The 72089-nt window shown below is 43.1% G+C and overlaps 1 protein-coding gene and 1 pseudogene across 1 annotated transcript; both read right to left on the bottom strand.

The window, feature by feature from the left end:
* Nucleotides 1–29773: 29773 nt before the first annotated feature.
* Nucleotides 29774–30761, bottom strand: LOC136393500 (tetraspanin-31 pseudogene; annotated as a pseudogene).
* Nucleotides 30762–36869: 6108 nt separating this feature from the next.
* On the bottom strand, nt 36870–43115 carry S100A11 (S100 calcium binding protein A11). Its single transcript, XM_066366127.1, has 3 exons — nt 43012–43115; nt 38058–38210; nt 36870–37179 (listed from the first exon to the last, which is right to left on the bottom strand). The coding sequence occupies exons 1-3, from the start codon at nt 43012–43014 to the stop codon at nt 37027–37029; spliced, it is 309 nt and encodes a 102-aa protein (XP_066222224.1). The 5' UTR covers nt 43015–43115; the 3' UTR covers nt 36870–37026.
* Nucleotides 43116–72089: the final 28974 nt, after the last annotated feature.

The following is a 72089-nucleotide window of genomic DNA, read 5'->3' as shown; positions in this document are numbered from 1 at the left end:
TCCCTTGGATTTGGGCTTTCTCTGGTGGCAAAATTATTTGTAAATGCATGAACCAACAATAAATACTTTTATGCATATCCTTCTAGTCATTTTATGCATAGATAATATATATTTGTGACTCTGACCAGTGGCTCAGTAGATAGAGCATCAGCTTGATTATGGATGTCCAGGGTTCAATTCATGGTCATAGCACACAGGAGAAGCAACCATCTGCTTCTTCCCCCCCCCTCCCCCTTCTCTCTCTCTTCCCCTACCACATACAGTGGATCAATTGGTTCCAGTGTGGTCCTAGGCGCTGAGAATGGCTTGGTTGGTCTGAGTGCTGTCAGTCTCAGGCACTAAAAATAGCTCAGTACTTGAGTATTGCCACTTACCGGGATTGCCAGTGGATCCCGTTGGGGTACATGCAGGAGTCTGTCTCACTATCTCCCCTCCCCTCACTTAAAAAATAAAAGAAAAAAATATGTATATTTATGTAATTTGGGGATTTAGGGGCATTTTAAAAATAATTGAACCTAGATGGTATTCTTGTATTTGTTCCCTAAAGGGAATTAAGAAAAGTGAGTTCAAGCAACAGATTTGGAACCAACCTATCTCTCCCTTTAGTCAAACATAAAACTTGCTCATTAAAAAAGTGGGCACCAAAGGAAAAGTTCCAGGTGCAACCAGTAGGAAGAAAGGACTCAGAAGCTTCTCCACCCGTTGAAAATTTATCACATATAAGTTTGAATTAGCAAACAATAGCCATTGTGACAACTGCTATTAAATCCATTGATGGGTTGGGTGATAGTTATTTAGTAAAGGGCTGAAGTGCTAAAATTTGTTAAAAATAAGTACATTTAATTTTTTTGCTTTTGATGTGATTCTTAAATTCTGATCACATTGATTACAAATTTATAGTATATTATAATTTGTCCATAGTACTTTATTTTTTTACCATTTTCATGTCATTAAATAATTATCAAGAGTATGAATGTTCATTTAGTGACTCATCCCCCCCCCCCCCCATTCAACAAATAATGATTCAACTACACTGTGGCCTCTCTACTGTCTTCTCTAGCTTTCCAGCCAGACTCCCAGGCTCTTGAGGCTGTGATGCCACAGATGGAAGGTTACCTTGGTCTCTGAACACTGTGCTAAGAGCTGAGGACACAGTGGTGAAAATGGTTAGCAGGATGAACACTATTCCTGCCCTCAAACAGCTTTTTCTGACTTTATGTACTTGTTTTGTTCCCCCTTTGAGGGAGCAAAGGTTCTCTGCCAGCAATTTATTTAGCATAGGTTTGCCTTGGGAATTCTAATAATTTCACAAGCCAATAGTATACAGGGTAATATCTCTTAATAAGCCCCAAACACCAAATGATAAAATAATCACATTATTGTTTTTTGGGGGGAGGTGAAGGAAAAAAAGTCCAAATATAATATGATGGGTAAAAGGCAGAAACCGCAGGACGAAAACATGAGGCTGGTGTGTTCCAAAAGGAAATTTTATTTTTAAAATCGCTTGGGGGCAAGTGGACTGAGACCAAAGAGTGTCAGTTCCAAGCTGTGGAAAGGGGCATTAGATATAGGGAATTTGCTGGCATGGTGGTTTGTACACCTGGGCAAGCTTAGATTAGCATACTGGGGTTCTTGTGGCCTTAGTTACTGACTTAACAAGGGGAATTCTGCTACAGAGACGCAAGTTCTTTGATGTAGCACAGACTTAGTGTCCTTGGTAAATCCTGAAGACAGCCAAGAGGTCAGTCTCCCAGTAACAGCTGGAGGCCTGAGTCTGTGAGCCTGCTTTCACAAACAGCTATTGTGATTTAAAACTACCCTAATGGCCAGGTTCCTCTCCAATGCAAACTTTTTAAGACATTTTTGTGAAGGTAAACTTTTGCTACATTTCAAAGTGAAGGCCAGGCAGCTAGTTGTTAAGAGAGAGTATAGCAAACAAATTAACTGTCTTTACAAAATGTTTTGGTGAGGGGAATATGAGTTTTATAGGGGCTAATTTAACCCTAACAATGGGTACCTTCTTTTGAGAGAAGGCACTTGGGAGAGTCCGTGACCCGCTTGCCAGGGCAAAAGTGAAAGTCCCAGTTGCTAGAGCATGTTGCTAGGGAATGAAGACACCAGTGTTGGTGGGCTGGCTGATCTCTTCCACAGGCTTCTTTCAAAAAGTCCTCACAAACTGTCAGTATTTATAGTATAAATGCCCCCTTGCTAATATTACTTCTCCACGTGTTCTCATCATAAGCCTCCAGCCGGGTTTCTTAGCATCTGGGCTGCGGACTGCTTATCAACAATAGATGAAGAATGATGGCATTCTCATATCAAAAGAACTTTTTGGGGGGTCATAAACAAGTAGATTAAAACAACTTCACTTAATTCATAAACAAATGGATTTGAAATTATATTAAACCAATGCACAAGAGCACTGGTAGGTCTATAAAGCTCCTAGTCCCTGCCATGCCCATCTATATTCTCCCTCTAGGCAAAGTGGTCCCAGGAAGTCCTTTCTCTAGAACAAGGGTCCCCAAACTTTTTACACAGGGGGCCAGTTCACTGTCCCTCAGACGGTTGGAGGGCCGGACTATAAAAAAACTATGAACAAATCCCTATGCACACTGCACATATCTTATTTTAAGGTAAAAAAACAAAACAGGAACAAATACAATATTTAAAATAAAGAACAAGTAAATTTAAATCAACAAACTGACCAGTATTTCAATGGGAACTATGCTCCTCTCACTGACCACCAATGAAAGAGGTGCCTCTTCTGGAAGTGTGGCAGGGCCGGATAAATGACCTTAGGGGGCCGCATGTGGCCCGCGGGCCGTAGTTTGGGGACCCCTGCTCTAGAAAGTAGTTATGCCTTCCTTGTAAACCACATGTACACAGTAGAGCTGACTCTGCTTCCTTGATGACAACTTATTGGACCAGGGACCAGAGCCTGAGTTACCCAGTTCTTGGGTGGCAGGGGGTGAAGGGGAGATGTACAGAGAGGATCAAACCAAATGCCCATCAGAGGAACAGGAATGGAAGCCAGAGACAGTGTGGTCCCTAGAACCAAGAGGAGGCAACATTCAAGTTCACCATGTCTGTGGTACATCGCAGTGTACAAAATGTGGGAGCAGAAGGCATTGTTTTACTAATGAGGCTGAATTGGGTATTTTTCTACTTCTCCATTTGACATAGCAACAAAACCTATAATCCAGTGGTTCTTGATTCTTTTGGGTTTGTGACTGCAGCAAAGAGGTTAGCTGTCCACCAGAAATGTGTGTTCTTCCTGTCACAGTGTAGAGATGTTGCTGGCAAGTGGCTGCTCAGCCAGGGATTGTATTCCTAGCATCTCTTGCACCTAGGTGGGACTGTGACTAGTTACCAGCAAATGGGACTGAAAATGACATGTCACTTGCAGGTCAAGGCAATTAAGAGGTGACTTTTCCACATTCTTTCTCTCCATCTGCCACACTCTGAGGCTTGTGGGGAGGAAGAGCCACAGTTGACAGGAGCCTGGATCCTTGAATCACCGAGTGCAGGAAAACCACCTGCTGACAAGGAACACCCTGATTGGTCTAGTTACATGGGTGAGAAAGAACCCCACAATTTGGGGGTTTATCTGTTACAGCATAACTTTAATGCATAGAGTGGCATTCTTTTGAGTTAATATTTTTGGTAGCACATGTAAAAGGATTAAGCTGCATGTGTGATAAGGTGCCAAGGAACTATAAAACTTAGTATTCAAAATGCCATTTTAAAGAGAAAAGGTCAGGCTTCTTGCCCCCTCCTTTCTGTGGAGAATGGAGGGAGAAGAATGCAGGGCTTCCTGGCTTACAAGGACAGCTGGTCATCTGGTCATAGTTTAGCTAATTCTTGGGATTCTCTGAAAGGGTGCCTGGGGTCACTTGCCACACAGAGCAAAGAATATAGACTTTATCTAAAAACCTTAGAAAACAATGTTTATGTACCTTAATCAAGAATTCTTTTTTTTTTTTTTTTTTGTATTTTTCTGAAGCTGGAAACAGGGAAAGACAGTCAGACAGACTCCCGCATGCGCCCGACCGGGATCCACCCGGCATGTCCACCAGGGGCGACGCTCTGCCCACCAGGGGGCGATGCTCTGCCCCTTCGGGGCATCGCTCTGTTGCGACCAGAGCCACTCTAGCACCTGGGGCAGAGGCCAAGGAGCCATCCCCAGCGCCCGGGCCATCTTTGCTCCAATGGAGCCTTGGCTGCGGGAGGGGAAGAGAGAGACAGAGAGGAAGGAGAGGGGGAAGGGTGGAGAAGCAGATGGATGCTTCTCCTGTGTGCCCTGGCTGGGAATCAAACCCAGGACTTCTGAACGCCAGGCCGGCGCTCTACCACTGAGCCAACCGGCCAGGGCTCAAGAATTCTTATACTTGGACTCACCCTAAAGTCATGAGAGTAACGTATACCTCTAGACAAAGAGATCACAAGCCCCTCCTTATCCACTCCAATCAGTATGTGATTTGGTCTATAAAATCAGCCACAGAATTAATTGTAGGGACTTTCTACATGATTTGGGACTGTGCCCTGTGTACCTAGCTGGCTAATTAACTCCTCAAAAATTTATTTGGACTTGGTGTCTCTGTGTAACCCGTGGATTTAAGTACATTACTTTGCAACATTTGGGGGCTCATTTGGGATTCCGGTGTTCTGTGTCACCACGTAGAGACACCTGGACCAGCAGGCCTCTCCAGAAGGTTGCCTGACTCCACTGGATCTCTAGGAGGGGTGCCCCCTGAGACCTTCCAGGGCTCCAGTTTTCCTGTGGGTCTCAGACAACTCCTCGGCAGACACCCCCAGTCCCTAAAATTCGACTATTCAGCAGAGAAATCAAGGAGTGTAAATTCAGACCTCTGGAGGTAAGGCAAATCTTTTGCTCTACTGAATTCTAGCGTTCTGTCTGTTTTGAATTCTAGCTTTTCTGTTTATGACTAGTCAATTTGAAACTATTGCGGCAGAGGGTCGGACGCGATTAAGCTCATGCAATAGGCTCTTCAAGGCCAAGACATTAGTGGAGAGTTAGGTCCTGCCTCGGACTTTTCTGGGACACATTTGTTTGTGCTCTCTGGAAAGACAATTAGTGGGGACGTCTGTTTGTGCTCTCAGGGAAGACAATTAGTGGGGACTGAGTTAATCAGTCCTGCCTTGGACTTCCAGGGACACCTTTGTGCTGTCTGTCCATGTCGAGATATCATTCTTTACTTTTATTGTTTCTGTCTAAAAACTCCTGAGTGATTGGTGTGTGAGTGGGGATCTCTGGTGCCTGCGCCTGAGTTTCCATTTTGTGGCTCCTTGGTGAATACCAGCGGAGTCCTATTGGGCTCCAACCTGCAGTTCCGTGGCAATCCTCATACGGTTTAGGGTGGTATCAGGCACTCTCTGATCCTAGTCAGGGCTTTATACTGACCCACCAATGCTAAGAGGTGCCTGTAAAGCCAGTAACCATGGCCACCATCACAGCCGCCTGGCCCATGCAGGTTCGAATTTGATTTGGACAGTCAGTAATGAAACAACGGAGCCAAGAACTGATGGGCCATTAGCTTTAATCCTGGCTTGCACCTGGCAGCCAAGGAATACACACAGAGGGAAAACATTCCCCTTTCCATTTAGGGCTCCCAAAGCCACTGACTTATCCGAGTTTCCTAGAATCAAAGGTTTCTACCTCACCGGCCTTATTCACCTCTGTTCCATCTTCTTCTCTCTGCTCTCAGTCTGCACAAACTGGTTTCTCCTTCAGCACTGCACCATCTTGGCTGCTTCTCCTCTCCTCCACATGGCCTTTCTCTGCTCTCCTCCCACATGGGCTCCTCTGTCCCATTTTATAGTGTAGAAATAAAAAAACTTTAATCCAGTATACAAACAAGGAAGTCTCTGATACAAAGTCAATATCTGAGGCATAATGGGATTCCTCATGAGAGTGCACCACCCCACATCATGCAACAGTCAAGGGTGTGGGGAAAAGCTTAATTTTGAAAAGATCTTAGTATTAAAAGGATGGGAAAGGCTTAGTCTTAAAACTAAACCTTACACTATAACGACCCTTCCTGCTTACAGCCTGTCTCCCACACCCAATGCAAACTATAAATGAACAAACATATATATCATATTTACAAACTTATTTGACCATCAGTGCCTAAGCTCCTGTGAGGGACGCGGCCAGGCAAGCACCTGAGAGGCTCCTGACGGGGCACCCCCTTCCCTTGTTTGTTGAACTGTGTCTAAAATTCAAGTGTAAATGCAAATAATAAATTGTCTGTTTTGTAGGTTCTCTTTGTCAAAAAAATCTCTGGTGTAATTTCAATTGGAAATTTCTGGCTTAAAACCAGAGGGCAAAAGTGAAGGGAAATTCATAAACAAGCCCACAAATTATAAAATTAGCAAAATTCATAGAAATATTATATTGCTTAAAGCTAAAAACTAACTAAAGACCTAAGAGAGTGCTGGAGGAAGTATAGAGTAGAAACTAGTTTCAGATATCCACATACTCACTCAAAGAAGTCTTACCCATTTGGAAGATACAGGGTAGGAATAGTATTAAGAAGGAAAATAGAAAAGATTAGAACTTTTCTTTAGAAGAATCATAGAGAAAGAAAAGGGAACAGGGCTAGATGGAAATGTTTGGAAAATAACAAACCACGGGTGTGGACTTTGTGGTTATCAGTTCCTTGAAATGAATTGCAGCTCCAGGAAGGAGAATGAGTGACGGGATCATGGGGTAATGGGATTATCAGGGACAGACCATCTGCCTCTCCCCTTCCTCTCCCTAAGACATGAAAATCACATGGGCTCTCCATAGGTTAGACTTGTCACCCTCTACTGGTGTGTGAGAAGTTGAGTGAAAGAGAATGAGTGCGGAATGAATGAGACTGACACTAGGAGAGGGTTCCAACTCTCTCCCACAGGGCCAAAGCAAGTGTTGGGTCCCCTCCAAATTTCCCTTCCCCTTCCCCAATTCCTTCATGTGGCATAATTGTTGTCTGACGTGGGAGGCATGAGGTTCACAGGGGAAACCCACTGCTTTAGCCACTATGATCAAGAATTGTAAGAAAGGATTCTCAGAAGATTATGGGGTTATTATGTCTCTAAGGATATTGAGGACCTTGTGTGAACTAGAATAGCCCACTGTTGGGAAAATGAGTTTGTAAAATTTGTGTTTTTTTAGTTTGCTGCTTTTATTGTTAGAAATAGCGCTGGGCAGCCACTCAGAGCAGGGCAGTTGATTGCAAGTGGTGGATTGGATTATATTCCTGCTTGGGAGGGGCCATTGTTTTGCTAATGTCTGCTGGAGAAGAGGCAGAGAAAGAAGACATGTTTGCAAAAAGGAAAAAAAGGGCGAAAAAGTGGCAGCAGGGATAGTGCTGCCTCCATAGTGTTCAGGGGCCCCGCTGTGCTCACTTGTGCTCCAAGGAGCGGTGCCAAGTGGCGACTCCTCCCCTTAGGCACCACCAATCCCAGGCACCCCGACCCTTATATTGACTCGATGGTGTAAAGCACTATAGGTCAAAAAGAGGGTTAGGCCTGACCAGGCGGTGGTGCAGTGGATAGAGTGTCGGACTGGAATGCAGAGGACCCAGGTTCGAGACCCCGTGGTCACCAGCTTGAGCGCGGGCTCATCTGGTTTGAGCAAAAGCTCACCAGCTTGAACCCAAGGTCGCTGGCTCCAGCAAGGGGTTACTCAGTCTGCTGAAGGCCCGCGGCAAGGCACATATGAGAAAGCAATCAATGAACAACTACGGTGTTGCAATGCGCAATGAAAAACTAATGATTGATGTTTCTCATCTCTCCCCGTTCATATCTGTCTGTCCCTGTCTATCCCTCTCTCTGACTCACTCTCTGTCTCTGTAAAAAAAAAAAAAAAAAAAAAAGAGGGTTAGCATCTCTTATGCCAGCTGGAAAGCTACAAAATAGTGAGTGCATTTTGACCATTCCTTATTTTTCTCAGTAAATCAGTTGTTCATTGGGGGTAGTAGTTTACAATTCTCTTATTGTAAATTGTACTAAATTTGTACTAATGATGAGCCATATAAAAATGTATAGTCTGCCAAATACAAAGACTTCCTTTTTGTACCAAGGATTCGTTGTTGTAGAAAAAATATTTTCTATATTAGAAATGTATATGTTATTTCAAGAGTCTTTTGTTAATTCTCCTTTTTATTTGCTATTTCATAGACCTGTGCTGTTGAAATCTTGTTTTAAATATTAGGGGATATGTAATGATTATTAATGTAGTGATTATCAGTGATATCTTTTTATATGGTATATAAATGTTCAGCTTATTATTACTTTTGAAGCAATTAAAGTGGGAAGGTCCAGTCTGCTCATGAGCTGTGGATCGTAGAAGCAGTATTGTTCAATGTTAGGTCACCAAACTCAGAGTGACAATTATTATTATTGATTGGTTTAATGGTAGAATTCTCAACATAATAGGTGGAAAAGAGAAAATAGATGACTAATTGTGGTAGTAGGAAACATTTAAGTTTTGTGCCCTGATTAAAAGGGCTATAAAGGATGTGAACAGAAATCTGTTTCTCTTGAGCTTTTCAGACATTATCTGTTAGGGTGCATAAAGTTACAGCATAAATAAAGTATGTTTTCTTAGAATGTAGAAGGGATTTATAATTAAGTAGAGTATAAGATTTATTTTATGAAATATTGGTCATTTCAGTTGGTGCTTTTAACTAGATCTTTAGAATTTGAGGCATGCATGTACTAGGACACGGTTTAAATCCCTTTCTCCCAAGTGACCAATGGAATTAGAAAGCTCAGAATCCTCTTTCTCAGGAAACCTCAAGCCCTAGCAGGACTGTTAGATTCTGTACTGTTCATACACAGCCCCACTTAGGACAACCAAGACCACCTTGAGAAAATGTTTCTGGTTGTCTGGCCTAAGTGGGACCCTAACATCCAAGCAAGTGAGGAAATTTTGGACACGTTCCACCAGTTTCTGTTAGCCAGGATCAGGGAAGATACTAAGAAAAAGAGCCATAAAGTTGTCTAAGGTGTCGGAAGTTATTCAGGATTCTCAGAAGACCCCTGCAGCTTTCTTAGACTATGAAAAGCTTACAGAGTCTATGCACCTCTAGACCTAGAGGCACCAGAAGATACTAAGGCAGTCAACTTAGCCTTTACATAGCATTCAGCTCTAGAAATTAGAAAGGAAATGTATTACAAGTTTTTTTTTTTAAAAAAAGGTAGAAACATCAGCTGCTAAACAAACAAACAAAAAACTAAGCATTTCGGAAGTGACATTGCTCCTCCCTCACTCACATAACTCTGGCCCCTAAAATGGCTGGTTAGCCAAAGACAGGTAAGAGTCCTGAAGGCAGGAACAACCTAAGACAGGCATAGTTGAAGAGGGGCCATCAGGAGAAGGCTTAAGAACTAACAAGGGTGAGGCTCAAACCCTCACCCCAACAATGCAGGAGCCCACTCTTCTGAAATAGTGGCCTTCATCCACTGTCCAGGGCACCAAAAGAGTGCCCTAGAAACTCAAGAAAAACCAAGCAACTGATGATACTACTCATGAGGTAGCCTAAAACCGTGGGGTTTTGGGGGAATTTTAGTAACTTCACTGGAACCCTTGTTGCCAAAGGTTTTCTGCAACCAATTAGAAAAAGATTTTGCCAGCAGGAAAGGGATGACTAAGAATAAGAAGAAATAATTTAAAAAGCCAGACTCAGAATCTCTTGCAGAGGACATAATGTCTGACTGTTTAGTCTGTGCCCAAATAGATACTAAACAAAGTAAAGAAATCATAAAGAGAAACAGGGAGAGAGGAACTACCCCAGGTAAACATTTATAAATAGATTTTACTAAAGCAATTTTTCTAGGATAGGTAGAAGTTTTTTTTTCTACTAGAAATGAGACTGCAGTAACAGTTGTTAAGAAATTGCTATATGAAATTATTCCCAGATTTAGCTTGCTCATTAATATTGGGTCTAATGATGGGCCTGCATTTGTATCCAAGATCTCACAGCTAGTAGGAAAGGCACTGAATATTAATTGGAGATTACATTGTACCTACAGGCCCCAAAGTTCTGGGCAGGTAGAATGCATGAATCAGATCTTAAGGGAAACTTTAATCAAATTTGTTTCTGAAACCGGTGAAAAGTGGCCCACTTTACTCCCCTTAGCCCTCCTTAGGGCAAGGTATACCCCCTATAGGGAAGGATTCGCTCCTTTTGAAATAATGTTTGGGAGATCCTCTCCCATACTACCAAAACTCAGAGAAGAAAGAAAAACTGAGTTAAGTAACCACTCCTTCCTCCAGTACTTACAGGGTCTGCAGATTACTCAGCAGGCTGTCCAAAAGACTGTCTGAGAGGTGCTTCCAGCACTGCCAGGAGATCTGGTACATCCCTTCCAGCCTGGAGACTCAGTCTGGTTAAAGAAGTACACTACCCAAGGACTGACTCTCACATGGACGGGTCCACACACTGTGATCCTGATAACTCCCACTGCTGCCTAGGTCGAAGGTATGCCCACCTAGGTCCACCACAGCTGGTTGAAACCTGCAGTCCCAGGGGAGACACACCTCGTGGGACACAGTGGAGACTGACCCAACCAACCCTTGTAAGTTGACCTTGAGAAGGACAGCATGCCCTGCTCCAGCCATGAACTGGAAGCTGGCTGGTCTATGCACAGCTAATGCCTGAGGAAACTCACTGAGGACCTCCTTTTAATTAGACTTTGGGGAGGGAGGGAAACTGAGGTCAAAGGAAAGCCAGAACAAGTTGTCTTAAGGTTTGATGCATGTACTGCTATGAGTCATACAGAAGGGAGATATAAGTCCCTTTGCTAGAAGGGAAGCTACAAGGTAAATGAAAAATATATATGTGCTTATAGCTACCCCTATAAAGTAACCTGTAAACACTAGCGACTTAGAGGAAAGATACCTCCAAAAGGAAGTATACTTTAAAGAAAAGTTACTTATTGCCAACAGCTTGGTTGTCACTAAAGGTTAAGATTTTTAAAATTAAGAGTTCTGACTAGAAAGAGATTATATAGTTTTTTTTTTAATTTTATTTTTTTATTTATTTTTTAACAGAAACAGGGAGTGAGTCAGAGAGAGAGATAGACAGGTATAGACAGACAGGAACGAAGAGAGCTGAGAAGCATCAATCATTAGTTTTCCATTGCGCGTTGCAACACCCTAGTTGTTCATTGATTGCTTTCTCACATGTGCCTTGACCGTGGGCCTTCAGCAGACCGAGTAACCCCTTGCTCGAGCCAGCGACCTTGCATTCAAGCTGGTGGGCTTTTGCTCAAACCAGATGAGCCTGTGCTCAAACTGGCGACCTCAGGGTCTCGAACCTGGGTCCTCTGCATCCCAGTCCAATGCTCTAACCACCGTGCCACCACCTGGTCTGGCAAGATTGTATAGTTTTGATAATAAAAGGTATAAGGTATAGAAATACTTTTAAAAGAAAAAGGAAGAAAGTAAGTTGTTATGAAAGCCAGTTATTTCTGAATAGATAAGAATGTTCATAAAAAATTAAGGGTTTATATAAGTTGCACAAGGTTTGTACAGGTTGTAAGATACTAATCAGTAGCATTTGTTTCTTCAGTAGACTGTATTACTGTTAAACAAAACATCAAGTCTACCTGTTAAATATGAACAAAAGGCATCGCTCTTTCTGTTGCATGTTATAGGCTGATGTTCCTACTTACAGAATCTGCAGATCACTGATTCTAGCCTTAACTTTAGGCCCCTACCTACTCAACAGCCTAATGCACCTCGTTAAAATGAGTCAAGGATTTGACTCAGAATAAAAAACCAGTGGGAAATGTGATAAGTTGCCAAAGAACTGTAAAACTTAGTATTGGCAATGCCATTTTAAAGAGAAAAGGTCAGGCTTCTTGCCTCCTTTCTGTGGAGAATGGAGGGAGAAGAATGCAGGAGCTTCCTGGTTTACAAGGACAGTTGGGTCATCTGGTCATAGATTAGCTAATTCTTGGGATTCTCTGAAAGGGTGCCTGGGGTCACTTGCCACACAGAGCAAAGAAGATAGAATTTATCTGAAAACCTTAGAAAACAATGTTCATGTAACTTAATCAAGAATTCTTATACTTGGACTCACCCTAAAGTCATGAGAGTAATGTATATCACTAGACCAGGGGTCCCCAAACTACGGCCCCCGGGCTGCATGTGACCCCCTGAGGCCATTTCCAGAAGGGGCACCTCTCTCAATGGTGGACAGTGAGAGGAGCACATTGACCATCTTATTAGCCAAAAGCAGGCCCATAGTTCCCATTGAAATACTGGTTAGTTTGTTGATTTAAATTTACTTGTTCTTTATTTTAAATATTGTATTTGTTCCCGTTTTGTTTTTTTACTTTAAAATAAGATATGTGCAGTGTGCATAGGGATTTGTTCATAGTTTTTTTTTATAGTCCGGCCCTCCAATGATCTGAGGGACAGTGAACTGGCCCCCTGTGTAAAAAGTTTGGGGACCCCTGGTCTAGACAAAGGGATCATGAGCCCCTCCTTACCCACCCCAACCAGTATGTGATTTGGTCTATAAAATCAGCCACAGAATTGTAGGGACTTTCTACATGATTTGGGATTGTGCCCCATGTAGCTAGCTGGCTAATTAATAAACTCCTCCAAATTTCATTTGTACTTGGTATGTCTATGTAACCCACGGATTTAAGTACACTACTTACAACACATGTATGATAATTACACTATTATACTGAACACACCAGCATTGTGGCACTGTGTGAATAGAATGATTTACTGTCCCATGGCTCTCTCTCTTTTTTTTTATTTAAAACTTTTTTCATTTATTGGTTTTAGTGAGAGAGAAAAGGAGAGAGAGAGAAAGAGAGAGAGAGAGAAAGAGAGAAAGAGAGAAAGAGAGAGAGAGAGAGAGAGCGCAAGAGGAACATCAATTTGTTCTTGTATGTGTCCTGACCAGGGATTGAACTGGCAACTCCTGCACTTTGGGACAATGCTCTCAGCAACAGAGCTCTCCGGCCAGGGTCCCATCACTCTCTCTTATATACTCTTGCAGGTCCTGGCAAATACATATAGTTTGTTAGTTTCTTTATGTGTATCACGTTGTGCCCTGCACCACACACAAACTAGATGTATTCTAGCTCAACAGTCTGTCTGCCTAGACATTGTGTTAATGTGTAAATCACAGCTCTAGCAAAAGGTAGCTTTCTCCAACAGTTCAGGAGCCCTAGTAAGGCCTCACAGAGGTCTTCCATGACACATTAGTTGAGAACCCCTGATTTACAGGTGCCTGGACAAGGCTTTGGCTGGCAGAAAACAAAACAAAGCAACAAACCTCCAGGTGTGGCTGTACACCCCAAATAGGGAAATATAATTTATTAAACATTTTCCTTTTTTAACCTTTAGATTATTACCATTTTTTAGTCATAGATATAAAAAGGATTACTTTTGATTAAACATCTTTGCCCATGTGTTTATTTTTCTTAGATTTCTTTTGGGCCTATCTTTTTGTTTGCTTGTTTGTTTATGGGGATCTTGAAGGACAAGTAGGGATGAGCCACATTCTGTGGGGTAGATAGGAGGGAAAAGCATGCGCCAAAGCATGGAATTGTGAGGAAATGTGTCTATTCCAGGAATTGCCCCAGTTCTGCACGGGGAGAGAGTAGAGTCCCTAGGGCCTTGGATGGAGATAAACTCAAGAGGAGGTACCCTTGCTGAGTACCTGGATACTCTGCTAAGGAGCTTGGAGCTCGTTTCTGAAGGTAACAAGGAGCCACTGAAGAGTGTTAAAGAGAGAGTGAGTGACTCTTCCACTTACCTGTGCTTCCAGGCAAGTCATCTCCCCACTGTGAACCTGAGTCTCTATATGGATAAACTATGGATAGAACCTATCTTCTGGGGTGACGGAAAAGAAGAAATTGCTAATGACCATCAGGGCAGCAGGCTTGGCCCCAGCAGACAGCAGGTTATGGAGAGAGGATTCAGCCACCGACTGAGCCCTCAGCCCAGCAGAAGCTTTAAGGAGGCAGAGCAAGGTCTCCCGTGTGAATTTGTAGGTAAACACACCTTCCAGCCGACTTCCTTCTAGGCCACCAGAGGGCTCCACTAGGCTGTGCTTGGTGGGCTGACTTAATTCTTTGAACTGTGAAAGCTGAAGGACTGCAACTTTTTTTTTTTTTTTTTTTAAAGGCTTGAGAACTCTTAGCTTGAGGTTGGAGACTAACCTCTTTCTTCTGTAGCTGAGCTGCAAATTCTAATGATTATAATCTACCAATACTTATTGAGTGCTTACTAACACCATCCAGCATGTTCTGGATGCTAAGGTATGTTAATGATCACGACAAACAACTTTCTGCTCTCAGAAGCCCTACATCCTAGTGAAGGGGAAAACCAAACCCATGATGGGAAAGACAGGGTCTGAATGAGAGAACTGAAGGGAAAGAGAAGGAAAAGTCAGGGAAAACTACACAGGTGGGGATATTTAAACCCAGACTTAAAGGAGAGGAACTAGGGTTGCAAGTAAGGAGGGGCTGGGAGGAAGCTTTCCTGGTGGAGGGGAAAGCTGGTGCAGAGGCTGGGAGCTGGGAGGAGGTAGGTCTGAGAGTGGAACTGAAAACCTGTAGCATGGTGAGCACAGGAGAGGGTGAGGGCAGATGAGGTCGAAGAGGCAGTACGCTACCTAACGTAGTGGTTAAGGGCACTGGCTTGGGAGTGAATGCTGTTTTCTCTGCCACTTGAAGGCTATCTTGGACGTGTCACCTAACCTATCCAAACCTCAGTTTTCTCATCTGGAAAATGGACTTGATAGTAGTACCTGCCTCATAAGGATGTTGTGAATATAAATGAAAAAATGCATGTAAATACTTGACAGAAGTGCCCCACTCATGTTAACTGTAACAATTATTAATAAGTGGGGGCCAGGGGTTAGAGTCAGACAGGCCTATATTGAGTCCTGGCTCTGGTTTGCTCTGTGCGTGGGCAAGTAAGTCTTTGCTTTCTTTGTGTCCTCATCTGTAAAGTGGGTCTCAAATTCCTATCCTTGGGGGCAGTTTATTATGGGGGTTATAGGAAGTGATTTATATGGGTCATTCTGAAGATAGGAGCCAACCCTTTAAAGTCTTTTCTCTTTTCATTATTATTATTATTAATTATTATTATTAATTATTATTATTTGTGACAGAGACAGAGAGAGAAAGACAGAGAGAGGGAAAGATAGAGACAGACAGACAGGAAGGGAGAGAGATGAGAAGCATCAATTCTTCGCTGCGGCTCCTTAGTTGTTCATTGATTGCTTTCTCATACGTGCCTTGACTGGGGGCTGCAGCAGACTGAGTGACCCTGTGCTCAAGCCAGTGATGCTCAAACCAGATGAACCTGCTCTCAAGCTGGCAACCTCGGTTTTGAACTTGGGTCTTCTGTGTCCCAGTCTGACACTCTATCCACTGTGCCACCGCCTGGTCATGTTAGTCTTTTAATTATTTTAAAATATTTTCCTGAATATGTCCACTCTTAATAAACACTTGAAAAAGAGACAAACAAATCTTCAATGAAAACTAGTCATAAATTGGTGGGTCTGCCTGTGTTATGGGTTGGAGTGGCTGACAAAGCAAAACCTGGGGATTCTAGCCTTCCTCTTCCATTTTTTTTTTTTTTTTTCTTCTTTTTTCATTTTTCTGAAGCTGGAAACAGGGAGAGACAGTCAGACAGACTCCCACATGCGCCCGAACGGGATCCACCCGGCACGCCCACCAGGGGCGACGCTCTGCCCACCAGGGGGCGATGCTCTGCCCATCCTGGGCATCACCATGTTGCGACCAGAGCCACTCGAGTGCCTGGGGCAGAGGCCAAGGAGCCAACCCCAGCGCCCGGGCCATCTTTGCTCCAATGGAGCCTTGGCTGCGGGAGGGGAAGAGAGAGACAGAGAGGAAAGCGCGGCGGAGGGGTGGAGAAGCAAATGGGCGCTTCTCCTGTGTGCCCTGGCTGGGAATCGAACCTGGGTCCTCCGCACGCTAGGCCGACGCTCTACCGCTGAGCCAACTGGCCAGGGCCCTCTTCCATTTTCTAGTCATAAAGAACCCTAACTTCCCAGGTCTCTTTCAAGAAGGAGGAAAACAAGATCCTGTCCCTTGAGTGAAATAATTAGGCTAGAACAGAACAACAGATTGTCTGAACCCCAGGAATAGCTAGTGTTGGGGGAGAACCCTGCAAGACAATACCTGCCCACCGTGGGCTGTGGTCTGCAGTTCCCTTTTCTTTATTAAAACTTGAGAACAGGCCTGGCCAGTTGGCTCAGTGGTAGAGTGATGGCCTGGCATGTGAATGTCCTGGGTTCGATTTCCAGTCAGGGCACACAGGAGAAGTGACCACCTGCTTCTCCCCCCCCTCACTCCCCCCCCACACCCGCCTTGGTTCAAGCACATTTGCCTGGGGCACTGAGGATGGCTCTGTGGAGCCTCCACTTCAGTTGCTAAAAATAGCTCAGTTGGGGGCATTGGGTACCAGATAGGCAGAGCATCGACCCTAAGGGGCTTGCAGGGTAGATCCCAGTAGGGGCGCATGTGGAGTCTGTCTCTCTGTCTCCCCTCCTCTCACTTAATAAAACCCCAAAAAACAAACAAAAACACGTGAAAACAAGTGGTATTCCAGGTAGAAATTGTGGGAGCTGCATGAAAGGGAAAGTTATTTAAGCCACAGGTACTCTATAATCATTGATATTGGAATGTGGCAATGCAACCCTGTGGAGCCCAGGACTCAAACCCTTTGGGAAACGCTGGCTGCTTGGTTTAAACTGATTCCTCAACAATGCTAGCCAGCAGTGAGCTCTGGGGTTTCCCGGCAGTCCTGTTTCCGGGTTGGAAGCTGCTGTGAGGCACTCTGTACTGGGAGAGCGTGTGTCGTTTCTTTCTATAATAGCTACTGCTATGGGACGCTCTGTTGGCTGGCAGAGTGAGGAGCTCTGCCGTGGGGTTTGCTTTCTCCTGAGTGGCCCTGACAGAATAAGGAGCAGAAAGTCTTGTCTAGAAACCCAAGAACTGTATATGAGGCTGGGAGGATTACCCAGCTGATAGGAGATGGGGGTTGTATTTATATTTTAGGTTGGTAACTTGCCCGCTTTGCTCAGGCCTTTGGTTGCTTTTCTCAGGACTTCAGTGGTAGGAATAGTAATTCTCTGCATACAAGATGATACACACACACACACACACACACACACACACACACACACACACACACACACAGAGAGAGAGAGAGAGAGAGAAAAAGAAAAAGATGAAATAAAGATGTTAGGCTGAACTAGTGTTTGGTGCTATATGGATCAAAACCTCAACCAGGGCATAGAATGTAACCAGTTTTATTGCTTTAATTTAAAAAAAATTTTTTTTTCTGTATTTTTCTGAAGCCAGAAACGGGGAGAGACAGTCAGACAGACTCCCGCATGTGCCCGACTGGGATCCACCCGGCACACCCACCAGGGGGCGACGCTCTGCCCACCAGGGGGCGATGCTCTGCCCCTCCGGGGCGTCGCTCTGTTGAGACCAGAGCTATTCTAGCGCCTGGGGCAGAGGCCAAGGAGCCATCCCCAGTGCCTGGGCCATCTTTGCTCCAGTGGAGCCTCAGCTGCGGGAGGGGAAGAGAGAGACAGAGAGGAAGGAGAGGGGGAGGGGTGGAGAAGCAGATGGGCGCTTCTCCTGTGTGCCCTGGCCAGGAATCGAACCCGGGACTTCTGCACACCAGGCCGACGCTCTACCACTGAGCCAACTGGCCAGGGCCTATAGGTTGAATTTTAAGTGAATTGATTCCAACGAATTGAGCACAGATATTTTGAAAGCCTAAGTGCCTGGTTATTGAAGTATGTACTTGGTGGTAATCAGCGGGGTTCTCTTTGAGGTCTATGTGGTCATGTATAAAAATGAAAATGTGCTCCAAGTCTCGCTTATTAAAAATTAACACCATAATTTTTTTCTTTAAGTGAGAGGAGGTGAGAGAGAGAGAGAGAGACAAGCTTCTCACATGCGCCCCAACTGGGATCCACCTGGCAACTCCTGTCTGGGGATGATGCTCAAATCAACTGAGCTATCCTCAGCACCTGAAGCTGACATTGGGACCAACCTGAGCTATCCTTAGCACTTGGGCCGACACTCGGACCAATTGCGAGGAGAAAAGGGGGAGAAGAGGGAGAGGAAGGGAAAGAAAAGTAGATGGTCATTTCTCATGTATGCCTTGACTAGGAATCAACCCCAGGACGTCCGCACACCAGGCCGATGCTCTATTCACTGAGGAACCTGGCCAGGACCTATATCATATTTTTATAGCCTACAAAATTCTGTCTCACACATTATCTTACTTGTTTCATACAATCACCCCAAGAAGTATTTTAGATTGATTAGTGTTATGACTAGAGAGGGGGTCCTCGAATTAAGACAGTCTCGACGTACAATGTTTCGAGTTTACAACACTCACTCCCATAGAAACTTAAAAAAATTGAGACATGTTTCAGCTTACGCTGTTAGCGTCATATTTACGGAATATGAGGGCAAACTAGTTTGGTTGAATACATAGTAACACGGCATATGAGTGAGGGAGTTGGCTTCACTCATTTTTTGTCATTTTTTCTGTTACTACAGCACAGTGTACAGTACAGTATATTTATGTCCTTTTTCTTTTTCTGTGTCTTAGTTGTATTTTTATGCTCTAGATTGTGATTTTACAACTGTGTTAGGATAAGTAAATGACTTAGGCTAGGGTCATTTTTGACTTACGCCAAAATTTGGCTTATATCACTATTGTAGGAACAGAACTGTATCATAACCCGAGGACGCCTGTGGTAATAATTTATTATGGTTTACCTATATCATCTCTAAGTATCACAAAAGATCTGTTGATTCTAAGTCTGTTTTCAGCTTAGCTGAGGGCATAAGCACAGTCCTATTAGAACTGAGACGGGTCTCATCTCCAACCCTCTCTCCTGACACCATCTCACTCTGCCTTTCTTTGGGCAGAGCGGGACAGCTGCTCAGGAGAATAACCAACTCTAAGCAAGAACATGAAGGATGTTCACAAATAGCTCTGATGAGAGGTGGTGTGTGTGGCCAGGGCTGCACAAGCCAACAGGAATTCAGAACAGCAGGCTCCCTTCTGTCCTTCTGATCCTTAAGTGTAACTTCATGGGAGATATGAAGTGAGTCTTGATGGTAGGGTCAGATTTGAAAAGAATTTGTAGGGCATGTGGAACAGGTGCTGAGAGGAAGGCAACAAGGGGAGGAACAACACAAATAAGAACGCAGAGGGCGAGTGTGCAGGACACATCTGGAGGAACAGCAGATGTGGCTAGAAAAAAGGTTTGGGTGAGGGATAAGGGCTAGGTGATTGATGCTTTTGAATTCTGGGCTAACAACTTAAACTGTAAACATGACTAAGCTACTGAGGGCTGGAGGTGGGAGAAAGTGCCAGCCAGAAGATGGAGGAGGCGAGGCCAGCAATGACGCAGGCGTGAACTGGAATGATGGTAGTCAGAGTGTACAGGACGGTGCAGATCTGAGAGAAGTCCACAGGAAGAATCCTCAGGGCTCCAGTACTGAGCAAGAGGGAGAGGAAGGAGCACAAACACTGGGAATTTCCAGCCAGGGCACCTGAAACACGGTGTTGCCTGTCAAATGCAAGGAGGGGATACTGGTCTGAGAAGAAGGTACTGAACAAGCTATGAGGGTGGGGCTGCAGGTGGAGGATCTCTAGGTGGAAATGACATGCTTTGTGATTAGTCTTTGTTTATTCCACTTATAGCATGGTGACCTGCAAGCTCTTCCATTTGTCACTGCTTCACTGAGTGATGCGCTGTTGCTCCCAGCTTGCGCTTTGTGGTCAGGCTGGGATCCTGGCAGAATGCCTGCCTCCAGTTTTTCCCAGTCAGGCTCAGCCTTCTAGTGTGATAAGAGCATCAGACTGGGATTTGGGAAGGCGGGTGCAGCTGCTGGGTTGGCTGCTTCAGGGCATGCCCAGATAAAGGCTACACACTCCTGTACTTGAGGAATTCCCACTCCAGGGGAGGAATCAGGCTGTAGTAGAAGACGGTGAAGGGAGGCCAGAGCTTCTCTCCCAGACTGGGGGCCTCCCTTAGTACCTGCACGGCCCTTATCACAGGGTCCACACATTGTGCACTTGTTTGTCTCCTTCAATGCCTGTAGTTCCTTGGGGGCAGAGATTTGTCTTGGCGTTGAGGAAAAGCAGAGTTTTACCCCAAAATATGCCTTATGGGGTTGTGGTTATTTTAAGCTTATAATTTTTAAGAAAAGCTCAGGCAAAACCTTTAAGGGAGCTATTATCATAGATAACTATGGTTTAATATGAACTAGAGTGTGATAGAAGGAGGAACTTAGCAAGACCTGTTTGATCAAAGCCCTCTCTGTGTCCCTTGTTAAAGATGCCTAGCAAACATTTGTTTAACAAAACATTTACTTTTCCATCTCTATGTGGATTGCCTTTCTGCTCTTTAAAGTCCTAAACAACAATTTTCCCTTTTTGCCTTAGCTCAAGATGACATAGAAGCCTTAACTACCCCATCTGTCCTTGGATCTCATACCCTAATAGAACCCCGTATGTACATATAATAAATTTGGTTACGCCTGACCAGATGATGATGCAGTGGATACAGTGTTGGCCTAGGATGCTGAGGACCCAGGTTCGAGGCCCCGAGGTTGCTGGTTTGTATGCAGGCTCATTGAGTGTGGGATCACCTCTTGAACACAGGGTAGTCAGATTGAGCGTGGGATCATAGACATGACCCCATGGTTGCTGGCTTGAGCCTAGAGATCACTGGCTTGAGCAAGGGGTCACTGGCTTAGCTGGAACCCTCTTGGTCAAGTCACCTATGAGAAAGTAAGCAATGAATAACTAAAGTGCTGCAATGAAGAACTGATGCCTCTCATCTCTCTCCCTGTCTGTCTGTCCCTGTCTGTCTCTCTCTTTAAAATAAATAGATAGATAGATAAATAAACAAACAAACAAATAAATAAATAAATTTGGTTATCTTCTCTTGTTAATCTGTCTCATGCCAATTTGATTATTAGACCAGCCAGAAAGAAGGGCAGAAGAAAAATTATTTTTTCTTCCCTACCGTGTGTAATGTATTTCAAGCAGAATACAGTGAATGTTGACTGTCAGTGAATGCAGGAAGTGTATTCACTGGTCAACATTGGTTGCTGAAAAGAATGATCCTGGCTCAGAATGGCATGTCTAAGTTTAAGAGTCCTACTGGGGATCTGAGGTGAAGATGGGTGGGTTGGTGGGCATGTCCATCTCAGCCTGAGCATGCTCAGCTTCTCTTCTTAGAAAACGTGACTTAAAAATCTATCATTGAGCTTGACCAGGCAGTGGCGCAGTGGATAGAGCGTCGGACTGGGATGTGGAGGACCTGGGTTCAAGACCTGAGGTCGCCAGCTTGAGCGCAGGCTCATCTGGTTTGAGCAAAGCTCACCAGCTTGAACCCAAGGTCGCTGGCTTGAGCAAGCGGTTACTCGGTCTGCTATAGCCCCACAGTCAAGGCACATATTAGAAAGCAATCAATGAACAACTAAGGTCTTGCAAGGAAAAACTAATGATTGATGCTTCTCATCTCTCTCCATTCCTGTCTGTCTGTCCCTATCTATCCCTCTCTCTGTCTCTGTAAAAAAAACCCCAACACAACAAAACAAACAAACACCCCCCAAAACTCTCCATGTTTTAAAAAACATTCAAACTTAGCATAATCTGTGCTTAAAAGGCAACAGTATATGTATAGCTATGTGTGTTGTAAAGGTTTATTAGTGACAGAAAGCTTCCTTTTATAAAATAGCTTGACTGTCCATCAACCTAACTTAACACATGATAACATTTTTTTCTTCATAGTAGTATTTCATGGTGTAGTGAGGTAAAAAGAGTATTAGAAAATAGGTGTTTGAATTCATGTTGTCCCATTCATTAGCAGTGAGACCTAAGAAGCAAGTGACCTAACCTCTCTGAACCTATTTCTTCATCTTTAAATTAAGAAAAATAATAACTAATATTTGAAAAACATGTTACATTTTACAAATAACTTTTTTACATTCATTCAGATACTTACTGGGTGCCAACTTTATGCCTGACACTGTCTAACTGCTGTGGATACAGAAATAAAGACAATTTCCCAGACAAAAAAAAGCTTGTTCATCACCACCAAACCAGTATTTTAAAAAATATTAAAGGAACTCCTTTAAGAAAAAAAAAAAAAAAAAGAAGACCTGTGGTGGCGCAGTGGATAAAGCGTCGACCTGGAAATGCTGAGGTCGCCGGTTCGAAACCCTGGGCTTGCCTGGTCAAGGCACATATGGGAGTTGATGCTTCTAGCTCCTCCCCCCTTCTCTCTCTCTGTCTCTCTCTCCTCTCTCTCCCTCTCTGTCTCGCTCTCTCCCTCTCTCCTCTCTAAAAATGAATAAATAAAATTTAAAAAATTAAAAAAAAATTAATAAATAAAATAAAACCAATCAATAAAATTAAAAAAAAAAAGAAGAAAAAAAAGAAGAAAAATAGATAAAAATATGTATAATAAAGTGGGAATAACTACATATCTATCAACAATTACTTTAAATGTAAATAGACTAAATGCTCCAATCAAAAGACATGTGTTGGTTAAATGGATAACAAAACAAGACCCTTACCTATGCTGCCTATGCAAGACTCATTTCAGATAGAAAGACACACACAGACTGAAAGTGAAGGGAGGAAAAAGATATTTTATGAAAATGGAAATGAAAAAAAAAAAAATCTGGGGTGGCAATACTTATACCAGATAAAATAGACTTAAAAAAAAAAGCTATAATGAGACAAAAAAGGGATGCAATTCTACTTCTGGGTATTTATCTGAAGAAATCTGAAGCATTAATTTGAGAGGACATATGTGTCCATTGCAGTGTTATTTACAATAGCCAAGATATTGAAGCAACATAAGTGTCCATCGATAGATGAATGGATAAAGAAAAGTGGTACATATATATAACAAAATATGACTCAGCCATAAAAGGGAGTGAAAACTTGCCATTTGTAATGACATGAATGGACCTCGAGCATATTATGCTAAGTGAAATAAGTCAGAGCAAGACAAATAACATGATTTTAGTGATACTGTATGCAGAATCTAAAAAACAAACAAACAAATAATAGAAACAAACTCATAGATACAGGGAACATTTTGATGGTAGCCAGATTGGAAGGAAGTTGAAGGGAAGCTAGAAAAGGGGAGGGGATTAAGAAGTACAAATTGGTAGTTATAAAATCATGAGGATATGAAGTATAGCATAGGGAATAGAGTCAACAATATTGTAATAACTATTTATGATGTCAGATGGGTACTAGATTTATTGGGATAATCACCTTATAAATTATATAAATGTCTAACCACTATGTTGTATACCTGAAAGGACTATACTATTGTATGTCAACTGTAATTAAAAAAAAAAAAAAAAGAAATAAAGACATAGTAACTGCTTTCGAGATCCCCAGTCTAGCTGGGCAAGCAAACAAACAAAACAATATGTAAGAGTGAAAATATTGTGGCTGAAGTGCTGCTGGTTGTTGCTGGAATGCAGAGCAGAGAGCAGAAATAGGGATGTTAAGGGAGGATCCTTGGAAGGGGAGCCACCTGAGGCTAATGTGAAGGATGAATAAGAATGAGGTGAGGAGGGCTGGGGAATGAAAGAGAATTGGAGAGAGATCCAGAGAACTACAGATGATTTGGAAGGTGTGGTGGGTACATGGGATGTGTGTTCAGAGGCTGCAAGGAGATCAGGACATAGGATCCACAAAATGCCAGATCACAAAGAACCTCTGGTATTGAGTGAAGAAATCTGAACTTTGTGTTTTTTTTCTTCTTTTTCTTCTTTTTCCAAGTGAAAAAGACCAAGATCTACTCAGCAACCCTGTCTGGGATTGATGCTCTGCCTGTCTGGGACTATGCTCACAACTGAGCTATTTTTAGCACCTGAGGCGGAGCCATCCTCAGGGCCAGGGAATGAGCTTGAACCAATGGAGCCATGTCTGTGAGGGGAGTGGGAGGAGTGGAGAAGCATATAGTCACTTCTCCTGTGTGCCCTGATGGGGAATTGAACCCAGGACATCCACAAGCCTGGGCTGATGCTCTCTACTGCTGAGCAAACTGGCCAGGGCCTGAAGTTGGTTTTAAATAATGTGAGGAACGTTGCAAGTTTAGCACATGATTATAAAAGTAATCTATATTCATTGATAAGCAAATGAAAAATACAGAAGCATTTAAAGAAAAAAGAAGCATCCAGAGATAACCATTGTTTATATTTTGGAGAATATACTTGGTGAAGATATATGTATATGTCTGCTAGATTCTGGCTACTTATAGTGTGGTTCATGGTCCACCAACAATAGCTGTTAAATTTTTTAGGTTTGAAAAATATTATGATTATATTTTGAAATAAAAACCCATATAATTTAGAGATCTATAGTGAAATACATTATATTTATGGATAAAATATGTTGAATGGGATTCACTTCAAAACAGTCCAGTGTTGAGGTATAAATTAGATTAAGATAATATTAATGAGTCAGAGTACACTATTCTCTATTTCTGTAGAAATTTTCCATGATAAAAAGAAAAAAGGGATAGGAGGTAAACACAATCATTTGTGTCTAACATTCTCTTTTAAGGGTGTTGGGCAGATAAAATGTATTATGCTCACTTTGTTAAAGATGGCGCTGCCCATGTGAGGCCGTCGCCCAGGTGATATTAATGTGTGTTGGGGATCGTTGTAGCCTGGGGCTTGGTTTTGGGATTAAGCCTTTCCCACCCTTTTTGATGTGGGGTGGTATAATCCTATCATGCCCCAGATAAGTGACTTTGTATTAGAGACTTTCCTATTTTGTATATTGGATTAAAGGTTTGGATTTCTATACTATAAAATAGGGGCAGAACGGGAGCTTGCTCTCTTGGTTCCTGGGATGATTAGCATGAGAGAGCAGAGAGATCACAGTAGAGAGCAGAGAAAGGCCACGTGGAGGAGGCCAGAAGAAGCAGCCAAGATGGCGGAGTGTTGAGTGAGAAGCCAGTTTATACAGAGTTTGTGTGGGGAGAAGGAAGGAGATGGGGAACAGAGGTGAATAAGTCTGGTGAGCTAGAAACCTTTGATTCTAGGAAACTCGGAAAAGTCAGTAGCTTTGTGAGCACTGAATGTGAGTGGGTTTTGGAGCCCAGTGTGTGTTTTTACTTGCCCTCTGGGTGCAAGCTAGAATTAAAGATGGTGGCCCATCAGTTCTTGGCTCCGTTGTTTCTTTACCGACTGTCCGAATCCAATGCAAACCTGCATGGGCCAGGCTGCTGTGATAGTGGCCTTGGCTCCTGGCTTTACAAAGGGCATTTTCACACATTATTTCCCCTGAGTCTTCTAACAACCCTGTAGGAAGATAAGTAGATACCATTAATGATCTCCATTTTCCAGGTAAGGAGGAAGAGACTCAGACCTTGCCCAAGATCACACAGCTGGTGTGTGGTAGATTGAGGACCAGAATCCAGGTTCTCTAAGACCAGGGGAAGAAGACAGGAAGAATGTGGTGAGAATCCAGGAAAGAGATGATTTTAGGGAACATGGGTGTAATCCACTGTTGGCAGTGCTGTAAATTGGGGACTCTGAAGGTGGTGACCAGGTTATTGAATTTGGGGAGAAGAAAGCAGATGGACTGCAAGGAGTTGAGGAGATTTAATATTGAGAAAATTGGGAGGGGGGAACTAGCATTTACGAAGCAACCTCTGCTGCCTTACATCTTACGGGTCTCATTTGGGTTTCTTCCTCTGCCAGAAATTTATCTCTTTATGGGCTGGGTTTACAATGTTCCTGAGTCCTTGTCTTTGTTTTGCATTCTTGCCAGAAGCCCCAGTGACTCCACAGGTCATGTTTAATGATAATGTTGCAACTAAGTCACTGTGAGGGTGAAATCTGAGTCTGGTGCCAGGAACATTTCTCTCTGGTCTCAGTGGAGAGAGGCTGGGTGAGGACTGGGATTATCATCATTTGTCATGGCCTCTTCTCACAGAGTGCTCGAATTCATCAGAACCAGTTTCCAGCAAGTGCAGACTTGCCTTTCCCTCCCAGAGTTTTCTTTCTTGACCGTGGTCATCCAAGAATGCATTTGGTGGTGACTGGGGAAATTCAGGAGATTAGGGAGAGCAGAGAAACAAAGCATAATTATCGCAGTTGCTGCACAGGTGTGGTCCTCTTCATTTCACTCTCTGAATTCCCAACACCTCTCTCACCAGGTTCATGGACAGTACAATAGGGTCATTGTGAGGTGGATGGGTGAGGTGAGTGAGTCACTGAGGTCTTCCTGAGGAGCAGTGAGTGGGGCCTAGAACTGGTGGAATGCCCAGCTTCCTGATCCTTTATATACTTCTATGACAATATATTTCATTTAAAGATTTTCTATTTGCTTCTTTTTCTCTCTTCACATACTCCTGTTCTTGTTTTATGTATCCTATATGTTGCTTTCTTTATTTGAACATTTTAAAGATATGTTAAAGACCATTCTGGATTGCTCTCACTACTTAGGTGCAAAGCCTCTCATCTGTTGCATTCTGATGGTCCCTCGTGTGCACTGTAATGTTTATTTGTGAGCCCATTTCAGAGGGATTTATCTTCTGTAGAAATTCTCCAAATGGCCAGATGTGTCTCAATGGGTGGTTAGCATTTACCTAAGGTTTCATGGTGTTTATTACTCTAAGCACTTTGTAGATTATTTATTTTGTCTGGGGATTTGGTACCAGGGAGCACAAGTGCAGTGCCCTGATTTCTTTTATATGACTGCGTTCCCTCCCCTGCCCTCGTTCTGAGTCTTGTCTGCGATGAGCTTTCCATTCCTCACCACTGATCCGCCAACTCTTCCTTCCCCTAAAAGCTTAGTTTCTGTTCCCCACCGTCGTTGAGCAGTCCAGGATCACAGAGCCTGGACTGTGGCGAACTGTTGCAACAACTATGAGTTCTCTCTTTGCTTTCAGCATCTGAATATTTATCTTTCTGCCTTTTGAACTAACCAAGTATTTAAACTCTTGTTTTGGGCAGATGTTCCATTTTATTCAGCATTGTTTGCAGTGGGAAAGGGGATTTGCTATATCTGCTCCATCCTCAATCTTGACAGAAGTCCTAGCATCATGGCCCAAAACTTCATCAAATGAGATAAATCTTTGCTTGATTTATTTTTTCAGTAAAAAGAAATTCTATATTGGACTGGGCAACAATTTATTGGATATGATAACAAATCCACAGGCAATAAAAAAATAGATAAATTAGACTTCATCAAAATGAAAAAACTTTTGTGTATCAAAGGACAATATCAACAGAGTGAAAAGGCAACCCACAGAGTGGGAGAAAATTTTGCAAATCATGTATCTGATAAGAGATTAACATATATCCCCATGTATAAGATGCACCATTTTTTGAAAAATTTGGGGTCTCAAAACTGGGTGTGTTTTATATAGTTGTAGTATTTTTACTTGCATTTTTTGCTTTTTTGACAGTGATGAAGAGTTGTATAAATTTTATAATGAATAAGACTTGAGTTCAATTACTTTAGTTAATACATTTATTTTCAAATTTTAGGCTCCAAATTTAAGGTGTGTGTTATACTGTGAGAATCTTATACATGGGGAAATACAGTAATACCTAGAATATAAAGAACTCCAACAACTCATTAACAACAACAAAAAATAACCAAATTTTAAAAATAGACAAAGTCAACAAATTGTATACATAAATTACATATAGTTTTTTAATATACCAATTATACCTTGATAAAGCTGAAAAACAATGGGCAAAGGACTTAAATATGTAGTTTTCCAATGAAGATATACAAATGATTAATAAACACACAAAAAGATGCTCAACATCACTAATTATTAGGGAAATGAAAATCAGAAGAATGATGAGATACTACCTCATGCCTGTTAGGATGATTATTATACCCCCCCCCCAAAAAAAACCCCAGAAAATAATAAGTGCTGGTGAGGATGTGGAGAAATCAGAACCCTTGTACATTGTTGGTGGGAATGGAGAAAGGTGCGGCTGCTGTAGAAAATGGTATGACAGTTCCTAAAAAATTAAACATAAAATTTCCATATGATTCGGCAATTCAAATTCTAGGTATATATCCAAAAAAATTGAAAGCAAGGACTCAAACAGATATTTGTACACCCATGTTCATAGCAACTTTAGTCACAATAACCAAAATGTGGAAGCAATTCAAGTATCCATTGATGGATGAATGAATAAGCAAAATGTAGCTCATACATATAATGGAATATTATTGAGCCTTGAAAAGAAAGGAAATTCTGAAACATGGTACAACATGGATGAACCTTGACAGCATTATTTTAAGTGAAATAAGCCAGTTACAAAAGGACAGATATTGTATGGTGCCATTTATGTGAGGTACCTGCAGTAGTCAAGTTCACAGAGATGGGAAGTAGAATGTTGGTTTCTGGGAATTGGAGAAAGGTGAAGGGAGGAATTCTTGCTTAATGGATACCAAATTTCAGTTGGGGAAGATGAAAAAGTTCTGCAGATGGATAGTGGTGACAATTATACAACAGTGAGGATTTACCTAAAGCTTCTGAACTAAATAATTAAAAATACTTAAAATGTTAAATTTCATGGTACATATATTTCAGCACAATAAAAAAATAAAAAATAATTCAATTAATTAAAAATATATACAGTACTAATGGGGGGATAAATGGTGATGAAAGGAGACTTGATTTAGGGTGGTGAACACACAATGTGGTGTCCAGATGATGTGTTGTGAAACTGTGCACCTAAAACCTGTGTAATTTTGTTAACCAGTGTCACCACAAAAAAGTCAATAAAAGGGAAAAATAATATATACTAAGAAAACTCTACCTTCATTAGTGTTCACACTTTATTCTCTGCAGCAAGAGTAACTGTATAGCAGGAAAATACTGATCTCACCTTTCTAATGTGTTGGATATTCTCTTTCCGCTTCAGATTCTCTCCTCCTCCTCTTCCTCCTCTTCCTCCTTCATTTTCTTCTCCCAATTCGTCTTCCTCTTGTTTTCCTTGTTCTCCTCCTCCTTCTTCTCATTCTCCTCCTCCTGTCCTTCCTCTTCCTCTTCCTCCTCTTTGTTTTTCTTCTTTTCTTCCTTTGATAGGCTTTGCTATTTGGGGATTTGGAAAAACCATTTAGAAGTTGGACTTCCCTGCAAATCTTAAAGTCTCCTTAGGTCACAGTGCCAACATAGTCAGCAGAGCCTCTCAACTGGCAAGAGAAGATAGGCGTTTAATTTGTTTCTTTGAATATGGAGTTTAAATGGCTTTTATTTTTAAATTCACTGAACTTCCCCAAACTGGGTTCTGCTTATTACAAGAAAGAGTGCTTGGTGGTCTTCTCCCTGGCTCTGTCCCTGATTTTTCTTTGGAGCAGGGCCAGGATGTTTTAAGGTGGTCTAGCATGTGGAAAGGAGAAAAGAGATGACAGCCAGGAATGACTCTAGCCCCCATCCCATCTCCTGCATTCTCAAGAGCTTCCCATATCCATTCAGGGAGAGAGGGAGGGAATATTTTTTATTCTTTATAACCTTTTTTTTTTTTTTTTTTTTTTAAATCTTCTCCCACTAAAACTTGTCAAGGCAGAGAGATTCATCCTTAGGGGCTGGCAAAGGGCCTTTTTATTTTCTCAAACAAAGAAAGCCATTGAATCTGGGTTTTCCCTAAGGGAGGAAGGAAAAGCTTAGGGAAAGCAGGAAAAATGGAAGGATCTGAAGTCTCATAGCACAGCACTGGGGTTGGGTCGAGGATCCCTCTGATTCTGAAATATCATTGCTAGCCAGACATCATGCATCTTTGCAAAACTAAAGAATCTGATACCCTCCAGGATTTTCAGGCCTTCATCTGAATGCTTAGTAAATTTTTCTGCATACTTCTGGCATGTGGGGCTCTAGCTCTTGCAGATGCAACACGAATAGCATAAACATGTTAATACAGGGTTGTGAGGTTAAATAAGCCACAACAACCAAAACTTCTTTCTACTTCAGCCTGAGCAGGCAGTGGCACAGTGGATAAAGCATCAGAGTGGGACCTAGAGTACCCAGGTTCAAAACCCCGAGGTCACTGGCTTGAGCAAGGGCTCATCTGGCTTTAGTGTGGGCTCACCAGCATGAGCACGGGGTTGCTGGCTTGAGCGTGGAATCATAGATATGACCTTATGATCGCTGACTTGAGCCCAAAGGTCGCTGGCTTGAGTCCAAAGTCGCTGGTTTGAGCAAGGGGTCACTCACTCTGCTGTAGCCCCACCCCTTGCCCCAGTCAAGGCACATATGAGAAAGCAATCAATGAACAACTAATATGTCACAAGGAAGAATTGATGCTTCTCATCTCTCTCCCTTCCTGTCTATCCCTATCTGTCTCTCTCTCTGTCTCGTCTCTGTCACAAAAACAAACAAACAAACAAAAACTTCTTTCCATTTCATACTAAGTCTTGTTGCTCATGACCCACCAAAAAGCTTGATGAAATCTATCTGTTATGCTTCGGTTAATAGCCAGACTTGAGTAATCAGAGATTCTAAATTGGAAAACAAAAACCAAACCAAGGATGATCATGTAAATGAATAGCAGTCCTTGCTGGTGATTGACAGCACCCCCACCAGTGCAGCCACCACAGTGAGAAGAAGGAAGACTTCCATAGCAATGACTCCTTTAATGATATGAATGCTGGACATCAGACCCAGGCTCTTACCCCAAGCAGCCACTCCAGTGAGCAATCAGCCTACCAGCTTTAGCTTTCACCATCACTGAAGTTCACAGGAAGGAATGACAGGCCTTTGTGCCTGCAGCCCCAGGTTCATTTCCCCCACTCCCAAACGCTCAGATCACCTGAGATCCCCTTTCTATGCTTCTTTGCCCTGCTGAGCCTTCCAGCTGGGTTGACTCATGAGAAGCCCTTTCAGGAGATCAGAAGATGAGAAGAGAGAGAAATCAGTATTTATTTTCCTGACTCCCTCTTCCTTCTATGGTCTGCATACATCTGGCTTCTGAGAGGGTCCTCTCGCCCTTGCCTATGGCTCTAGCTGGCCATCAGTAACTGCTCCCTTGCTCTGCACAGGAAGGCCTAGCTGTGCTAACAGCTTCCTAATTTTGCTGGTCCCTGGTGCTCTGCCATCCCTACTCCAAACTATGTAATACCCCTTTTTTTTGCCATAAAAGTTGGAGTTGTAATGATCTCTTTATTAAGCTTTCTGTGGTGACCTTGCTGAGTGTACATGTTTCCAGTGGGGCCTGACTGATATCCACACTGCCCAAAGTCTGAGTTTAGAGCATTATCTATTTTTTTCAGACCTATTATAGGTCAGGCACAACATTAAGTACTAGTGGTACAATCATACATTTAACATTGAACTACTGGTGGGTCCTGCTTCTTGAGTTCACAGTCAAGTTGGGGAAGACAAGTAAAAACAGCATGACAACACAGTGAAAACTGCTATGATGGAAGAGAGGAGCACTGCAAATCATGGAATCAGACACTAAAACCAGTCTCAGGGGCTGAAGGGTAGGCTTCCTGGGGGCTCTGACACTGTGCTGCTTTATAGGATGAGTAGGAAGAGGTGGAAAGGGGGCAAAGGGCTTTTAGGGCAACAAGAAGAGATTATGAAGGCACAGAAGCACAACACCTAGATATGTTTGGCTAGAGAAAAGAAGCAGTCATGTTGACAGCAGAAAATGAACCTGGAGAGGGGGGCAGGGACCTGACCATGAAGGCCCCTGATACCCCAAGACCTGTGTAGATTCCATCCTGCAGGTTAGGAGAAACCAAAGCCCGGTTTTAACCATGAGAGTGAAACCGTCAAGTCTGCCTGTAAAAACTCTTGTCACAGGGTGGAGTAAGGAGTGGAAGAGGTCAAAATGGGGACAGGGAGAAAAGTAAGAGAGGTGATTGCAAAATAGAATAGGCTATCTTTTCTGAAGGCTAGGGACTGGTAGTTGGCTAGGTAAAAAATCCACTGAAATGAGTACTCATAAAAATTATAATGGTATTTTAAATATTAACTTTAACTTAAAGCATGCACATTTACCAATACTTTGCTATACTACCTTTCTTGAATAAATCACATTTATGACTTTAATTCATTATTTTTCATATTGGAGAATTTGAAAGTACTTGTGAAGCAATCCAAGTAAAAGATGCTTGTATATATTTATGAGTTTTCCCCCTATTTGTTTAGTTATCTTTGCTATACATATAGTGATCTTCAATGAATTTCTCTAATCAAGTCTTTGAAAATAATTCAATTTAGCTTTCATAAAAGGAACTATCTTTCTGTACTCATAGTTTCTTGGTTTATGGATTACTTAATTAAATAGTAAGTTACAAGAACAACTGATACAAACAGGTTTGAGAGCAATCACAAATATCTGCTTAGTGAACACATGATTCCACTGATGGAGCTATGAGTTCTCTCTTAGCCTTGGGCATTTGTGGTTCTATGGCCATCAGTCAGCCATTTTTTAGTAGAAGAAATAGAGAGATGGTTAAATAGGTCAGTTAAAAGGCAGTATGAAATAAAGCAATGAAGGTAGAGAGGAAGTGATGAGTATGTAAGAGATAAAACACCAAGAAATGGTTTTTAGATGTGGTTGTGAGAAAGAGAAGTCTAAGATTATTTCCAGGTTCCTATTTGGACAGTTGGGTGGATGGTGGTGCAATTCACTGAAATCAGGAATGAAACAGAGGATCTTAAATCCCTTCAATGAGATAACCAATGCTCTGGGCAGGTAAAGTCAGGCACAGTGCACCTTAACTTTTGTCACCACCTCATCTGACACCTCCCCCTTACCCCCCCCCCCCCCCCATTTCCCTGCAAACAGTTGCCTTTATCACAGAATTCTTTTTTTTCTTTTTTCTTTTTTTCTGAAGCTGGAAACGGGGAGAGACAGTCAGACAGACTCCTGCATGCGCCCAACCGGGATCCACCCAGCACGCCCACCAGGGGTGATGCTCTGCCCCTCCGGGGCGTTGCTCTGCCACAACCAGAGCCACTCTAGCGCCTGGGGCAGAGGCCAAGGAGCCATCCCCAGTGCCCGGGGCCATCTTTGCTCCAATGGAGCCTTGGCTGCGGGAGGGGAAGAGAGAGACAGAGAGGAAGGAGGGGGGGTGGAGAAGCAAATGGGTGCTTCTCCTATGTGCCCTGGCTGGGAATCGAACCCGGGTCCCCCGCATGCCAGGCCGACGCTCTACCGCTGAGCCAACCGGCCAGGGCCTATCACAGAATTCTTAACAAAGTATTGAGATTTCTTTGTTTGGATAAGCTTAGATCATGTGACCACCTCAGGCTGGTCAGTGGGTCTGAAGGTATGCAGTACATTGCTTAACACAGGCCAGATGTGTACTTACTTGATTCTCAGAACTGGGGTGGATCCTTACGCAAATTACAATAACTGAGCTGGGGAGAGTGAATCAGGAAGATGAGAAAACAAGAAACACACACAAGGAAAACACACCTCAAATACATGTTTTAAAATGGACTTTACATCTTTCTCTCAGGTCAGAGGCCTCAGGAAGGAGGATTGGGGCAAAGCCAGAGGAGTGGGGCCAGTTAGGAAGCTGCTGCAGTATCCAGATGAGAGGTGGTGATGGCCTGGGTCAAGGGCAGGCTGGAGATGGACTCAGGGATATTTGAATGGAGAGTCAGATGAACTTGGGGATTTGATTGGATGTAAGGGGGGAGGGAAAAGGAATCAATACTGATTTCTTCTGGGGGGGCAATGAGGTGGATAGAGGTGCCATTTCCTGAGATGGGGAACAGTGGAGAAGGAGTAGGCCAAGGGGTTGGGAGCATGGGAGTTTCCGTTTGGGATATGATGAACTCAAGAATGCAAGCTTCTTGTGGACAAGAGTGTTCTCTGCCTTATTGGTTCACCTCTGCCTGATACACAGAACAGTGTCTTACCCATTATAAGTAAATATTTGTCAATACAGGAAAGATAACTGCATCATTTTATGTTATCTTTGAATGTGGCTTGAAGCCCAGTAGGTAGATTGAGTTGAGGAGATAGATGTGAGTGGTCATTGGTCTCTAATAATAAATGAAGACACAGGAGTGAATGAGATTCCCAAGCAGAATGCGAAGCATGAGGTGGCTTTGTGTGCTGACGGGAGGAACATCAGCTCAGAAGGATAGTAACTGATGTGGTTCACCAGCTCTGCCTTCTTAACCATGCTCTTCTGTCCCTCTGTCAGCCCTGCTGCCTCTTCCCCCACGTCTTTTGGTTCTCCTTTCATGAGTCTTCTTCTTCTTCCGCTCCCTCTCCCCAGCTGAGGGTGCCTTCCCAGGTCATTTATGTCTGCTTCCCAATCTAGAATCAAGGTTTTCTCTCTAGAATTCAATTGTAGATGCCCACTAGGCATTGTCAGCTGGACCTCCTAATGGCACCTCAAATACAGCACACCTTCAATGAGCTCATTACCTGCTCCCCAAACCAATGTCTCCTCTTGATGTCTTCTTCTCTCCATCACCCACTTTGCATATAGGAGGCACTGCAGAGAGTTGTTGAATTGAATCTGGAATTAGAAGCTTGGTAATGATTGAATTTTACTTCTCATCCAAACTTCATTAGGGCATCAGCCTGATATGTCAAGATTGTACATTCAATCCCTTGTCAGGGCACATACAAGAATCAACTAATGAATGCATAAATAAATTGAACAACAAATCGTTTCTCTCTCTCCGCTTTCTTTTCTCTCTAAAATCAATTAAAAAACTAAACATGAGTGTGCCATAAAGGTAGATTTCCTGGTTAGATCCTTGAGTGTGGAGTCCTAAAGCCAGGGTGTTATTTCTTGGTAGAATAGCAAATGGGCAAGTAACCTTAGGGTGCCTGCTGTTTTAACATCTCTTCCTGGCTCAGCGTTCTCTGGGATAGCACTTTAATTATTTTATTTTTATATAGGATGCACCAACAAGGGAATGATATGGAAACTTTCACTGAGTACAGATTCTTAACTGCCCCCCCCCCCCACTCCCTGCTGCTAATGATTTAAGGAACTCATCAAAAGGGAGTTACAATTCTACTAGAAAAATCTGGAAACTTGACAGCCTGAGGAATTAGTCTTCATTCTGGAATTTCTAAGCCAATCCTCTCTCCCTCCCCAAAACCAAACAAACAAAAGGCAGTCTCTGAAATGGTTTGATTCATTCTAGTTTAAGAAGGAAGAAACTGTGATCCAGAGAGATTTTTACTAAGAGATTAAAAAACTCACATACATGGGTAAGGAATCAGAGGTTCTCCGGAAACAGTGTTTTTCCCGTGTTGCTTAGGGATGAGTGTTAATCCTGTAAACGTTTCTCTTTCTCTAGTCCAGTGGTTCTCAAACTTTTTGAAGTCGGGGCGCATTTAAAATCCTACAAATAATTGTAGGCCACTATATATAAATTTCTGAGCAATGTTATAATTAAGTCAAATATTAAAGAAAAATAAAGTCCAAGTATGCTTTTATGGTAATTAAACAAAATAAATATGACAAAATTAAATTTATTCTGACATTAAAAAACTTTTATGCTATATTTTTTGTTATGCTTTTTAGAATTTGTAAAAAAGAGGGGTTAAAAATTTTAAAAAATGACTTTGTATACACACACACACACACACACACACATACATTCTTAGTAAGATTTAGTAAATTCGGCAGGTCCCGGCACGAATGTGTTTTTTCACTCTTTTGTTTATTGCTGATGTGTCCTAGCGACTTCTTCAATGTTTGGGCATATATTTGAAATGCACTCTCATTTCCTCATCAATATATTGAGGGATTCCTCTCTTTTTACTCTTAATTGTGTTGAGTGCAGAAAACCCCACTATACATAGCATCTTAACTTTACACCAAACAAAGGATAGAAGAAACTTGCCTCCCATCTTTCCGGGGAACATGGGAGGTGTTGTAAACAATCCAGCACCACAGTTTAACAGCCTTTTGCAACCTAATCAGGCAAGTGAGGTGGGGGGGATGGGCAGACTCTCAGTTTACAGCCAATTCTCCACACCTCTGTCCCCCCAAAATCTAAACTCCAAAAACCCTGTTGTTTTGGTCCCCAACAGGCACATATTTCTCTGGAATACCATAGGGCCACCTGGAAATCTTCTAGGGTGCACACTTTGAGAACCACTCCTCTAGTCTGTTGTCTTCAACACTGGTTCAGCCTACTTTTTTCTAGGTTCTTTCCTGGCAGCTTTGCCAGAGGGTTTAGAAAATTAAAACTGATGTTGACACCAGCCAAACAGAGAGACATGGACAACATGGGCCTCCTTCCTGTTCTTCACACATCCCACTCTTTCTCAACTTTGGACCTTTGCCCCCTTCTGTTCTTTCTCTTGAAATGCCCTCCTCCATCTTTCTAAATGCTTGCTCCTTCTTACCCTTCAGATATCAGCACAAATGTCATCTCCTCAGAAGATTTCCCTCCTGCAGCCCCCATTAATCTGTAACAAACCACCTCGTAATTTTTCCTCGTATGATAGGATTTATCATACTCTCATAGTCCTTTGTTTGCTTATTCATTCACTGTTTTTTCCCCACTAGACAGTAGCTTAGTGAAGGTGGGCTCTATCTTGCTGACTGTATCCCAAGAGATTATGTCAGTGCCTGTAGTAGGAGTAAATAAATATTTAATGAGTAATGACAAGTAACATCTCTCTATCAGTTTGAATAATTTAGAGATGGTTCTACTGGTATCATTAGTCATGTTTTTGTATCACTCAAGAGGCATTTGTAATACTATTTACTATGGAGCTTCCAGTAACTGCTTTTACCAATCCAATTTATATTCCTCCCACCCTTCTCCCTCCCTTGCACAGATTTACTGACTCTCCAGTGTGTGTTTTAAAAAATGTTTTATTACTCCTAGCAGGAGAGGCCTTCATATGCTGGTGGGTACACTAGGCTCAGGGTTTGTGTGGTCCGTGAGGAGGTGATGATGACTGCGAAGCTAGGAGGAGAGGGGTGTATGTGAGGCCAGCTCCAGAGGCTTCTCAGACATACTTCTGGGCACGGCTAAAGGACTCATGACAAGCCACGGCCATGCCGCCAATTAGATTAAGAAATTCTTGGAAATCTAGCTGCCCATCACAGTTGAGGTCCAATTTCTTCATCATACGGTCAAGGACACCAGGGTCCTTCTGGTTCTGCAAAGGTAATAATAAAAATATATTGTATTTTCCAAAATGCTTTCAAATAGGTTGCCATATCTTATAAAGAGTGTGAAGATAGGGCCTCTAGTATTTCTACTACCCAGACACAGAAACAAGTGTGCCTAAAAAAGACCTGAGACTCAAACTCAAGTTTTCTAGCTTCTAAGGTTCTTTATGTGACAATCGGGGGTTATTCAATTTTATAAAAACGGTGGGAAACTTTTTTCAAGTGTTGCAAGCAACTATAATATATAGACTACATAAAAGTAGAGTGATCTGCAGTGAAAACAAGATGCAGGCCCTATCAGCCTCATCTTCCACTCATCCAAGCCCCCAACATGAACACACACTTATAGCCACTGGTTGTACAAGGCTTCTTAAATTAACCTAGGAAGTCAGTAGGTGCATGTGACCAGCGGCTACCATATCGGATAGTGCGGGTAGAGAACTTTTTTTTTTTATCATTGAAGAAAGTTCTATTGGACAGGACTGCCCTAAAGGCTTTGGGGTAAAGGAGTAAAATTGGAAAACTCTTCTATTAGGCCATTTACCATTCTGCATGCTCTTTTCCCTAAGTGGCAGGGAAATTTTTCCTATGTCAGCTAACTTGATAACTTTGATCTTTAATACACATCTTATAAAAAAAGGTGAAAAGATCCTTTATTGGTCATTCAGAGCTCACTCTGAGGCCTAGGAGCTCAGCCTAGGCTGCTACATGGACCCCAGCTTGGAGTGAATGAAGAGGAGGTTAAGAGTGTGGGGTCGGGGTGGGCTGCTGGCCCTTCATTGCTAGACAGTCTGCCAATCTTGTTTCAAGTTCTGGCTAGTTTGGGGTTTGGGAGATGGGGGAAGGTGAGGGATTGGACCAGTACCTTTGTGAAGGCAGCCAGTTCTGTATTCATGAAGGTTAGGAACTCAGTCTTGGAGAGTGTGTAGCTGTTACTGTCCTTCCCAGCATACTTCTGGAACACAGCAATCAGAGACTCGATGCAGCGCTCGGTCTCTGTAGGGCTGGATACTTTTGCCTTTAAAGAAAAAATTCAGGGCTCACACAAGGGCAGCATATCAAAGAATGGATGCTAGAGAACACTCCAGAGAAACTCATCTCTTCATTTTGGGTTAAAGCAGTTTCCTAAAAGACTGGGTCATTTTTTAAGGGGCTAAGTGAGATAAGACAAGCACAGAAAGTCACATTCTGTGAGCTTCCCTCCCATACCTTGTCACGTTTATTCCAGGTGAAATATAATAAGTTTAGAGCATGTGGATAAGTTTGAAAGCAGTAGCCTGCCAAGATGACAGTTAGGGGGGACAGGGTGTACTGATATTTTTAGAATGTGTGTATATATAGATGTATGTATGTATGTATGTATATATATATACACACATACACACATACACATTATATATACATACACACACACACACATATATACACATAAATGTATATTGTGTGCATACCGAGCCACAAATCCATGTGCATACCGAGCACTGTCTACAAATTTAAAAATTGCCTGTTTTCTAAGAGTATGTAGAGACTACTGTGATGAATAAAATGGTAATTGTTTTTAAAGAAATAATGAATTTCTGGGACTCATGCATTTTCTTGATGAAAACTAAAAACATAGCTATTATTGCTATTGGGTGAGACAGCTGAGAATTTTTTAGATGTTCAAAAGTGGGTTTCATATTGAAAGTTAGCAACCATGTTTACTATATTTGAGGAAATAAAGGCATGAGAAAGGAATGGACACGCAGAGCCACCCCTAGAATCTGGGCCTCCAGGTCCCTCAGCCTTTGCTCTTTCTACTTCCAGATGCCATGAACTCCCATAGGAATGGTTGGTGAAACTTCTCTGGTCATTCAAACCAGGAAGGCTAGGCTCTCAAGTTGCTGCTTACCCAGCTCCCACGGCTTCTACAGAGCTGAACCACAGCTGTGGTTGAACCAGGAGGAGCTGGAGATTCAAATTCTGTGCTGGGCTCTTTACTTTCCCTTCAACAGAAGCCTTCAAGTAAATTTTGTCTTGCTGAAGGTGACCATCCTTCTAGTAGGAACGTTGAGCTCTAGAAGTGAGGAACTGCTGGACTCCCCCCTGGTGGATAAGAGCAGCAACTGCAGACTTTCAAGAAAACTAGCTGGGCCACACCCTTCCTCTGAGGCTTTATCTAGGGGCACTAACAATGATCTATGCTTGGATGGTGACTTTGCAATTTAGTACTTAGGGCACTGGTTCTCAAACTTTTTGAAGTCAGGGTGCATTTAAAATCCTACAAATAACTGTAGGCGCACTATATACAAATTTCTGAGAAATATGTTATAATAATTAAGTCAAATATTAAAAAAAATAAAGTCCAAGCGTGATTTTATGGTAATTAAACAAAACAAACAACAAATTTAAATTTATTCTGACATTAAAAAACATTTTTATGTTACATTTTGTGAGTAATGCTTTTTAGAATTCATAAAAAATAGGGGTTAAAAATAAAAAAAGACAAAAAAGTTATCTTTTTATATATATATATATATATAGATATATTCTTAGTAAGATTTAGTAAATTCAGCAGGTCCTGGCATGAATGTGTTTTTTCATTCTTGTGTTTATGAGAAACATGAGCCTGATGTATTCTAGCGATTTCTTCAATGTTTGGGCATATATTTGAAAGGCAAACTCTCATTTCCTTGTCAATACATTAAAGAATTCCTCTCTTTTTACTCTTGTGTTGAGTGCAGAAACCCCAACCATACATATCATCTTAACTTTACACCAAACAAAGGATAGAAGAAACTTGCCTTTTGCAACCTAATCAGGCAAGTGGCGTGGGGGGTTGGGCAGACTGTTAGCTTACAGCCAATTCTCCACATCTCTGTCCCCCCAAAATCTAAACTCCAAAAACCCTGTTGGTTTTTTGGTCCCCAACAGGCACATATTTCTCTGGAATACCATAGGGTGCACCAGGAAATCTTCTAGGGTGCACCAGTGTGCCCTGGCACACACTTTGAGAACCACTGGCTTAGAGGTTAATTGTTCTTGAGATGTACTTTGTGGATTCCAGAGCTGGAGGCTTTCAGGACCCATAATAATTAACTAAGGACTGATCTGAGCTCTGAGGCTGCATGGCTGACGTTCTCCCCCTCCCCCACTCCCTCCCCTCCCCTCCCCTCCCTACCCTTTTCTTCCTTCCTTCTTGTAGGCTTTTCACTTCTCACTCTCCAATCTCTCTAGTAGGTGCTTTACTAGCCTAGCCAGGCGGGTTCTACAGAACTCTTCCAGAGGTGGATTCTTTCCCACTAGACACATTGTTGGAACTTTTTCTTAAAGGGAGAAAGTGGTGGGTTTAGGGTTTGGAGGAGGGACAAAATAGCATAGCTTAGAAACAGATGTGCTTGCTCAACAGGTTTTATCACTGTCTTACAAATGTGTCAGATGACAGGAACAAGATTGGCTAGGAGGGCATACCAGATAGGGTAGAAGTTTCCAGACTAAGGAGCAAGGGCTTTGTGACCTTTTTATAGACTTACAGGAGCTTCCTCTGCCCCCTTCCCTTGTGAACTCAGATTGCTCTGCTTTTCCCGTTTCTAAGTGGCCTTCTACTTTACTTTTCTCTCCTTAACATCATCCTCGACTATAGTAATTTAGACTATTTTTGTTCTCTTGAAAACTTGCTATCAGCCACATGGAAAAAACTAAAACCTCTGCATTTGTCCCCAGAGCTAATTTTCCAGAGCAAAAGAAAGAAACAACACAATTATCAAATTACCGAAATAGAATTGCAAAATTTGTAGAGCTAGAGCGGTCCTTGGAGCCGTTCCCAAGGTGGGAGGCCAGAGACTGGAAAGCTTTGCTCATGGAGGGGCGTTGGCTGAGGTGAAGAGAATCAGATTTCCTGCCTGGAGGCCAGCACGCTACACACCTCACTGTGTCCTCAGAGTTGTAGTTGGTGGGAACCATGAAACAGTATGATAAATGTCTACTATGAAAGAATTTTAAAAACACACACTAAACACTCAACAATTAAGGAAATGGGTAAAAAAAGGAATGTGAAAAAGAAATAATGCTCGAAAAAGACTCAAGTACAGGCTGTCACTGGGTTACAAAAGAGATAGGTTCTATAGGTTTGTTCTTATGTTGAATTTGTATATAAGTTGGAACAGGCACATACATTTACCTATTAATACAACTTAGATATTTGTCGTGTGTGTGTGTGTGTGTGTGTGTGTGTGACACAGACAGAGAGACAGGCAGATAGGGGCAGACAGACAGGAAGGGAGAGAGTTGAGAAGCATCAATTCTTCGTAGCGGCACCTTAGTTGTTCATTGTCTGCTTTTTCATATGTGCCTTGGCTGGGGGGCTATAGAAGAGTGAGTGACCCCTTGCTCAAGCCAGTGACCTTGGGCTCAAGCCAGTGACCATGAGGTCATGTCTGACCGCATGCTCAAGCCAGCAACCTTACGCTCAAGCTGGTGAGCCTGCACTCAAGCCGGATGATTCTGCACTCAAGCCTGCGACCTCTGGGTTTTGAACCTGGGTCTTTTGTGTTCCTGTCTGATGATCTATCCACTGTGCCACCTCCTGGTCAGGCAGAAGTTTGTCTTAACATAGCATTCATTTTTACCTGTCTGTGCATATAAATACTTAAACATTTTCAAGCCTATAGAACCTATCTTGTTTTTAAACCAGGGACTGCCTGTATCACAGGTTCTCACTCTTAATCAACATCACCCTTTTCCTCCCCAGGATCACGGGAGGCATCCACTTTCCTCACCCAGTGCAGTCATGCCAGGTTTCACCTGTTGATACCAGCTCTGCCTTTCCAAGTTTCTATGTGACATGGCCTCTCCTTTTTTGCATGGAAAGGAGAAGAGGAAAAGAGTAGGTGGGGATACGCACTAGAGCAGGGGTTAGCAAATGTGTTTTGTAAAGGGCCTGATGGTAAATATTTTAGGCCAGTGTAGTCCATAATCACTTCTCACTCTGCTTTTGTAGCGGACCAACAGCCACAGACAAATCATAAATGAACAGGCGTGGCATGCGCCAATAAAACTTTGGAAGTGGGTATAGAAACCCCATTTGGTCCCCGGATGGAAGTTTGCTGACTCCCTTCACCAAAGAGGGGGTAGATTTTGGAGGTGGCTTCAATAAAAAAGATAAAGAATTCAAGGTGGGTATGGCAGGAGCTAAAAGGAGACACTGGTGGAGCAGAAAATGCCTAAAGAGATGGTGGAGTTAGAGGAAAAGAAAAGAAGGAGTGGCTTGGCGGGCCGGGCTCCTCCGACATTCTTGGCTCAGGTTCAGCTCCTGTGGCCCGCTTTGCTTCCGTCTCTGAGTCTTGGCCGGTTGCTGGTAGCTTCCTTAAACTCTGATTTTCCCAGGGCTCACACGACAGTTCTAAAAATGTGCCCTTTCTGGTCCACAGGAAGAGCTGGAGCCGCTCGCACAACTCCACCCGCGTCTGTAACTTGCCTCCCGGCTCCCGGACCCGAGCGGCGGGGTCCCCGGCCCAGGCAGGACCCGCCCGTCTCCGCCGAGAGCGCTCCCCGGCGGCCAGCCCCGCGGCTCGCCGTGCATCCGCGTCCTCAGCGCGATCCCTCCTCTTCGCCCGGAAAACAGAGACCCTCCCATGGCCAGCCCTGGGCTGTTACTCCAGCTGGAACGTTTAGGCTTTTCCCTCCCGTCCTCTCTTCTCTCCATGCGCTTCCACGAATTGATATTTCCTGCTCTGTTTCCTGCCACGTCCACATAAGAATCAAAGATCAAGCCTGGTGGAAAGTATGCTAAGCCTTTTTCTTTTACTTTCAGAGGAAGACAATTAAAAAGGTGGGCTTACCATGTCGGCGTGGAGCGAGATGCGAACGCTGCGAGCGGGGAGCGGCGCGGCGAGCTCTGGGCGGCGGCCCCTGCCTGTCCCCGCCCCGCCGCTTCCAGGCCCCGCCCGCGCGCCGCCACCGCCTGACTCACTCCTCCAGCCCCCTCCTCCCCTCTCCCCGCCGTGCGGATCTGGACTTGTCTGCCAAACGCACAGCTTCACTGAAAACTCACATGAAACCTATCGGAACTTTAAACAATCTCTCTCTCTTTGTCTTGTGAACCTTGATGATTTTTGAGTTTTTTGAATTAAAAGTTTTACCTAACGGTCTTCGGGAAGTCGGGCCATATCCGCGGTGAGGTCTTTTCCTTGTACGAGCTCAGTCTGTTCATGAGGCGTGGATATGCTGAAAGATATCATTTAAAAACGTGCAAGATGGGGTGTGGGCCACAATTCTGGGGTAGAAGTTCCCTCGAAGCCAGGGGTATGTGTTCCCTCGCGTTGAAGACAGTCAATGTAGTGGTCATTTGTGCCAAGTGGAGCATCTTGGTCTTAAACTTCTCCCTAACCAACAACAGTTAATTAACAACAATAACACTCCAACCCCCAAACTACTGCAATTAAAAATTGACCCACGAGAGTAGGGCTTTTATCTGTGTGCAGTTGACAACGGAATTGGGGGTGTATTCAGAATTGGAAGCTCTGGGTTCTAATCCTGAGTCTATGATTTCATTGTAATACTTTTGGCAAAACCCCACACTCCCCTGAACCTCCATTTCATTATTTCTAAAAGTAGATGACGTTGCCTTTCCTATTTTGTAAGATTTTTATGACTGTCTCATAAAATGATGCCTTCAAACACTATGAATGAGATAGTGGGTTGCAGGCCATCACCTCAATTGCTTCAGTTCTTGCTGGCTCAGCTGGTCAGTTCTGAGCAAATGGTCATCTCTGCTCAGTTACTCCAGTCCCACATTTTCACTTTTATTTTAAAATTTAATTTTTATTTATTGATTTTAGAAAAAGAGAGGAAGGGAGAGCTAGAAACATCAATTTGTTGTTCCACTTATTTATGAATTCCTTGGTTGATTCTTGCTTGCACCCTGACTGTATTGTATCTGGATGATGAGTTTAACCAACTGAGCTACCCAGTCAGGGCTTCACTTGTTCTTGAATCCCCTTGAAAGTCTCACCTCAGCCTCAGACTCAGTAATTAAGAAATAACTTGTCTTTCCTAAACCTGTTTCTCTCCTTTCTTCCTTGTCTCTGCTAATGGTACTGCCATTCTTCCAGCGTCTCCCAACTTGAGAACTTTGAGCCAAGAGTTGACTCTAAATTGCTTTCTCACCCCCAAATCTCTTTTTTAATATTTATTTAGTGACAGAGACAGAGAGAGGGACAGATAGGGACAGACAGACAGGAAGGGAGACAGCTGAGAAGCATCAATTCTTCGTTGCGGCACCTTAGTTGTTCATTGATTGCTTTCTCATATGTGCCTTGATGAGGAGGGGCGGGGAGGGGGGCGGCTACAGCAGACCGAGTAACCCCTTGCTCAAGCCAGTGACCTTGGGTTCAAGCTGGTGAGCTTTGCTCAAACCAGATGAGCTTGTGCTCAAGTGGCAACCTTGAGGTTTTGAACCTGGGTCCTCTGCGTCCCAGTCCAATGCTCTATCTACTGTGCCACCACCTGGTCAGGCTCACCCCCAAATCTTATTTAGTGCCAAATACTATCAGTTTTATTTTTACTCTCTCTCTTGGATCTGCTTCTCATATTTTCTAGTCCCATCTCCAGTGTTCTAGTTTAGATCTTCATTCCCTCTTTTCTCCAATTTCTAACTGGCCTCCTGCCCTCTAATCTTTTGTATTTACTGTAAAAACACATTGTCCTAAGGCACAGCTCTGGTCAATTGCCTACTTAAAAATAAAACAAAAGAGCTAAACAAAATGGCTCCCCAATTTCTTTTATATCAAGTCCAATCTTCTTAGTCTCTATCTGGCTCTGAAAAATCACTTGACCTTAATTAATGAATGAATTATTCAATAGACATTTTTGGAAACCTAGTATGTACCAAGCCCAGTGCTAGGCACGAGAGATATAGACATGAATGCAATATAGTGCATGTCTTTGAGGTGGTCTATGGATATACTTTAGACCTCTGGTGGTTTGGGAGTCATTCCATGGCTGGCTGGCTGCTGGGATCCACAAATACCTTAAAGTTATATGTGACATTTTTTACATAAGACATTTCTATTTTTCCTAAAGAAGGGTCCATAGCTTTAATCTGATACTCAGAACAATCTATGGCCTGGGTTGGATAGCTCAATCAGTTAGAACCTTATGCCAATGTTGTGGGTTCAATCCCTGAGTGGAGCACATACAAGATTCAACCAAGGAATGCATAAATAAGTGGAACAACAAACCGATGTTTCTCTTTCTCTCTCAAATCAATTAAAAAAAAAAGAAAAATCTATGATAAAAAATATTAAGCCTGGCCTGTGGTAGTCCAGTGGGTAAAGTGTCGATCTGGAATGCTGAGGTTGCCAGTTCGAAACCCCAGGCTTGCGGGTCAAGGCACATATGACAAGCAACCAATGGACAACTAAAGTGAAGCAACTAAACAACTATGAGTTGATACTTCTTGCTCCCCTTGCTTCTCTCTCCTCTTTCTGTAAAATAAATAAATAAAATCTTTAAAAATATTAAAGAATCAGTCTGAATTAGTCTGGACCTGGATCAGGGCACTCCCGTACCACAATCTTCTTTAAGAAAACATCTCAGCTTGACCAGGTAGTGGTTCAGTGGATAGAATGTTGACCTGGGATGCTGAGGACCCAGCTTCGAAATTCTGAGGTTGCTGGCTTGAGTGTGGGCTTGTCAGCTTGAGCGTGGGGTTGCCAGCTTGAACGTGGAATTATAGACATGACCCTATGGTCATTGGCTTGAGCTCAAAGGTCTCTGGCTTGAAGCCCAAGGTTGCTGGCTTGAACCCAAGGTCATTGGCTTGAGCAAGGGCTCACTGGCTCAGCTAGAGCCCCTCAGTCAATGCATATATGAGAAAGCAATCAATAAACAATTTAAGTGCCACAACTACATGTTGATGCTTCTCATCTCTCTTCCTTCCTGCCTTTCTGTTCCTATCTCTCTCTCTCTGTGCTTCACTAAAAAAAGAAAAGAAAAAAGAGAGAAAGAAATAAAACATCTCACAGACTCTGCTGAAGGGTCAGCCCAGTTGGTGATTTTTTTGCATGATCTGACCTTGTGCCCATTGTCACAGCTGATTGGATTGAGATTAGCTATTTACTCAAAGACTACCAATCTGCAGAATGGACAGTAGTGAATGTCTCATGACATAACCTGGAAAGATGACCTGGGGCCAGTCAGCTTCTCGTTCTTGGGGAACTAAAAGTATAGACACAAAGAATTAGGCATTTGGAAGAGCTGAAGCATAGAGAGAATCATGAGGTCAGGGCAAATCCAAATTACAGAAGCAGAAGCTGTGAATAAGAAGAAGCTATGAAGTTTGCAGAGAGTGCACAAGATAGAGGGGGGAAAAGAGAAACCAATTATTAATTGGATACAAAAGAAGTAGCAAAAAAAAAAAAAAGAAACAGCTACTCTGATAGTGGCTGAGTTGTAGAGATGGTGACGCACTGGGAGTGAAGAGAATGCAGTCCACTTTCCAACTTTCCTAGCTTTCTTGTTCTTCCGGAACCTGGTTGCTTCATTCTCCTGATTTTCTGTAAGATATTTATTCCTTTAATGACTCCTCCTCCCCACGAGATAGCTTGAGTGAAACCAAGGAGCAAAACCAAATAAGTATGAATTGTCCAGAATCAGGTTGGGGTCAGCCTTCCACTTAGGCCTGCTTGTGGTGGCAACTTGACAAGGCCATGCCAAAATGGAGTCGTGACACTGGTAGGTTTTCAGTCAGAGGAGGAGGAGTTCAGGAAAGTTTGGTATGCAAAGGGAGATTTGGCAAAGGAGGTAAACGGTGTGTCAAACTGAAGGGCTAAAGCAGGCAAGGAGCTGAGGAGGAGTGAGGGCTGGTAAATTGATAGCAAGAGACTGAAACAAGGTACAGATGAGTAAAGGGCTATTCAGGGAAGAAATGTGGAGACATCCACGGTGTGGGGTAATTCTTAGGTGTAGCCTGAGCTCTTTGTAGGGTTGGGTAGTTTCTTCCATGGACACAATAGAGTGTGACAAGCATAATAACAGGGATGTGACCAAGATACCATGGCAATGCTGGGAAGGAAATGAGTGATTAACTCAGGAAGCAGGAAAAGCAGCATGAAGGAAATGATGCTCAAGTTGGGTATTGAAGGATGAATAAGGATTCACCAAGTGGATGGCGCGGTGGTAAAGCCAGCCAGAGTCAGGCAGTACAGCACTGTGTTTATGACAACAGACTCTGGAACTAGAGTGTGGGGCTCAAACCCAGTGCAACATACTATCTGTGTGAGCTCCAGCAAGTCATTTATCTGTTCTGTGCTTCAGTTTCCTCATCCATAAAATGGAGAGAATAGTAGCACTTACTTCATATGGTTGTGGTGTGGATTAAGACACAATTCATGTCATATGCTTAGAATTTAGAGCAGTGTCTTCAGAGGATGCTGTACATCAGTGGCTTGTGTAAAAGTGAGGAGGGATGAAGCATACGTATGTTCTCAGTACTTGTAAGGGGCTCATTGGTCCTGGCCTTGGGCATGTGGTGATGGCAGATGTGAGGAAGGATTATGGCAGGGGTCCCCAAACTATGGCCTGTGGGCCGCATGCGGCCCCCTGAGGCCATTTATCCAGCCCCCACCGCACTTCCAGAAGAGGCACCTCTTTCATTGGTGGTCAGTGAGAGGAGCATAGCTCCCATTGAAATACTGGACAGTTTGTTGATTTAAATTTACTTGTTCTTTATTTTAAATATTGTATTTGTTCCCATTTTGTTTTTTTACTTTAAAATAAGATATGTGCAGTGTGCATAGGGATTTGTTCATAGTTTTTTTTATAGTCCGGCCCTCCAACGGTCTGAGGGACAGTGAACTGGCCCCCTGTGTAAAAAGTTTGGGGACCCCTGGATTATGGGATATGAGCCTGAAGAGATTAAATCAGAGCATGAAGGGTCATGCTTGGAAATTTGGGTTGTACTGTGAGGGTTATCTAATAAGAACCACTGAAGGCTTTTAAGCAGGAGAGTGACATGATCCACATCACCTTTTGTGAAGTGTAACAAATGTACTAGAGAAGAGAGACCAGAGGCAAGAAACCTATTAGGATCTTGTTGCAATAACCAAAGTGAGATGGCCATGTTGAGATGGGGACAGGGAATTGCCAAGTACTGATAAGGCAAAAAAAATTAAAGTTGGCCTCTGTTTGGATTTGAGTGGTTTGGAAGACTGATAAGATCACTGAAGGAGAGATTAGGACTGAAAACAGTCACATTTACTAACAGCTCTTCAAATCTCTCTCTTGCCACAGGACCTTTGCACCTTCGCCTGATTTGTTGACAGTAGTCTTTCATATTATTCTGCTTATGTCTCACTTGGCTTGGGCTACCATAACAAAATACCAAAGACTGGGTGGCTTAAACAACAGGAATTTATTTTTTCATAGTTCTGGAGGCTGGAAGTCCAAAAACTGGGTCTTACTTGACTCAGCTCCTGAAGAGAGCTTTCTTCCTGGCTTGCAGATGGCTGCTTTCTGGCTTTGTCCTCACATGGTAGACAGAGGAGAGATATCTTTCTTTTTCTCTTCTTATAAGAGAACACAGTCCTATTAAATTAGGACCTCATTCTTATAACCTTTAATCATTTAGTCACAATTACATCCTAAATGCCCTGTCTCCAGATACAGTCACATTAAGGGTTAGGGCTTTAACATATGGATCTTTTAGGTTGAGAAAAATACAGTTAAGTCCATAGCATCATTCTTCACACAACTTAGAAATCATCTTCCTAAGTATTTCTCATCCTCTAAGACAAGGCTAGGTAACTATGTAGAAACAGCTAATACTGCTATCCTTAGAAAGGCCTGTTCTCAAGATTGGCCTTTGGCTGACATCTGGGAACTTATAATTCAGAAGGTTTCCTGCCATGCTCTCACTTTGCTTTTACTGTGACTAAGAGTAGCTAGCTCACTGTCTCTAAACTGTTTGTACAAACAATGTGGTTAATGCTGAACACCTGCTTTCCTTCTGAGAGTTTGGAATTTTGGTAGCCACTAGAAATGTGCCTACATGACCAGGTCCCAATAGAAACCTTGGGCACTGAGTCTCTAATTAGGTTTCCTGGTAGACAGAACTTTACAAGTGTTGTCACAATTTGATGTTGTAGGAATTCAGCATCTGCTGTGTCCATTGTATGTTCTCCCCTTGTATCATAATTCTTACCATACTCTACTGTCATTTCCTGTTTACTTATTTGTCTTCACTAGACTGCAAGCTACTTGAGGGCAGAGCAAGTGCCCTATGCACTACAGTGTTCCCGACATTCAGTACTTGCATTGAGCAATTATATAGGAAGCTCTTCCATGTGAATAGAGCTGTCCTAAGCACTGAGGCTACAGTGGCTAATGAGACGGTGAAGTCTCTGGTCTGATGGTGCTCAATCTAGCTTTTGTGAATAAATCAACATTTAAAGAACCAGGAGGAAGATGATTCAGCCTAGGAGAAAAAAGAAAAATGATCATGGAGGCAGGAGGAGACCAAAACCTTCTCTGGTGTCATGAAATCCATGGAAGAGAGACTTCCAAGATGAAGGGAATGGTCAGCAAGGAAAAAGATAGAGTATGATGAAGTGATGAAGGCTGAGATGTGTCCACTGGACTTGGCAGTCATGTCCTTGGAGACCTTTGCCAGAGCAGTTTTAGCACAGTGGTAAGGAGAAAGGTAAATTGAGGAATGAATGGCAGAGAGAATGGGGTATTCATTTGAGAAAGCTGACTATGAAGGAAGGAGAGATGCAATGGCAGCCAAAAATGGATCTAGGGTCAAAGGAGGATGTAAAAGCATACAGAGGAGGCTTGAGTCAGTTCACAGGCTGCGGAGAAGGAGTTATAATAATGAGAAGGCAAACCTACAGGTTTGAAAGGATACAAATGATAGAGCAGGGTCCCAGAGGAGCTATAGGTGGATGGAATTATTCCACAGAGATGGAAAAAGAAAAAACCATGAGTGAGGCTGCAGGTAGTCCATAGGTTTGGGAGGGCAAAGGAGAATTCTCCCTGATACGTCTGCACGAAGCAGGAGATGAAGACATCTGTGACAGTGGCCGGATGACTTGAATAGGAGACTGGAGGAGGTTCACAATGGTCACAGAGAGAAATAAAAAGGGGAGCTGACTCTGAATGGCTGAATGGTGTAAAAGTTACAGAAGCCATAATTTTGCAATGACTCTAATCCACAAGGTTGTGTGACTGTGTGGCTGCATGGCTTTCTTCAGGTGTGCTTAGTTTAGTCATTGGATCCAAGAGAGAGGGTTGTGGAACAGGGTTAGGGTTTCACCGGATGCGGGTAACAGAAGGATAGGCAGTATTTTGTGTGAGTGAGAAAATAGTCCAGTTGATTGAGCACCGAGCACAAGACCAAAAAGGAAGGAGTGAGGACATAGAAGGGTGGGTGGGCAGAGAGTCTACATAAAATCCCAGAACAAGTTAAGCAGAGACTAAGAATGGAGAGAGCTGGAGATGTAATAATTTATTGGTATAATGTAATCTTTCAGTGAATTTAATATTTTATAGATAGAGGCTTTCTGAATGATGGCAAAATCCAAGCATGACTATGGGTGTTAAACTGATTTCAGTTAAAGTGGAGTGGGCATGAAGGGGGTCAAGAAGCTGAGGGTGGGCATTGGGTGAGTCATCCCCGTCAATGCCGAGTTCATCCAGGATGATGAAAAGAGTCAGAGTGGAATTCAAGTATGTGAAGCGAAACTGGTATGTCACACTGACAGGTTGGGGCAGAGGGTCTCACGTGTCATCTACCACTTTTCTTTATATACTTGATGTTTTAATCAAATGAAATCATTGATATCACCAAACAATCTCCTGTACTTTTTCATCTCTTTGCCATTGCTCGAGCTTTCTGGTTGTGAAACATCCTTTTAAATTTTTTTCTTTTTTTGTGACAGAGACAGAGAGAGACAGAGAGAAGGACAGATAGGGACAGACAGACAGGAAGGAGAGAGATGAGAAGCATCAGTTCTTCATTGCAGCTCCTTAGTTGTTCATTGATTGCTTCTCATATGTACCTTGACCGTGGGGGCTACAGGAGAATGAGTGACCCCTTTTTCAAGCCAGCAACCTTGGGCTCAAGCTGGTGAGCCTTGCTCAAATCAGATGAACCTGTGCTCAAGCCGGCGACCTCAAGGTTTTGAACCTGGGCCCTCTGTGTCCCAGTCCGACTCTCTATCTACTGTGCTACTGCCTGGTCAGGTGGAACACCCTTAATACAGTTCCCTCTGATGAAGTTCTATAGCTTATTTAATGAAGCTGTTACTTCATGACGCTTTCTTGATTTCCACCACTCATTCTTTATCCTTCCATAATATCTTGTAAAAATTCTTTTGGTGGGGGGAGATTTTTAGTATTCTGCTGTATATGAAATATAGTTATTATAAGATATTTTTCCCCGCCAAGGAAGAAGGAAAGGGCCGGGACCACGAAGTGTGGCTAAGCAAAAGCTTTATTGAATACAGAGCATCCCACCTGACGAGGTTCCCTGGTCCTGGGGACAGAGGCCAGGGAAGTTGCATGGGATGATCCACGTGGGAGATATTTAAAGGGTATGTAGGATGGACGAGCTAATATGACGTGGAGAAATCTCACTTGCTGACGGACAGTCGCTCTTTTCCCAAGGACTCCTGGGAAGTTTCTTTTGGTGTGCTTGGTTGTGGGCAGCTCTAGTCAAAGTTCCTAGGTCTGAGTTCCTCATGTGACCTTCTCCATTGCCCACCACCCTACATTTCGACCTTTTGTGTTAATTAGGGGCACCACTTATTCATCTGGCTACTTCCTGTTGATTAGGGGTATCGTGGGGAGGAAGAGATCGGCAGGTGGTGGCTTTGAGGGGTGTCAGGAGAAACATCTGTTTGGCCGTGAGTTGAGAAACTTCGCGGATGTGGTTCTGTAAGAATTTTAAAAAGAGAAGCAAATATGAGTTATACGCTGATAATTAGAAGACGATTTAGGATAGGGGCAGCCCAGGTAAGAATGGGTGGCTGCCATTAGGAGTTAAGCGAGTTGTAGGAGGAGAGATTCTTGCTTAATTTTTCTCACAGACGGTTGAGGAGATTGAAGCTTCTTTTATCAGGGCAGTCTTACTGAACTTACTGAACAGCATTGCTCCCTGCTTCAGCTCACTCTGGCGGCAGTTCCTGGTGGGAGGGACAGGAGCAACAGGAGGGTCTGCAGCAGGGGTCCCCAAACTTTTTACACAGGGAGCCAGTTCACTGTCCCTCAGACCGTTGGAGGGCCGGACTATAAAAAAAAACTATGAACAAATCCCTATGCACACTGCACATATCTTATTTTAAAGTAAAAAAACAAAATGGGAACAAATACAATATTTAAAATAAAGAACAAGTAAATTTAAATCAACAAACTGACCAGTATTTCAATGGGAACTACGGGCCTGCTTTTGGCTAATGAGATGGTCAATGTGCTCCTCTCACTGACCACCAATGAAAGAGGTGCCCCTTCTGGAAGTATGGTGGGGGGCCAGATAAATGGCCTCAGGGGGCCGCATGTGGCCCGCGGGCCGTAGTTTGGGGACCCCTGGTCTGCAGGGCCCAACCTTTTGGTGAGCCGGAGATGAGTAGGGCCCAGCAAACTTGAGGCAAAACTGTATGCCAGGAGTGGTGTGTGAAGGGGAAAAACTGCATGTCAGGAGTGGTGTGCAAAGAGGAAAAGAAGGGGTCCCATCCACACCCATAACTGAGACCTGTGAGGGAATTAGAGATCCAGAGTGTGATGGCAAAACAGAGAAGGTAGTTCCTGTGTCCACAAGAAATGAGATGGACTTACCTGTTCCTGCAGCATCACCCTGGGTTCTCCTAGTCCAGGCCACAACAGCCATCCATGAGGCCTAGGAGTTCGAACGATGGGCCCATCTGGCTGGCTTGGCCTCTCATCTGAGTGGCTTGTCCTCCATGTAGAGATGCCAAGGATGAGCCTGCTGCCCAAAGGGGCAATTGCTCCGCCAGTGACTGGGCTGTTTGCAGTCAGGGCTCAGTGGGCAGCTGCGGGCAGGGGCCCTGCCAGGACCAGTGACCTTGCTTGCCACACTTAAAGCAAGCTGCTGGTGGGATTCCTCTTTGTGGCTTGGACTTGGGTCAGGCACTTCCTGTGCCTTGCCCCTGTTGCTCTGCTGGCCTCAGGGCTGCCACAAGAGCCTGGGTTTGGAGTGTTACCTTTTGCTGCATGCCAGCCTGGCGAGTAGCCTTGGCCATTTTCTACTAGCCGCAACCATTGACAACTTTAAATGCCATATTCACAGGTCCCAGATAGGGGTCTGGGGGTTGAGAATAAGAGGAGGAGGGCTCCTAGGGAGCCTGGCACCCAGATCCAGCCGGAAACGCTGGAGCCAGAGGCAGGACAGGGCCAATGGCTGGTGGAGGGTGGCCTGATGGGGGAGGGGTTTAAGAACACAGTAGAGAAGGAAGGGGCCCCTGGCCAGCAGGGGAGGAGAAAGAGAGAGTGGTATTTGCAGGTGAATGAGAAACAGGATCCAGCGAAGGGAGGGGAGGGGGCTCTGGAAGGAAGAGACCCGAGCGAAAGAGGTCTGCAGAGAGACCAGAGAGGGGTCCTGAGAGAGGGGAGCCCCCAAGAGTCAGGCAGGAGGGGGAGAGATTTGGGAGTCCATGAAGAAGGAAATATCAGGAGCAGAGGTTTTTAGGTGAGGTTTCTCTGGCCAAAAAAAGGGCCTGCGCGTAGAACAGGCGGCACAGAGATTAGGATGGGAGCGCGAATAACTAGAAGCCCTGAATATAAGGGATCTCCAACCAGTTCCCAGCTTTTTTGGCGATAGTTAAATTGGTGAGGGTGTTAAAACTGAAAGTCCCTTCAGAAGGCTACCTGGTTCAATTATCCAGTGGGTTCTGTGCCCTGGCCACAGCAGAGAAGAAGAACAGTTTCTTCTTCTTTAGGGAGGGAGAGATTTCGGATAAGGCAACTTCAGGAGTGTTTTTGGATTAGGTTTAAATTCCTGTGCCCCCACGGCCACCCTCAGTTCTCGGAGTGGTTAGAGTTGAGCATTGGCATCCCGCAACTCAAGCTCTGGCCACCGGATGGATAAGTAAAGTGGATGTGCTCGGGATGTCTCCACGGGCACACATGCACTTGGAACGGAAAGAGGTCTCTGACGCAGCTGCGGTTTCAGACAGGGAGTCTCGGTGGAAAGAACTGAGGGGAGGCTGGAGGCAGGGGACTTACCGTACTATGTGCTGAAGTGGGTGGAAGGTCAGAGGTCCTGGTTCTTTCTCAGAGGTGACGGGGAGAGGAGTGGTCCTTGTGGACTTCTGACTCCTCCCGGGTTTCTGGCACCAAATGTAAGGTATTTTTCCCCACTGAGGAAGAAGGAAGGGGCCGGAGCCACGAAGTGTGAATAAGCATAAGATTTATTGAATACAGAGCATCCTGCCCGATAAAGTTCCCTGGTCCCGGGGACAGAGGCCAGGGAAGTTGCATGGGATGATCCGCATGGGAGATATTTAAAGGGTCTGTAGGATGGGCGAGCTAATATGACATGGAGAAATCTCACTGGCTGATGGACAGTCGCTCTTTTCCCAAGGACTCCTGGGAAGTTTCTTTTGGCATGCTTGGTTGTGGGTGGCTCTAGTCAAAGTTCCTAGGTCTGAGTTCCTCATGTGACCTTCTCCATTGCCCACCACCCTACAGTTATGTTAATAGATGTTTTGTCTTTTCTGATAGCATATGAGTTCCCTGAAATTATAGATTAGTCTTGTTCACCTCTGTATCATTCATAGCAATCTGCACATAATAAGACCCAATGGATACTCGTGGGATTGAACAGATAGTATAATTTCAGAATAGGGGTTGTATCTGGTTTAATTCTGTATGATTTTTAACATTTATGGCTTATTGTTAAATGTAGGAAACAGGCTGCAAGCTGACAGAGTCCTTGCTGCCCATCACCCCACTGCATTTACGTGATTAGGTTGCTAGAGGCTGTGAGAGACTGCAAGCTGACATAGTCCTTGCAGTTTAAGGCTTAAACCAAAGGCTAAGCTCTTTGCCACAGTCTCTGACTGTTTGATTAAGTTGGTAAAGGCAATTTACATGCCCTTCCCTACACCTTCATGTTAGCTGTGATGCTGATTATTTCTACTGGTTTCACCCCCCCATGTCCCTTGAAGAGACTGGAGGCAGTTTTCTTTTTACCCTTTGTTTTGTGAAGTTAAGATGTTATGCATGGTGGGGGTTTTCTGCAATTGAGAGAATTCTTGGTTTGCCTCAGAAATGTTACTTTGTACCAGAGATCTCTTTGTTTTGCAAATGGCTTTGCTCTGTGCACTATAAATAAAGTGTTTTGGGGGTGCAGGCTCCCTCTTGCAGACCATCAGTCTTGGCAAGGAGACTTCCTGATCCTATCCTTTTTCTTTCTGTGTTTATTTTCTAGTCCTCTGTCGTTCCCACTTGAGACCTGCAAAATTATGAGTTATGCTGGTTCCCGACAGTTAAATAACTAGTTCCAAGAATTGTGTTGATTCTTTGTGCTGTTTTTCTTTTGGGGAGAATCTCAAGATATTTCTGTTAAGGGTCTTAAATATGTATACATTAAGTTATTCAACAAGTGTTTATTGAGTTCAGATATTGTACTAAGGTTTGAGGATACAAAGATAAAGAGGTCATGGTTTCCATCTTTGAGGATTTCCAAATCCAATTTGATCAATAAAACAAGTATGGGATCCTTCTGGAAACTAAGCAGTCTGCATCATAAGGTGGTCACCCAGTCTTTAGGATGAGGCTCTTTCCATTTAAGTCCTGGGCTAGAAGGCTTACCTCCTGAAGGTAAGAACTATAAGGGGAGATCCCTAGATTTCCCTCATAATCTACAGATTTTCCCCAGAGCACGGAGGCCACATCTGCAATGTTAAGGAATGACCCCACCATCTCGGAGGCCACTGCCCTGTAAGGGGAAGTGCTGCACAAGGACTCGAAAGGCCTGAGTTTGAGTTCCAGCCCTCTCTCTTATAGGCTATTTTAAAATTCTGAGTGTTAGTTTTCTTATGTGTAAAAATGGGGATGATAATTAAGGAGATAATAAATATAAAAGGGCTCTTTAAATGATGAGGTGTTATATAAATGTTAATTACTACTTGCAGTATTGCTACTTAGATTTTTTTTTTTTCTATGTGGATTAAATCAAAGCATGCTTTGTAAATTGTAGTCTGCAGATGCTGAGTGTCATTAACGTTATCCTTCGAAGCCCTTTCCTCCTCTCACTTCCCGTTTCCTCTGTCCTAATTGCTGGCCCTCCTTAATTCCCCCACTTTTGAGATGACACTTCAGAGCAGCCAGAGTCCCTGTGCAAGCAGGGACGGTTCACTGCTTGCTTTCCTTCATTGTTCTGCCCACATTTAGTTTTCTTTATATTCTTCTAGACATCTTTCAAGCTGCTAGTTGGAAACTAAGAACGTTCTCCACAATATTGTTTTCAGGCCTGCAACGGTTGTTAGGCAGAGTTGAGAAATTTTTTATCTTAATGAGTTACAGGAAATTGTCACATGCACATTCAATTTCTACTCCCAAAAGGCCACACGTCATCAGATCTATATCCAACCCGTTGTGACCTGAATGTGTCAACTGAGGGAAATGTTTAACTCAGGTTTTTTTCTTCAACTGATTTCCCAACCCCCTTCATTCGGATTCCTCTGACGGGGAATAGAGTGAGAAATAGCTAACTTGTTCACCAATCCCCCAGCCCCCTTCATCCGCTCATCCGACCATTCCTCAACCCCCTTACCTAGTTAATGGTATCCCCATCTCTCCCTTCCACCTTGGTGCGGCCATTTAAACTAGCCAATTGGGAAAAAATAAGATCGTATAGTCAACACTCCAGCCAATGGAGCAAGACCCAGCATCCTAGGGCCTGTGTTAGGGATAAAAACAGAATTTTCCCTATGCCTGCGCATTTGCTGGCTGGTTTTCAATAGCGGCGGCATGTCCTTCTGTAGAAGTTATTAAAGTTGCCTTGCCGAGGTATTTTGTCTCCATGGGTCTTGCTTAATTTCATCTCTAACATCCAAAATAATATTCTGAGAGGATCTGTATCGCTTAATCTTTGTCTAAATTCTTCACCTTGGAATTCAAGGTCCTTTATGGTATAACTGGTATAAATAAATCCAGCTGGATTTTATTTGTTTGTTTGTTTTGTTTTTTCTCTTCATTTACTGTTAACTCTGGTCAAGTGGAACCTTTCACTATTGCCTGTAGGCAGGGTAAATGTTTCAGCCACACTAGTTGTGAAAATAGTAAAATTCTTCTCTACCAGTTGCTAAATGACCTTTCTTCTTGTCTGATTCTTGAGTGCCATCCACCTGAAGCTCCCACCACCCCTGTCCCTCTCCTGGGGACAAAATTCCCACAACTAAGTAACTTAAGGGTTAATGCCGGGCGTGGTGAGGGTCTCCAGAACTTGCTGCAGCCCTGCAGCCTGGCTGCTATTCTGACTGGTTGGTGCTAGGTCACATTTTGAATGTCTTCCAGCCTTTAAGATCCCCCAATTTCCCATCTATTGGTTTTTATTCTTTGGTTTTGATTCCTTCCTTTCCTTTGGAATGTTTTCCCCATCTACTCATATCCAAATTCTGCCTATGTGAAGACCCAGCTCAAACTCCTCCCCCCCCATTTCCCATGAAGCATTCACTTATCTCTTCCAACTGAAACGGAGCAGTCTCACCACTGGTCTCCCACAGCCCTTTACCTGCACTGTTCTGTGGCATGTGTTACAGCCCGTCTTGAATGATAGCTATTTAAGTATGTGCCATTTTCCCATTAGACTCTCAGCTCCTTGAGGACTGAACCTAATATAATACCTTTTGTTGGTGGTACCATCCACCCTTTAGAGAGCAAAGTCCTTTCTCCTTACTTATACTCTGGGTCTAGGGTGGGTTAGTAGTAGGCATGAGGACTTCTATGTGACAAATTAACGATTTAAAGGTTCTTGTGGTTTGTTTCTTTTTCAATGGCTTGACATTTTTGTGCAATAAGACTGGCTCCCATACCCCAAACCCCCAGCTGTTAGAAGGCCTAGAAATAGGCAGGTTCACTCATCTCTGTCCCTCGGCTTTGGGAAGATTAAATTGTGTTAGATTTCTTTTGAGTGAAGGCAATAAGAAGTTGACTCAAGTCAGTTTAAGTAATCATGAAATTACTAATTATACTTATAACAGGAGTCCCCAAGGCAGGAGAGGCTCCAGGTCTGATTGATTCAGCAGCTTAGTGATGTCAACAGGGATGAGGTTCTTCTTGTCTTTTTGTCCTGTGGTCCGTGTTACCATTATAACTGTAGGTGATATGTCCAGGGTTCCTAATTCTTTGTTATATCCAGTGAGAGAGACTTGATTCTCTTTCCAAGAAACTTAAATTTCATTGCTCAAAATGATTTAGGTCTTCCTATTCCTAAACTAACCGCTGGCCAAAGGAGTAGGATTACTTTATTAGCTGAGACAAATTGTTCGGGATGTTGGGGAGCTGGGGTAGATTGTATTTTCCAAAAATGGTGATAACAATATCTGCCCTTTTCATGCTCTTCTTACAGTGTCATCCTCACAGTCCTCCCAGCAAGAGGTGAGACCTATGTTTCCTCCCCTTGAATCTGGGTGGGCTTGTGACTACTTGGGAAGTAATGCTATATGATTCTGAGACTTGATGTTAAACGGTTATATGCCATCTGCCTGGTTCTCTCTTGGGACTCTCACTCAAGGAACCCAGCCATCATGCTGTATGGAAACCCAGGCTACCTGGTGGGCAGACCCATGTTCAGAAGAACCAATATCCAGCACCAAATGGCCAACTTGTGAGTGAACTGTCTTGGAAGTAGACACTTGAGCCTCAAACTGCCCCAGCTGACACCATGTGAAGCTGTTTTATAAGCCACTAAGCTTTGGGGTAGTTTGTTATGCAGCAACAGATAACTAGAACAGGGGCCCAGTATAGAAACAAGTGTGTTCCCTCAGAGCCTTCTCTTGTGTCTTACTCTTTTTGTCATTGGACTGGTTAGATATCAAAGGGAAGGGCCAAGGTGAGGGTTTCAAGGGAAGATGTGAAGCCTGAAAGGAATTTATTTAAGTAATAAACTTATTCACTAAGGTGGGAAATTCCAAATGGGATTTTTTTGGTTCAAGCCTTCTAATACTTAGTGATTTTTATACTTCCTCCTTGAGAAGTTGCAGTGGAAGATGGCTGATTGTGATTTGGATGTTTGAGATCTCAGGCAAATAATCACATCTAATATCTACTCCCTTTTAATTTAAAGTGTGGCCCACACTGGAAGGAATAAGTCTTTGTTTTTTGTTTTTAAAATTTTTTATTTATTGATTTTAGAGAGAGAGGAAGGGAGAGAGAGAAAGAGACAGAAACATCCATCTGTTCCTGTATGTGCCCTGACAAAGGACTGAACCAGCAACCTCTGAGCTTCAGAATGATGCTCTAACCAACTAAGCTATCCGGCCAGGGCAGGAGTAAGCCTTGTTAAGGCTTCATTCTCTCAGAGGGGCTTCTTACTTGTTTTACCTATTCTGGGAATCAGGACTTTGACTGGCTGTCAAAAGGGTCAACTAAACTCAAGTAAACATTCACCAAAAAATTTACTTACTTATTTTAACTGAAGAAAAAAATAATTGAATTCACATTTTATAAAAATTTATTATAGTTTTTGAATGATTAACTCCATTATAAATATACAATAAAATAATAATAATATATGGTGTGATTTTGATGGTGAGAAAGTCTGTTTCCCTTAGGGGTCTGACTAAATTCCTTCATTAGACATGCTGAAGGAATTATTGCTGTCTTGATCTTCTATTTTGACATCATGAGTTGGCTTAGTTCTCTGACTTTTTATGTACCTGCTCTTAGCCATGCTGCCCTGTCATAGAACCCAGATCAGTCACTTCCTGATATTCAGAGCTCTCACAGGTTTTGGCTTTGCAGAGAAGTCTGCACCTCATTGGCCCTCAGAGCCTGGGAGTCATTGCTCAGTTTTGCATGTGAGAAAGAGCTAGTTGGGTTTTTTTTTTTTTTAATGAGTGGGTAAGTCACATTTGTTTCACCAAGTATGCCTATTTATATATACAAAACAGCTTAAAGACATGAATCACTCTTCATTCTTTTTCCTTATTTAGTCTGAAGTTGGTTTTCAGACCCACAATTGCAGCCCCAAATGTATGTAACTTGTTCTGTCCCATAGCCAGAATAGGTCACATTGACTTGTGATGAATATTGGCCACATTTTCCCATTTGAACCACAGGAGAAGGGACTGTGGGATGGGCTCTTACTATAGTGTTTACATTATTCACAACAGTGCTCTCTGTAGAAACTTCAGCTAACCACCCTCCAAAACAAAACAATATTATTGTAGGAGTAACTCCTGCTATTAGTAGAATAATGAATTATATAATGTAATCCGCTTTGGGAAGGAAATAGATGTTTTTAATGGTTTCTTCCAGGTCAGAAATCCTCTGAGCATGACACCTTCCAGAGGTATAGTATGCTTGGAGTCCACCTCTAATTTCTTAAAGTTCAGACTTCAAACACTATCTTTGCCAACTAATTTGTAGTTGCAGAGTTGAATATTGCTGCAATGTAGGGGGTTTCCTCTCTGTTAACTGCATTTTGCAAAGTGCCTGCTGAGGTGGCCTGTTCCTGGAATTGGCTTTCATTTCTCTGCACATCCTTTGCCCTGCAACCTGGCAACAGTTCTCATGTGGATCATCTGAGCCTTCGGCAGGAAGAGAACAACTTCCAGATTCCACAAGAGAGAATCTCTCCTCTTCTCCACCGATCAGATGTGGACTTTGGTTGTTTTCTGGATTATAAGACCAAACACCCCTCTGGCTTCTTTGATCCCTCTGGGTTTCTATTATTTCATCAAATAATAATACAGTGGCTTGTTATTCAAGCCACTGAGACACCCAATAAGTATTCATTGTGTGAATAAATGATTTTTACATGGTTGGAATCTTGGACCCGATTCCTCTTGAGATGAAGCTGAAGCCCAGAGGTATTGTATTGCAGCATGTGGTGAGGAGCAGAGCAAGCTCACAAAAATTAGGGGGTATTTTATTGCTTCATATTCATTTTGAAATATCCCCTAATTTTTGTGAGCAGTAAGGGTTTCTTGGCTTTACTGCAAATACATGTTCATTTTAACACTCAGTAGAGCAGCCCTTTTTGAGAGTTTTCCTACTGGCCTCTCCTGCCCTTGCTCCATGCAGCAGAGCTGACTGCTGTCTCCACAGGACCCCGCACAGATGTCCTCGACTGTCAGGCCGTTATTTATTTACATGCACACACTTTTTCCTGCAGAGGCTGCAAGCTCCTTGAAGACAGAGGCCACATCTCAGTTTTTTAAAAAAAATTTGCAACTCATAGCAGAGTTTTGGGTTTCAATCTGTAAATCTCCTACCATAGTAAATTTCAACCTTTCCGTTCTTCTTCACTGTGATTGTACCTGCCAAATCAAGGGCTGCAGCATTTTGTAATAAAGTCTTTGCCTTAGACATTGTATGTATGTCTATATATGTGCACTTTAATTTTTTCTCCTTAAACTATTATTATTTAAAAATGAATAGAGACTTATAAAAACCTCAAATATGCTGAAGGGTTTCAATGTGAAAAATAAAGCTTCTCATTCCCCTTAGATCCACTGTCATCTGTTGTGTTTTCAGTGGCTGTTGGGTATGATTTACATATATGGAGTCACACTGTCCACACTCATTCACCACTTGCTTTGTTTTCAAGTAATGATCTTTTACACTTGATCTTAGCCAAAAGGCCGAGAAGCGATCAAGTAATGATCTTTTTTGGATATCTTTTCATATCAGTGTCTATGTTTCCACCTTCTTCTTAATGACTAAGTAGCATTCTATAACACAGACACAGTATGTCATATGTGATAATGTATCTGTGTTAGATATGTATTGCTCAGAACACTAATAGTGAGCTTTTATTGAAAGACAACTATGTAGATAGTTTCATTGTTTTCTCTAAGAAATGTTACAGAAATCTTGTACATGTACAGGCATATCTGAGCAGAAACTCTCAAAAGTGTTTTTCAAGAGTTAGTAGTTTTTTTTGTTTTTGTTTTTTTAATTTTAAGTAAGAGGAAGGGAGATAGGGAGACAGACTCCCCCATGTGCCCCCAACTGGGATCCACCTTGCAACCCCCATCTGGGGCCAATGCTAGAATCAACAGAGCCATCCTCAGTGCCTGGGGCAATGCTCAAACCAATCAAACAACTAGTTGCAGGAGGGGAAGAGAGAGAAAATGGGGAGAGAAGCAGATGGTCACTTTGTTGTAAAGTAGCTAAATCCACAATTCTGCGGGTGTTTGTAGAGGCACATAGTCCAAATAAGTTTTTGAAAAGTTTATTAAAGAAGGAAATTTATTAAATATGCCGGCTGCATATTGCTGACACAGGGCAACAGACCCAAATTGTGCAGCCCCCAAAAACAGTTCAGGGGCTGCTTATATACTCCTAATTATACATGAGAGGGGAGAAAACCTGACATCACGGCATAAGTTTATACCTTTTGTTTAGAGATACATACATTAACCACATGCTTTCAGGAAAGGAGGGGTAGTTTCCATGGGAACAAATGCCTGCAAATGGTCCATTAGCCCAAGAAAAGATTTAATTCCTTTCTCCCTACACCTGGCTAGCCATTGACCCCTCCCCCAAAGGTATGGGGGAAGATCAGGGAATCCAAGTCTCCTTCCTCTTTCTGCATTTACAACACACAAGCATAGAAATCACACTTACAAAATCTTTCTGCAGGCCTAGCCCAAACAAATAAAATGTTCTTTAAACTTCCTAAAATATTAACATTAATTCTGTAGCTTTTGGCACCTTACAACAACTTCTACCGTGTGCCCTGACGGGGAACAGAACCTGGGAGGTCTTATACGCTTGCTGATGCTCTATCCACTGAGAAAATCGATCAGGGGCAATAGTTTTTTAAATTAAAAATTTTTTCAATTAAAATTGGCAGTCAATATTATATCAGTGTTAGGTGTATGCATAATAGTTAGACACATACAACTTACAAAGTGATCTCCTCCCCAGAAGTCTTGCACCTACCTGAAACCATACTACAATATTATTACAACATAATATTGACTATATTTCCTAAGAGTTAATACTTTTTGATAGAAAATAAGTCACTTCTTAGGTCTGTGAATCAGCAAGTCTGCTGAGACACAAAGCATCACTTGGACATGAGGAGCCACTGAGCCACTTCACCCGCAGGTGTTATAAGGTACCAAAAACTACAGAATTAATATTAATATTTTAAGAGGTTTGGAGAACATTTTATTAATGTGGGTTAAGGTGTGCAGAGAAATTGTGAGAATAGTCTCTGTACTGTGTGATTGGCATAACCAGGATGGCCCTTGGCATTGTATTGTAAATGCAAAGGGGAGGAAAACATGGATTCCCAGACATTCCACCATGTCTGTGGGGAAAGGGGTGAATGGCTAGCCAGGTGCAGGAAGAGAAAACCAAAATAAACCTTTTCTTATAGCAATGAGCCATTTATGGGCATTTGTCCCCATGGAAACTACCTCTCCTATGTAAATGCATGTGGTTAATACGTGTGTGTAAAGCCAGTAATCAGGGCCAGGGCCACTATCACAGTAGCCCGGCCCATGCAGGTTCGCATTGGATTCGGATAGTCGGTAAAGAAACCATGGAGCCAAAAACTGGTGGGCCATAGCCTTTAATCCTAGCTTGCACCCGGCGGGCAAGTAAAAATACACACTGGGCTCCAAAACCCAGTCACACTCAGTGCTCACAAAGCCACTGACTTATCCGAGTTTCCTAGAATCAAAGGTTTCTAGCTCACCAGCCTTATTTTCCTCAGTTCCCCATCTCCTTCCTTATCCCAGATACAAACTCTGTACAAACTGGCATCTCACTCAGCACTCCACCATCTTGGCTGCTTTTCCTGGCCTCCTCCACGTGGCCGCCTTCCGCTGCTGGCTCTACTTTCTCTGCTCTCTCATGCTAATCTCAGGAACCAAGAGCCAGCAGCGGAAGGCGGCCACGTGGAGGAGGCCAGGAAAAGCAGCCAAGATGGTGGAGTGCTGAGTGAGATGCCAGTTTGTATAGAGTTTGTATCTGGGATAAGGAAGGAGATGGGGAACTGAGGAAAATAAGGCTGGTGAGCTAGAAACCTTTGATTCTAGGAAACTCGGATAAGTCAGTGGCTTTGTGAGCACTGAGTGTGACTGGGTTTTGGAGCCCAGTGTGTATTTTTACTTGCCCGCCGGGTGCAAGGTAGGATTAAAGGCTATGGCCCACCAGTTTTTGGCTCCATGGTTTCTTTACCGACTGTCCGAATCCAATGCGAACCTGCATGGGCCGGGCTGCTGTGATAGTGGCCCTGGCCCTGATTACTGGCTTTACATTTGGCGTAGTCTGTGGCAGGATTCGATACAGATCGGCAAGGAGCCTTTGAGCAGTGGAGTAGAGGACTGGCTAGTGTTAGGGTTCCCCATGGCTGTCCTCTTGGGGATCGTAGGCTGGCTGACTTTTACAGCCATGCGTGAGAAAACCGAGAGCTCTGTGGAAGAGGCTGCCTGGGACCTGCAAACCGAGCAGCGGGAGGAGCTGGAGCAAATGCAGGAGAAACCGATGCTGACCCTGGAGCTGGAGGAAATGCTGGAGGAGGAGGCCAACCAGGTGTTCGAGATTCGCCTGGAAATGGAGCAAACGCTGGAGGAGGATTCAGAGGTTCGTGAGTTGCAGCTTGCCCTGGATGTTGCGGAGAGCCAGCAGCGGCAGGAGGCCGGGGCTGAGGCCGGGGCTGAGGCCGAGGCTGAGGCTGAGGCTGAGGCTGAGGCTGAGGCTGAGGCCGGGTCCGGAGCTGCAAGGTCTGCGGAGCAGAAGGCGGCTGCTTTGATAGTGGCCCTGCCTGCTGGCTTTACAGTGTGACTCCGGACAGAGAGATAGCAGATAAACACTAGATAATATAAGAATGCCTTTTAATATGTAAAGAGACATCTTTCTACCAATGTGTTGATTTGTAAATTTTGTTTGTAAAATGATATATGGCTTGCAAATTGAACATGGTCCTATTATGTTAAAAGGACATATGACTATAACCAATAGTGGTAAAGGGCTCCTAATTGCAATTTTTGCTTCTGTACTTCCCACTTACAAAACTATAAAAACTAAGTAGAACAGAGGATCAGCGCGCTTTCCCTCAGATTTCTGTCGGAGTTGCTGCCGCTTGGCCAAGCTAGACACTAAAGCTTTGGTGTGTAATCGATGGACCTTGTTCGTGTCTTCAATGTTTCGGGTCCCTCCGGATTGGGCTTAACAGGACACAAAGGAGTTGAATGCTGTGTGGTATATTCTTGTGTTTTGGCCTAGACTTGCAGCATTTCAAAAGCCTCTTACCTTGAATGTTGCTGCCTCTTTCAGCCGCCCCCTGCTCAGTTCCCAGCCTAGCCCAGAGCGCCCCTCCCTCCACTTTGAGTCTCTTCGTACTTGGTAAAAAATCTCCCTCTGTTGCTTAGTCACCCTTTGCAAACAAAGCCAGCCAGCCCAGTGAACAGGAATTACCTGTTTCTTAGTCTACCTCCCGCTTCTGGAATTGGGCAATTTCCCAGTTATTATCCACAGTATGGCCTCTCCTTGCGGTTTGCGGGTCCTGTTTTAGAGGAGGAGAGAAAACAAATACTCTTCTGGAGCAAGGCCATTTGACTTTTAAGAGGGCAGATTTAAAACACAAAAGAAAGCAAGTTTAAGAGGCTCACAATGTGGGGATGGGAAGGTTATTAGTCAGTAAATATTTATGGAGCGCCTACCCTGTGTCAGTTCGGTAAACGAAGGCGCACAGTGGGTACGTGTTGGGTGTTGGGCATGAATGGGGCCGGATGCCTGCCTGGACTGCTGTCCTGGTCCCTGGTGTCAGGAGTAGGGAAGACCCCTCTGCATTTGTATTTCCGGACTTTGTTTCCTCCATAGAAAGGCCTGGTTCCTCCCCTTTAAGTCAGGTTGGTCATAATACATCTAGTAGTAATAGATCTAGCTGCGGACCGGAAACTAGTGGTTTTGACAGTCTCGGTGGAAAAATTGTTTGTTCCTGTAGGATTTGGGGCCTGGAGCAGGGTAGACACTCAGAGCCACTACCCAGGAAGTGACTCAGGGACAAGCAATGTCTGAGTTGCTGCTTACTTTAGAAAGCTCGTGGGTGGGTTGGAGTGTGGGTTCCTGAATGAAGTTGCTAAGAGCTCACAGGACCCAGTTGGGGGTGTGGAGGGGAGATGGAAGGGGCTGGTGGAGCTGGGTGGGTGGTAAGGAGGAGTGGAGCGGGGTGGTGGGCTGGGGGGTGGTGAGGTACGAGGGTCGGGGTGGGGTGGGGGTGTGTCCATCTCGGTTAGGTTCTAAGCTCCACTTGATTTCTGACCTAGGACACCTCAGTAGTCAGAGCTCTGATTTAGAGACATAACGTTACCAGTTGTCACAGATATTTGAGGACTATAAAATGTCAGGGAAGCCTTGCCCAGAAACTGCCAGAGGGGAGTGCTATCATGGTACCTCATTCCCTCCCCTACCTTCATTGCCCACAGTCCCAGAAGGCAGCAGCAGCCCCTGGGAAGTCAACTGTGGGGAGGGCAGAAGGAGCTGGAGTTATCGGATGCAGAGTTGGTGGTGGGAGGGTGGGGCAGGCACACCTTGTTCATTATATACACACGTCATTCATTTCAGGTTTCTCTGTTAAGGAAGAATTTATAGAATCACAGGGAACATACAGGTCTTAAACCCTCAGTATACCAGGAAAAATAATCAGCAGTGTTTACCATCTGGATCCATACACTCTTTTTATCTATTTGTCTATCTATCTATCTATCTATCTATCTATCTACTTTGAATCATTCTATAATTTATAAAAATAAAGAATAGAATCTTACCGTTTATAATAGTATGGATAGACCTAGAGGATATTATGTTAAGTGAAACAAGTCAGTCAGAGAAAGACAAATACCATATGATTTTACTTATAAGTGGAATCTAAAGAACATAATAAATGAACAAACGAAATAGAAACAAACTTATAGACACAGAAAACAGATTAATGGTTGCAGGGGGTGGAGTGGGCTTGGGAGCTGGGTAAAAAAGGTGAAGGAATTAAGAAGTAAAAATTGGTAGTTACAGAATAGTCATGGGGATGTAAAGTACAGCACAGAGAGTATAGTCGATAATACTGTAATAACTCTGTATGGTGCCAGGTAGTTACTGGAAATATTGGGGGAAATACTTTGTAAAGTATATGATTGTCTATGTATACCTGAAATTAATACAAAATAATATTGAATGTAAATTATAATTTAAAAATAAGATAAAAAAGTAAGAATAAAGAAATAGAAAAATAATGTTATTAGATATTATAATAGGAATTTAGATATAGCAAACTCAAATTTTTATTCCATATTTCCCTGGCTTTGAAGATACACACACACCTATTTGCTTACTGTTTTGTTTATACATACATGTATATGTGTACTCTTTGTTCCATGATTGCAAAAACAAACATTTCCATTGATAGATTTATAAACACCAAGTGATCAATCCAACGAATGTTTTTAATTCTACTTCATCTGTTCTTTTTCTGATTTTTTTGTTACACACACCTGTCTTCAGCATTTTCCCACCTATAAACTGTACCAAGTAAAATTTATTGCATAAACATTATACGAGGTGAAAGAATAATTTTAGGTGTCTTTTATCAAGACAAGGTGATTCAGGCTCACGCAAAATACTGTGTGAGGCAGGTCTTCCTGCTGAATAGCTAACTGGAGGAGAATACCATATTTTTCTTTTATCATGGAAATATATTGTTCACTCATTGATTCTTGCAAGCTTGTTTGGAGGGCCACACAGCTGAGTACCCCTTATGAAATAATGGTTTTGTCTGTCAGCAAATGTCATCTTCCTTGACTGAGCATGCACCTTTGGGACAGACACAGGAGTGTGAAGAAGGTGGGCGGCACACAGCCAGCCAGCCTGCTAGATCATCAGAATCAATCCTGGTAATTAGCGAGGGGATGATATCTCACTGCTACAATGTCTTGCTCTCCCACACATGGATCTCTGGAGTTCCAGTAAATTCCTCTAAGATATTGTCATCAAAGACTCAGAGTATGAGCTTTTACTTTATGATCAATTTCAACATAGTCATTAGAGGGCTTGCTGAAATGGCTGTCTTTACATTTACTTTCTGATTCATCTGATAATTGTAAAATGTGTTCTGTTGTCAATTTTCTTCTCTTTGCCATATGTGAAGAAAATGGAAAATGCTGAATTCTTAATTGTTCAAGGAAAGCAAAACAAACAAAACCCAACAACACAGATAAGTGTATGTCTTTACTTGAAACCATGCCAACACACACACACACACACACACACACACACACACACACACACACACACGATGGTGTCTTCAGACTTTTTTTTTTTAACGTGAGAAGAGGGGAGATAGATAAAATCCAGCATGTGCTCCGACGGGGAACCACCCGGCAATCCCCACTGGGGGCCAATGCTCAAATCAACCGAGCTATCCTCAGCGCCTCAGGCTGATGCTTGAACCATTTGAGCCCCTGGCTGCAGAGGGGAAGAGAGAGAGAAGGGGGAGAGGGAGAAGAAGAGAAGCAGATGGTTGCTTCTCATGTGTGCCCTGACTGGTCAAATCCAAGACTTTTGCATCCTGGGTTGATGCTCTTATCTGCTGACCCAACAGGCCAGGGTCCAGAGTTTTTAAAATTACTTTTTGAAAGGTGATGTAAAAGTGCACTTTGGGTACTGCCCTATGAAAAGTGAAGGGTGATGGGATAACGTTATGGTAGTAATATAGTTCCCCTTTGCAGCATCCTGTTCTCATCACTTCTCTGCTTTCATATATATATATATAAAATTTCATATCAATATATAGAAATGATATGATCACTAAGACCTCAAAATATAGCTTAGATTTCTAAAAGGGTCTAATGGACCCATACGGCATTACAAGATAGAATATATTTTATTCTACTTTTTTGAAAGTAAGTAAATCTTCCTTTCATTCTTTAGAAGGACTCTAAGGAAGAACTTGCAAGTTATGAATCCTTGCAAATAGATAAAACTGCTCAAAATGATACTCAAACTGTAAAATGCATATTTCTTTTAAAGCTTACAATGAAACCAATACTTGTCTGACATCATAATTTCCCTTTTTCCTCCCAGCATCTGGAGGCTTTGTTAGGGAAGAGATCAACCATGTAAGTAGAGGTAAAATGATCTTGTGTCCAGTGTGGTAGGTACCATTCGTCAGAGTCCAACATTTGGCTCTGTTCTTACTAGTGTGGTTCTGGAAGAGCTAACATGGACCTCGCTCTGCTTTTCCACCCCATGGAGTCCCTGATCCCTGTGTTTCTCTGTCAAATGCCTTTAGGCCTCTTTTCCTGCCCTCGCAGGCTGGACTTCATAGATGGACCTGAACAATTCAGTCGGTGACAGTCTCATTTCCCTTTAGTCATTGTCATGAAGTGGTTGTCTATCCGAGACCCTCACCCTACCCTTGCTGTGCCCTCTCAGCTCTGGCCAGGCCTAGTGGGAAGATCACATAGCTGTGATTTTCTGTTCTTGTGGCTTCAGCCTGTGATGCTTCTTACCACCCACCCTTTGGCCTCTGCAGAGGGCCTTTCCTCCCAATTCCTGGACAAACTCAAGACCTTTAGGTATGATTTCCCTCAATTTCTGCCACCCACAAACACGTCTTCCTCTACACCCATTTTTACCTTTTCTCCCTCCTTATGGGCCTGGGCTGCCTCTTATCTTCTAGACCAGCAACCTCTTGCCCCTGATCCTGCCTCTTGTGGATTCTTCCTGACTCTGGCCATAGTTTTCTCCTCTCTCTGTTTCATAAATCCTTTTCTCTAGGGGCTCCTTTATTGCAGTCTATAAATATACTCAAATCTTGTCATTGTTAAAAAGACAAAACCCCAAACCTTTCCTTCCCTATGAATCAGGCAGGGGACAAAACCACACCAGTTATTTTAACAGAAGGAACATAAAAGAGACTCATTAGCTGAGTAACTGAGGGGGTAAAAGAGAACACGAGGATGTGTGGGAGTAGTGATTTCAGGAAGCAGTAGTGACCCCAGGGCTAACTTTCAAAATAAGACGTTGGAATTATCAGAAGCTTAGAAGAGGAGGTCTGAGACTTATGCCTCTGAGAAGGAATGCTTCTTGATGGTGCAGGGGTCTCTGAGAGCTGGTGCTCTGAGGCTGGAAAAACTGCAAACCGGATTCATTTGCCTTTGGGGAACACAATCCACGCCAGTTCAAATGCCTCCTAACGTCACCAGAGAAAGCCTGAGTCCAAGGGTGCGTCTCCCTTCTGGGTTCTTGTCAAGTTTATGAAAATGGATTCAGGCAAGAGACTCAGCAAAGCAAGCAGTTTATTAAGCAAAGCTATACACATGGCACAAGGCACACGCTGGCAACTCAGCTAGCGTGAGCACTCCTAGTTGTCGGGGTCTTAAGAGTTATATATACTCTTAGTTTCACGGCTTTGTTTCCCTGTTATTGGGTCTAATCTATAGGGTTTTAAGGTTCCCCTTCCCTGATAGTAGGACTAACATACAATGTTTCGAGGCCATCTGGACATCTGGTGATTTTGTTCTGGCAGACCTTAAGACAGCTGACTCCCTCCTTCAGTGGGTGAGATAAACTCCTTGTCCCATTCTCCCCTTTTCCTTCCCTGACAGTTGCCTATCCTACCTAACATTCTCCTCTCAAGTGATACCATCCAAATGCTTTTGGGGTGTTTAAGGTTGACGATCCATCTTCTGTATCTACTTCCTGCTGAGTGAAGACTTACTGCTGGTTCTGGGATGGCACCACTTGTCCCTGTCTGGGCAGGTAAGGGTTAAGATTCCATATAGACCAGTGGTTCTCAAACTTTTTGAAGTCGGGGTGTATTTAAAATCCTACAAATAATTGTAGGCACACTATATACAAATTTCTGAGAAATATATTATAATAACTAAAGAAAATATTAAAGAAAAAAATATGGTAACTAAGCAAAATAAATACAACAAAATTAAATTTATTCTGACATTAAAAAACATTTTTATGTTACATTTTTTGAGTTATGCTTTTTAGAATTTGTAAAAAAGAGGGGTTAAAAAATTAAGAAAATGACAAAAAAGTTATCTTTTTATATATATAGATACATTCTTAGTAAGATTTAGTAAATTTGGCAGGTCCCGATGCAAATGTGTTAAGTTTTTTCATTCTTGTGTTTATGAGAAACATGAGCCTGATGTGTCCTAGCGATTTCTTCAATGTTTGGGCATGTATTTGAAAGGCAAACTCTCATTTCCTCATCAATACATTGGAGAATTCCTCTCTTTTTACTCTTAATTGTGTTGAGTGCAGAAAACCCCCACCATACATAGCATCTTAACTTTACACCAAACAAAGGATAGAAGAAACTTGCCTCCCATCATTCTGGGGAACATGGGGGGTAGTGTAAACAATCCAGCACCACAGCTTAACAGCCTTTTGCGACCTAATCAGGCAAGTGAGGTGGGGAGTTGGGCAGACTGTTAGCTTACAGCCAATTCCCCACACCTCTGTCCCCCTAAAATCTAAACTCAAAAAACCCTGTTAGTATTTTGGTTCCCAACAGGCATATATTTCTCTGGAATAACATAGGGTGCACCTGGAAATCTTCTAGGGTGCACCAGTGCACCCTGGCGCATACTTTGAGAACCACTGATATAGACTGTCAGTAGCCTGATCTAGAGGGTTGAGAAGTATATTTACATATCCTAGTTGAATGGCTATTTGTAGGTGAATTGTTTTAAGTCTG

This window comes from Saccopteryx leptura, chromosome 2 (assembly GCF_036850995.1).
Source record: "Saccopteryx leptura isolate mSacLep1 chromosome 2, mSacLep1_pri_phased_curated, whole genome shotgun sequence".
NCBI lineage: Eukaryota > Metazoa > Chordata > Mammalia > Chiroptera > Emballonuridae > Saccopteryx > Saccopteryx leptura.
This window is presented reverse-complemented; position numbering and strand designations above follow the sequence as displayed.

Bases quoted from the DNA above. Each gene is read 5' to 3' on its own strand.
- S100A11 (XM_066366127.1), bottom strand. The intron at 37,180-38,057 runs GTACTGGTCCAA...TTACCTTTGCAG, and splicing joins AACTGGCTGCCTTCACAAAG to AACCAGAAGGACCCTGGTGT.